Source organism: Strix uralensis, chromosome 1 (genome assembly GCF_047716275.1).
Source record: "Strix uralensis isolate ZFMK-TIS-50842 chromosome 1, bStrUra1, whole genome shotgun sequence".
Taxonomy (NCBI): domain Eukaryota; kingdom Metazoa; phylum Chordata; class Aves; order Strigiformes; family Strigidae; genus Strix; species Strix uralensis.
Genome location: NC_133972.1, coordinates 93,598,520 through 93,670,608, shown reverse-complemented (window position 1 = coordinate 93,670,608; position 72,089 = coordinate 93,598,520).

Sequence of the window (72,089 nt, the reverse complement as noted above, 5' to 3'; positions counted from 1 at the left end):
ATACTCATGGACACATATTTTTCTTTAGATTTCTTACTTTTTACGAATCTGAATTACTAACATCAGTCTTGTGGAACTTAGCGAGCTGATGTAGCAGTCCTGTAATTACCAGCCACTTTTATGAACGACTGAATTTTGTCACCGTGGCAGTTAATTTACCAGTCTGATATGTCAAGTCTGCATGTGATGGGTTAAGACATAACTGCTGGTAGCTGTTTGCCTTGCCACACCGTCAGAGTTACCAAGATGTGTACTTGAGCCATGGCCTCTGTAGCTCCCAGCCTGTTGTCTTGGTGCAACAAGGCAAGCTGCACAGGGGAACTGGGCTGCCTGAGGCTGGCACACAAGTCCCTCTCTGCTGACTGGTAGGAGGTTGCAATTGCTTGCAGAGCAGCAAGGAGAAAAGTTGGTGCTTTCAGTGCCTGAAATTGTTGCTGCTAGTTTTGTCATAGAATATGTCAGATGCATCATATCTAAGGTGCTAAAAAAAGGTTTTCTGTTTACTGTAGTGTACTTTAAATCAGGTGGTGTATGAAAAAACTGCTACAATGAGTTCAGGCTTTGATCTGTTTGTTCTAGAAAATGAAAAACCACAACTCTATGATGAAGCATAATTCAGTTCAGTCATAACATGTTACATCCATAAAGGAGTTAGTCACAGTAATGCGGATTACTATGTGCTTGACTTTTAGGCATCCCGTCACCCATTGGTCTCCTTCACGTGTGTTTAAGGCTATACTATAAACCTGCCAACCTCTTCTCTTAAATAGAGATGTCTCAGTTTTACCTTCCATCAGGATCTAAGTATCCCCACACCCCAGGACTCTAGGTGTAGATTCTCCCTCTCTTTTGTTGCTGATGTCTTATCTGGACATAAGGGGAGAGCTTGATATCATCTCCTATTTAGCCAGTAGAAGACCTAAATGTACTTGCTCATGCATACTTCCTGCGCCCAAAGTATAGGAAGCCCACAATGTTTCTAGCTCAGGTTTATATAGTACCTATAAATACAGTCCAAAATGAAATTATTTGTTACTTTTCTGCAAGCTGTCTCACTTCGAGTAATTAAATGTTAGGCTAGAGAGAGATAGAGAGAAAATGGTTACATTTTAGGGCTCAGTTGTAAAATCAATGATTTTAGATTAAAAGCAAAAGAGAGGTTTTCAGGGAGAGGTCGTTTGGGGGTTTGGGGGGTTGGTTTGTTGTGTTTTTTCTTCATCTGGGTCTTCCAAAACACTGTACAGTGCTGGAACCTTTGAGTAAAAGAAGATGGTAACATTACACTATCAGGACGTTTTTAGGACTCTATAAATCTTCTGAGTTAAGCCCTACGGGAAAGATAAGCAGGGTATTTGACTGGCAGGGAGAGAAAAGTGGTGGAACAGATGAACACTTAACAGATGTTAGGTACACACAATACCTCATGGTCTTGTGTAGCACTGAACATGTTACTAATAGCACTAAGCACCGTAATAAATGTCATAAATGTCCGTACTGTTATATTATATGTTGAAACATATGTTGGAAGCTGTTGCTTTGGTCTTGCCTTCTCCAGACCTGTGGGACTGAGAACAAGTATGGTGGACAAGTGGAGCTATTTATAAAGGAGTTCATGTTTCCCCCAATTTCCAATAGAGTGATTAGATTTTTGATCAGAAATATTAAATGAAGAGATGCTGCAGGTGAGGACTTTGAAAACAGAGCATATACTGAAGCTCTGGTGTCTTGAAAATATAGTTTTGGGTACCAGACACTGAAAGCAGAAAAAATGCAAAGAACGTATATGTTGAAACAAGCAAAATCTAGGATATTTTTTCTCACTACTTGCTTCTCCATGTAGCTGTGAATACTTGGTATTTTCCAAGGAATCATTATTCATTGTATTTCTACACTTTCTTTTTATGGGTAAGAGAAAAATGTGCATATTTTATCTCTTCCTTCTAAATATATTACACTGTTTCTCTCATTTTCAATGTATGTCACTGAAATTTCCTGCTTACTGTTAACACCTTTTTCCATTTGAAATGTACACTTAGTTTGATATAACTTTTTTCCTGAACAAATTTACTTTTGTATTAAGGTATACAGATAATTTATAATCTACACAGAACAATATTTCATATGGATTTCTTAACCATCCATTTTCTGATATCTTTACTTTTTCACAAGTGCCATGTCTCTCTTCTATTAAATACTGTGTTACATTTGACCCTGTATCTAAGCTTTTCCAACTCTTTGTGACATAGTCAGCCTTTGCTGTATATGAACTACATCACCCAAGCTGAGAACCATGCGGAGAGTTTGATAAAGCGGGAAGAGTGAAAGACTGATCTGTATAACTGAAGCATGTTTAACCCAGTGGAAACATCAGCAGTTATCACTATTAGATGCACTCTCGTGACACCTCTGGCATCTGGGGAGTTCTGTTCTATGGCTGGAACTCCTTCTGGAGTTCTTCATAACCAAGTCCTTCACCTTCCATCACCATCACTGTATATAACTTTTGTCATTTTTCTACCCTTCCTTTCTTTCTCCTTCCTTCCTTCTTCCTTTCCTTCCTTCATTTCTTCCCTCCCTTGCTGTCTTCCCTCTTTCCTTCCTCCCCTTCTTCCACTGTCTCTCCCTTTGATCCTTCCCTCATTCATTCCATTCCTTCTCTTTATTCTTCCTATAGAGCATTTTTTATTATACTTTCCCATAGAAATTTAATTTAATATGCCCGTTCTATGCATTGTATAGATTTGCTTGGCCAATAAGTGGTCTTTCTGTTCTTCTGTTAGTGGGGATGGGGGAATGAAAAAGTAAATGCCTTTCCCTGTATCTGATCAGTTGGAGAATACTGAACTGGAAATAACTTTCCATTGCCTTTTACCATTAGCAGTAATCATATTTGCAAATAAAAGCTCACTGAAAGTCATCAACTTACTAGGTATTAAGTAGGTTGTCCATTGACCTCCATCTTCTGTCTTTAGATCTACATGTATTGATAATGAATCACAAAGAATCCCAGATACAAGCACGTTTCCTCCAGAAAGGAGAAGAGATAATGATTTGCCTGTAAAATTTATTTAGCAGGCCTGTCCATATCGGTAAATTTATCCTTCCTTTAGAGGAGCTGTCAGTTACAGTCATATAATTTGAGAAATCTCAGATATATATTCTACATATTTATTTATTTTTTCTGCTACAATGCCAATAAATAGCTAGTGTTTAATAATTAGGTACTTGATCTTAACATGTGTGAGGGAAAGATAAAGGGGAAGTGGACAGAGACTTCTAACATGAGATTTAAATCTGAAAATCTTCCTTGCTTGGAAGTATGAAGGAAGTGTTTTTCTTTTTAATTTCTTTTAAACATAAATTCCAGAGTTCTGGAGGAAACTCATTTGCAGAAAAAGACTTCAGGAGTAAGAGGACATTTAAACTCTAGATTTGAGTAGTAGGGTCTTTTTTCAGCTGGTCCTGATAGCCTCCAAAATGTGATCTGATACTGGATATAGACTGAAACTTAAAAAATATCCTAAACAATATATAAGCAATCAACATGACAAGAAGCAGAAAATTAAACAAATATGTTTAGGCTTTATATAGATTTTAACACCTCATTCTCAATCGATTTGATGGACACTGAAAGGAGCAGTACCCTCTTTATTTGTTGTTTTCTGAAAGAGAGATCCCAAAATGTCCACTGTACTAATTGTATAATTTCTGCTGTTTCATTGACTTTCCCTTTGTCAGCATGCATCTGGATATTGCTTTAGCACATTGAATCAGTGCTACCACAGGTGTTTTTTTACATTCTAAATTAGTTTTCTGCATTATTTACCTCCCATTCCCTAATGGGTGTGGGGAGGTTAGTGGAACAGTAGGCATTATGTTATTGAGAGCAGAGTAGTCTGCCTGCACCCCACAGTGTATGCTGAAGCAGGAACTATGTAGCTACTATGCCATCACTTGGGTCAGCTGTGTCCTCCCCTGCAGGGCATTGCTTTAAGGCCATGCTCTAGCACAACATGCAAACTTCAGCTCTATCTCTAGGCCACATAATAAGACATGAATTACTGAAAAGCAGAAGGCAATGGACAGAAGAATGTCTGCAGAATCATTGGGTTATATAGGTAGACTTGCCATTTACTTTTTATAGACTTTTTTTAGAAGCCACTTTATCACCACTGCCCCAAGTTTATTTATCTATAAAATAAGACTAATGATTCTTTATATCATTCCCATAAGTCTCCATGTTATTTTCAAACTGTTTTCATTATTGATTACCTTACATAAATGACAGCAGTAACAATTTGTTTTTAACAGCCTAATTTTGTGGAGTATGTAGTTGGTTTTTGCTCTGTTGTGTATGTATTTTTAGTTGAACTTAATTTGTTTGTGAGACATGGTGATAAAATAATAACTGCAGAGGTCTACACAAGATAAAACAGTAGTATTTTACAAGCTGTCAACGATTTATGGGAATTTGAGTGTTTATTGTAATTGGCTACCAAATGTTCTTATGGTTACTTAATATATTTAATCTAGTTATAAATTGGCATCATGATATTTTGTATATTATTGTAATATAAATAAAAATATTTAATATAATTTTGTCTGTTATAGAGACAAGCAACACTTCATACGCTAGCAATTAAAATCATGCTTTAAAAAGTAAATAATAAGAATCAAAGAACCTAAGGCCAACAAATAAATTCACCATAATTAAAACTTTCCCTGAAGTTTTGATAATGAGCAATTTTCAATATTTTTTAAATTACCATCACAAATAAACAAAGATGGGACACAATGAGCTTGTACAGTGGCAGTTTTGAGCCTGACATTTTGGAAAAACTTGAGTTTCAAAGGGTATTGGCTCAAGCACAAGCTTTTCTGAGTTATTCTAGCTCTGACATTTGTTTCTAAACATTGAAAGGTTTGCAAGAATTGTAAAATCAAAATATCTCATTAATCTTTTCAAGTTTATATACATTTTTCAGGAGGCTTCTTCTCTAGTGTCAACTAAATTTTTGCATAATAGTATTGCACAAAGTTTCTGTGTTTAGCACAACTCTCTTTTCATGTAAGACAATAAATTGATGTTAATGAACAGGAAAAACTCTCAACTGTTTAACTTTCCTTCAAACATAAGGAGTTTCAACAACCAACTTTTCAGAAAATAAGTGCAGTCTCTCTAAGAAGACTTGGCTTCACTGAAATGAAAAGTAATTCTAAATTATCCTCGATGATATCTGGTCAAGTGCATTTTCAAGTGAACTATTGCTTACCTGTAATTCAGATCAGAGTTACTCATTAGTAAATATATACTACAAATCAATGTTAAAACTACATATGAAATGTAATGTTAAAAGTTTCCTATAAAATATGCTGATAGAAAGGTCCTATATATTATTAATATTAATAAATATATTTTAAATCATGTTTTGACTGTTTAGTTTTTTTTATAGTCTTTTGTGGGCATCTGCTCAGGAGTTAATTTTACTTCTAAAATCATGTGTTGTATTTTATGTAACTATAAATGTGTCTTTTACTTTACATTCACTATTACTATTGTCCTATTTTAGTTGTGTTGTTAAGAATCATAATGAATGCCTTTTAGCTTCATACTAATGCTTGCAGACTGTATTTAATAAATATAAAGCTCTTTTAAACACAGATAGGCAGGTTTTGTGCAGCCACATCTACTGATTTAAACTACAAGTAAAGAAATGCCTATTGTATAATTGTTGAATGAAATGACTGCTAAATATACCCCAAAATATTTTTGAAGTTAAGATGACTGTGTGCTGTCAAATTTGTTACTAACCAGTTGCTTGCAAAGAAAAAGGAGAATGTGTCCTAATACATGACTGAAAGTCAAATAAGCATCACAGACCATGCAAAAAAAAAAATGCATCTAAAAACAGAGAATTCTTTTATCTTCCCAAGACAAGAAAAACTGTTTAAATGTCCCCAAGACAGGGAAATCCTTTTCTTTTTTTAAAATTGCCTCTAAGAAAATTCTTACTAGAAAACCTTGGCATTTTACATGCACTGATTTCTGTTTGAGAAACACTGCTTTTGATTTCATTTTCTTGCCAGAGGGTGAAGAAAAGAAATGTTCATTTATATTCATCAGGAAACATTAATACATAAATTTTACTCTCACTGCTGGTTTCAAATGTCAGTGCAGCTGCACTTAATGCAAAGTTACATTTACAGCCTAGGAATTCTGTATTAGCAGATCCATATGAAGATTCCAGTACTGTAAAACTGCTACTTCAGTAAGTTTTTATAGAAGTTGTTACCTGCAGCATTATCATTAAAAGTACATCAGATATTTACATAATAAACAACTAGTTTTATTAATTGTTGGCATATGGCATAGAAATAGAATAGAATCATAGAATCATAGAATTGTTTAGGTTGGAAAAGACCTTTAAGATCATCAAGTCCAACCATTAACATAACACTGCCAAGTCCACCACTAAACCATGCCCCTAAGTCTTTTTAGATTCAGTTTGCCTTTAAAAGACTAGACTCTCTTTTTTAAAATGTCTAAAGTTAATTATTTGCTGCATGTATAACTAGGTTTGCAATTAAGACTTCCATGGCATTTGAAGGATATAATTTAGTCTCCTTGATATCTTTATATTCAAAGACTAGTAGTCATATTTGCATGTATGTTTTAACCCTGACTCAGTTTAGAGACAGTTTAGATCTATTATAGTGTCTATGTAAGAGATTTGTTTCTAAGCACACATCAGAGAGTATCCCACCTCTACAGGCTGTTGGTAGTGTTTCTGCTTTCCTGACAGTCTTATTCACAACCAAATTAACTACTACTGACAAGATACCTTTGTGTATTTTAACAGCACTAAACCAACTCTATTGGCAATAGAACGAGTAGACATAAGATTACAAAAATTATCTTTTTTTTATGTTCTCAGCATGAAAAAACCTCTTATTTTCATTGATGGTATTCTACAGACAGATACATATCTCTGCAATATCTATGAAAGTTGGGAAAGCACTTTTATATCCAGAATATGTATCTTAGGTATCAAAACCAGAGTGAAAATCATATTTTTTATAAATCTTCTTGAAAAGATTAATTACATTTAAGATTATTATTCTTCTTGGTAGAATGGATTATAGCCTGATTATGTGAGAATATTTAGAGATAATCCCATACCCGTTTTACTGACATTTTTAAAGCATCTTCTCCAAAAGGTTAATTATATTCTAAGAGCTTTTTAATATTCTGCCACTTTTTTGTTGTTTTTGAACAGAATCCTACTTGAAATAGTCTCCCTAAAACTGTGGAGCCATCACAGAATAAAGACCATCATTATTTTAAATAAAACCTATGTTATGATGAAACTTGTGTAAACATTATTCACACACTTCCAAATTTAGAGAAGAACCTGAATACCCCTTCTTGATGAAGCAGGTAAGTTTACTCTTCTTACATTTGTTAAATACAGGTTTTCCTGCAGAGATCGACATCAACAGTCTACCTTAAACTTGATAACTGCAAAACTTCTATATTTTTGTGTCAACACAACAGTGTGTTTCCTTCACTGTCAGGATATGGATCTGAAACATACTCAGATAAAAAAAAAAAATATCCCAGAAATTTTTTCTTTCTTGTAGATGAGGAATCTGAAACACAAAGTTTAAGTGACAAGGATGAGAGTAGGAAGAACAGGCAAAATCAATGTGTTCTAGGGGAGATAGTAAGAACTACATGTTCAAACTGCCTTTTTTTTTTTTTCTGATTTTGTCTTTGATGTGACTTTGAAGAAACCATTTAGAGTTCAATTTTTAGAATCACACTTTAAATTTTGGTGCTCACATTGAGATGGTAAGGTTGCTCACAGTTTTTGAAAATAAGGCATTCTCTGTTTCAAAAGCAGTGCCACCTTAAGTATGGAATCCTTTGAAAGTATTCCGGTTATTTTGATGCATTAGGACTATTGCAATTTACTGTATTAAAAAAAATAATGACATTGACACTTCTTCTTACTTCTAAATAACTACTAAATTTCAAATAAACGTTTCTGGTAATTCTTCAGTGCTTTTTTCAGTAGGAAAAGGCAAGGAAGGCGTATTTCTATATGATGAGAAATATGTATCAAATTGGAAGACAAGAATGTGAGTGTAAATTTTGCATGTCTCTGTGTGTATGTATCAATGCACAAAACTGCCTGGAGGACATTTGTCCCAAATGGATTACATTAAAGACAGTGAAATCATCATTAAACAGTATCTTGGAAATTACAAATAAACTTAAAAAACAAAAAAAAGGAAAGTCTCAGATGGAAAAGAAGTATAAAGATTTGTAGCAGGGAAAAGAGTCCTCAGAGTGGAAACAGCAGTGGTCAAAACCTGTTATGACATTGACAGAAGACATCCCACTCTACTCTGTCTTAGCCAGAGAGAGATATGTCTTCCCATCAGATGCCACGAGCTGCTGCAAGCGCTGTACTTGGCTACTCGCTTTTCTCACTCTCTTCTTCATCTCCATTGTTTCATGGCCACTGCCACCAAGCTGCCATTGACTATCACATCCCCAACAACTTCTCCCTTGTTCGGTGTCATGAAGATATCCCTGACACTCACTCTTCTTGAGTGTTTACGTCCCACTATGTATTCCTTCTAGGAGATGACAGAAGGGTTGAAACACCCCAGAACTATCAGAGTTTATAAGTGATCCCTGAGAGAAACTCCAGTGAAGAGAAGGAAAAACAAACAAGAAAATAACTAGCTTCTTTTAAAGAGGTAATGACTAAAATTCCTTCAGACTCACTTCCTGACCTGAAGAGTTACCTATTTACTACTCCATCAGATCCCCAAGTATTTGGAATGGAGATTTGGGCATTGATTTCTAAGAATGTTGTGGCAAGACACCTAAATCTTCCCTTCTTTTTTAACCAGCTTTCTTCTGACATCCCATAGCAAATGTCATGGCACTCTCATAGACACCTCAGCCGATACGTTATGCTCTTACCCTTTAAAGACAAACTCTGTGATGACTCCCAAGAGGTTATATAGGCAGGGCTTGCTGGAGGGGATGGATATTAAAACTGTGAACACGTTAACTGGGCATCTCCAGGCATAATAAACTGTCTTGTTGAAAAAGCAGTCAGTTCTGAGACTGTGAGCATAACACAGGAAAAGACTAAACTGAAGCTTAGCAGAAAAGCTTTAACACAGTATGAGAGACTGTTCTTAAGGCAGAATAGGAACAGAAGGGACAAATAGGAACCGGACTGGAGGGAAGTTTAAAAAGTTATTTTGCTACTGCAGTTTACTTGTGGCATATCTCTTAAGTCTCATCCCCTTTTGTTATCATTCTGTTTCCTATATCCAGTACTTGCAAACCATTCTCCACTATCACACATAGACTGAATTTTTTGGAAGTTATTTTGCTGGCTGACATTTCACTTGGAGTGACTCCTCACTGTGCTAGATAATCCAGGGTGATGGCTCCTGAGAAATGAGAAAAATCTAATGATTCTACTTGGGAAGTAGTAAACCTTAGTTCCTAGAGGAAATGAAACTAAAGCAAATAGGGACTGATCTGTTAGAAATAAGACTGTGAGAGGACTTGAACTCTACCGGGAGCAGAATGTGAGCATTTGGGAACAAAAAGATTAGCAAACTTTTCCAAATGTTCTCCTAATGTTCTCAAAGCCCACCATTCCCAACTATCTTCTTTCTCTGTATCAGGACAACAAGGCAGCTGAAACTGTAAAAGTTAAATTCAGGTGGGCCTACCTTAAATGGAAACCCCTTTATATTTTCTTCTTCCCTAGATAGAAGGGAGTCTTTCCTGCTCCTGCTGGTTCAGATTCTCTGGCATGCCAGTTAACTTTTAATAGCAAGCACTAAGCCTGGAAAACTGAGGGGATCTCCAAATACTGTAGTATGCATTTGCTTCAGTAAGAATAAGAATCAAACTTGTATTGTGTCTTTTTTCTCTTCCAAACTACGTTACTCACTTTCTTCAAACTACTACAGGTGCAGAAGACAGCTCTTTCTCTGTCCCCCAAAGAAAAAAATCTAACTGCAAGGATTTCCTTCTACCCTGGAGATGGACTTTACCTGCCATGTTTATTGTTAATATTTTTGGAGTAGAAATTAAGACATTCTGAGAAGGAATTATATGTTATTTAGACAATCAGATGGCAAAATTAGCTTGCATTGGTGAGTGCTTTGAATACATAAGAACTCTTCATGTGACTCCACCTAGTGAGAGAGGAAAAAAAGTTTGAGGCACAGAAAAACAACCTGGAGAGGGTGGAAAATACAGAAAGGCAGAATGTCAAATAACTGAAAAATAAATGAGAAAAGAAAGACAATGGATACTCTTTCAAGGAATGACTGTGACCAAAGGAAGTAGACACCATGGTTTTTATTTAGACTCTTATTTGCCTTATGAGGAGAGGGATCATTCAGTTTGCTGGAGGACTGAACCCATGGCAGTTGCTGAGGTACTCCTGCAGTCTGTCTTCAGAACAAATTAGCTGATGTCCACACATAAGGGAACTGGGAAAGGCACTGTTTGGTTAGTGAACTATGTCCCCTCTGACTGTGTCCACAAAGGCAGCACCTCTGAAGTATTTCTGAATTTGTTTGTTGTCTGCAGTATACCACCTATGAGCATAGCCTCGAGACAGTTGTGGAGAAGGTGCTCTGGTTTGTCAGGGTTGCTCTCAGTAAAGGGAAGAAGCCAGGACTGGAAATCAAATGCCCCGCTACATCTATTTATGTGTATCCTGTTTGCAAAACAGAGATGCTTAACTAGTGTTTCACAGAAAGCATGTAATAGATGAACTAAGACTGGCTGGAAATGATTCTTAATGACAAGAAATTATTTTTATTATATATAGAGGGATTAAAAGGAAGGAGAAATATTCCTCAAACACATCTGTGTTAGTGACTCTTTGACTCAGCCTAACCCATTGTGAGCTGGAATAAGGTGTTGACACAGTTATTAATCGAGACTGTAGATATTGTCAAGATGTTCTGAAATGTTGATTTTTTTTAATTGTAACTTTTAGAATTTGTATGTTTAAAGTCCGTTTTAAGTAAAAAAATGTAAATCTAAAGAACTAATGGAAAAATATATACAGATATTTATGTTTTAACACCATACCCTACAAAGACTACAAAACATTATTTTTCATCTTCATCTCATTTATGCTGTGAAAGACCTGTTGCTTAAACCAACATGAAAACTCTTTGCCCTTGGAGATGCATATTGATGAATATAATAGCTCTATTTCTTCAAAAGATAAGAAACCTGCTATTGTGCGGCATTTTAATGGTGTGAAATATGAGGTGTTCACCCTGGAATTGATTATTGTGGATTGGATTTAGATATCCTGAAGAGAAGGTGATTTGAAAGTTAGATTAATTAAATGGACCCATGATTTGTCACCAAAGTTTGATTTTTATATTAAATTGGTTTTCTTCTGTCTTCTTTAGAATTTTATTTCACCACTGTTCTTACATATTGAAAAATGATTACATAAAACATATTTTTCTTTTGTCCCACCTTTATTCTTTTACTGAAAATGGTTACAGTGAATGTAGAGATATCTAATAACTGGAAGACTTGCTAAATTCACAGTATTTTCCAATCAGTGGAGCACTGGTTGTGGACTACAGGTATCTTTGTTCTACTTCCAGTTTTACAAATGTCCTGCCACTTAATCTTAGCCATGGTCTTTCACTTGTCTGTTCTTCTGTCTTTGAAGGGGGAATAATGACACAGAGAAACTTTGTAAAATGTTGTGGGATATACTGATAAGAAGAAATATGGTAGAGTTAGGCAATATTTTTAAATGTGATGCCATCAGGACCCAGCCTACACAACTAAAACCTCTCTGCTCCATCTTTGCTGATGGAAGACTAGCTAAGGACTTAACAACACCACAGTAGCCTGGCTCTTTGGTGCCCTGTACTCATCCAGAGAGTTGTTAACAATCAAAGAATCAGAAGATAAGTGCTCCAATTTTCTTCATATTTTTACCCTTTATTTTATACTTTTCCCCTGAGATACTAAGAAAGCATTGTAAAACACTTTAAAAGCCACATTTTTCCACCCATTCTCCCTAATGGACCAAACAATAGTCTTCTATACAGAAACTCTGACCCTAAAAAAACCTGCTTATTACAGAACCAGCAAGCTACATTTGAGAATAATTTTTAACTCATGGTAACCCTAGGGAGTTCTATATAACATGAACCTGCACAAGTTCCAGTTGGAATTCATTCAGAGTCAAATTAACTAACACATTTATTACAGGCCTCATTAATCCAATGCTTAAATTAATTTAATTTATGCAAAGAACATCTTGGTTTAGACCATATGGGAGGATGACAATAACTCTAAAGATTTATATAGTCTAGCAATTTCCTGTATAAAAATCCTTTGTATAACGCTCCTGTCACCATTCCTTGTAGGGGAGTATCAGTACTGAGATTGAGGTAATCTTCAGGAAACAACTTTCTTTTGTTTTGCTCACTTATAACTTCTCAAACACTGAACAAAAATTCTATGCTCCTCATGGTTGTTAGAAAGATATGGTCGTCTTTTCAAAGTGACAGAGAAAGAAATGTGCTAAGAACCCAGTTCATTTTTTGTTTTATTGTTTATGACTTCTGGCTTTTCTCCTTCCTCTGTTTTGAAGAGGAAACAGAAGACTAAAGAGACATAAAGAATAGACACAAGTCAGCCCCCTGGTCTAACCTCTGTCCAATGAACTCAGTTCCTGGGAGCAGAGTAGAAACAGGACAAGACAGTGTCAATATTGAGCAGGTAGACTGACATTACTACCCAAAACATGACCTCTCCTATAACTAGTTAATTTAATTATAATCATTGCTTCATCTGCAGCATCACATGCTGCAACTGTGAAGGTTTAATATGAGGATTTTACTGGGGAAGTGTTGTGTGTGGGAAAGTGAGCAAGTTTGTACCAAAAAACCCACTCATTAATTTGCTCTAAGTAGTCTGAGCTCAGAAAATAGAAGTATTAATAATTCCATTGGAATTTAACCTGTGAAATTTTAACTCAGCCATTTTGATCCTCAAAGTCATAGAATAATTTAGGACTAGATGGATCTCTGGGTGAAAATGTAGTACAACCCTCTGCTAACTTTGAAGTTAGATCAGATTGCTTAGGGCTTTGTTCAGTCAAGTTGAATATCTTCAAGGTGGAGAGTCCACAGCCTACTTAGGCAAACTTTTTCAGTGTTTTACTATCTTTTTATTTTTTTCAGCTTTTATATATACATATATACTGAGAATATATAATATTCATCATTCCAAATAATTTAGATTTCTTTTCTGCAGTTTGTATGTGTTGCATCACTGTGCATTTCTACGAAACCTGACTGTGCCTTCTTTTTAGCTACCCATTACCTGAAGACAGCATTTAGACTAGTCCTTAGATCAATTAGAGGAGGTAAGATGCTAGAGTGCCATTAGCGCTTTCTTCTGCTTGCCGAACAAAACCAGTTCACTCAGTCTCTCCTCATACATCTAGTGCTCTTGTACCATAATCATCTTGGTGATCCTCCACTGAACTTCAGTGTATCAGTACATGGTTTTGTACTGGGGAGGCCAAAATGGGATATGACACACCAGACTTGCATCTTCAGAAACTCAAGAGCCAAAGCCTTGAACTAATTGCAAGAGCAGAAATACATTTTAAGCTCATACTTGGCAACTTAGGCTGCTGCTTTGAAAAGGAGAACCTAAAATGTAAGAATATGAACAACAATATACATAATAATATTCATGCATATTAATACTAATGTGCAAGCATGAATTCAAATATACGTGAAACATTTTCTTTAATGTCTTCCAGCAACTTTTGTGGAATAAAGACAAATAAGAACAAATGCATGTTAGCAGTCATTATCAGACTTGACATTAGATGTACACAAACCAGATTACATGGTCCAACTGCATAATATTTTTGGTTTTTTGTGTTTTGCGTTTTCCCTTAACCATCATGTTCCATATTTTGCCAAGCTACTCTATTGGAACAAAGCGCATATGGCCTGAACCACACTACAGAATAAGTAATTGTCCTGGTTTAAGCCCAGAGGGCAACTGAGCACCATACAGCTTCTCCCTCACTCCTTCCCCCTCAGGGATGGAGAGTTAAAAATAGAAAGAAAGGCTCGGGAATCAAGACAAGGATAGTGAGGGATCACTCACCCATTATGGTCATGGGCAAAGGAGAGACTCCATTGGGAAGGAAAAAAAAGAACATTAATTCAATTTGACCACCACCACCAATTTACCAATCAAATCAGTGTAGGACAGTAAGAAATACAACCACATCTTAAAAACACCTTCACCCCACTCCTCTCTTCTTCCTGGGCTCAGCTTTGCTCCCGATATCTCTACCTCCTCCCTGCCAGTAGTGCAGAGGGGCAGGGGATGGGGGTTGCTGTCAGTTCATCACCTTTTATGTCTGCCGTCCTTCCTCCTCAGGAGGAGGATGCCTCACGCTCTTCCCCTGCTCCAGCGTGGAGTGCCTCCCACAAAAGACAGTCCTCCACAAACTTTCTCTGACATGAGTCCTTCCCACAGGCTGCAGCTCTTCACAGACTGCTCCAGTGTGGGTCCCTTCCATGGGCTGCAGTCCTACCAGCAACAGACTGCTCCATCACAGGCTTCCCTCAGAGTTCCGGCCTTCCTGAGGTGTAACCTGCTTCAGCCTTGAGTTCTCCACGGGCTGCAGGTGGGCATCTGCTCCACTGTGGACCTCCATGGGCTGCAGGGGCACAGCCTGACCTCTCACCACGGGCTGCAGGGGAGTCTCTGCTCCAGCACCCCCCCTCACCTCTGTCTCCTTTCTTCAACTGACCTTGGTGTTTGCATAGGTGTCCTCCTCACAACTCCTGCTCTCAGGTTCCCCTTCTTAAATATGTTATCACAGAGGTGCAGCCACCATTGCTAACTGGCTCACCCTTGGCCAGAGGTGGGTCTGAGTTGAAGCTGGGGGAGCTTTGAGAAGCTGTCCTGGTTTCGACCAGGATGGAGGGCTTGCACGCGCTGTCTGCTCATCGGCTCTTGCTGTTGTTGGAGGGGGTGGTCGCCACGCTCGTTAAGCCACTGTTGCATTTTGCCCGTTTTCTTTTTGGACTCACTATTGTTACTGTTGTTCTCCCGTTATATTTAGTAAATTCTTTCTTTTTATTCAACCTACGAATTCTCTTCTTTTTGTCCCTCCCCTATTTCACCAGAGGGGGGAGGGGGAGGTGAATGGGCCGGCCACGTGGCGCCTGGCTGCCGCTGAGTTCAAACCTCCACAGAAGCTTCTCACAGAAGTCCACCTCTGTAGCCCATCTCCCCCACTACCAAAAACCTGCCACAACACAAACCAAACACAGTAATGCTGAGAAAATTTGTAGGCTGAGATAAAGACAGTTTAATATGGAAAGAAAAAAAAAAAAAAGGGGGGGGGGGGGTGCAAACAACAACAACAAAAAAAAAACAAAACAAAACAAAACAAAAAAAAAAACAAAACAAGAAAAGCAAGTGATGCATAAAAAACCCAAACAGTTGTTCACCATCAGCTGACCAAGACCCAGCCCGACCCCAAGCAATGGCAGCCCCAGCAAACTTTCCCCCTCCCAGATTTTATTGCTGAGCACAACATCATGTAGTATGTAATATAGTTAGTTGGGGTCAGATGTCCCAGCTGTGTCCCCTGCCAGCTTCTTGTGCACCTCCAACCTACTTGCTGGTGGGGCAGTCTAAGGAGCAGAAAAGGGCTTGATGCTGTGTAATCATTGTTCAACAGTAACTAAAATGTTGGCATGTTATCAACACTGTTTTCATCACAAATCCAAAACATAACCCCATACTAGCTACCATGAAGAAAATTAACTCTATCCCAGCCAAAACCAATACCAAGTGCCATATTTCCCATTTGCTTGCCCTACAGGAAAAATACTCAAACAGTTGTCTCAAAAAGACAGTAAAGAAGTGAACAGAAGAGAAAGAACCAAATATGAAATATAAATGCAAGTAACTTATATTCTTATCTTCCCCTTTACTTATTGCTATCATACTCCTTTGGACAGACAGTTAAACTCTCTTTCCTCTCTTTTGCTGATAATATAGGCTATGGAAAGATCGTCTTTATATTTCTCCAAGTAAATTTCCAACGTGAGAATATAAGGACATCGCAATAACTGAGAGTAAAGTAGTTGACATGGCAACAGCAAATAGCCAGAAGACCTTGTGCAGTCTCTCAAGATAGAAAAGGTTGATTTTCTTCAGTAAGAAGGGAGAAAAAAAGAAAGGAAAAAATATCTCAAACTTTAGATACACAATTGCATTCTAATAGCGTAATAATTGAATTGCCTCACGGCCTTTTTAGAAGTGGCAGTGAAATTATAATGAAGAGTAGTGTTAGCATTGTAAATGAGAAATCATTTACTTAGAGGTCTATGTTCATTACTGTTGTTTGCTGCTGACCTTGGTATGGGAGATATTAGATTTGCCTTAACCTCTAGGGATACACTGAAAGGGTATAACAGGTGAAGTTATTAGTTTTCTGTGCAGACTCAAACCAGTACTTATCAGATCATTTTGTATTGTGCACTTTTCTTTCAGTAATGCATTAAGGGTTAAACAAATACCTTACAAATATGAAAAAATGCTGTTTAATTCTTTTTCTGCCTGAATGTAAAATTTGAATGTCTACTCCTGAAGAATGTATACCAATTTTACTGTATTAAAACAAACTTCTTTTTGCCATAAGTGATATAGCGATCTAAACACACTTAGAATGCACTCAATTTTTCCCTGCTTTATCAAATGTTCATTACAGGGCCCATGTACATGGATTATAGTGGAACTGTGACTGAAGATTAGTTTTAACATCACACAATATCTCCCTTTCTATTTAATTAATCTACAAATTAAAATACAAAACAAATAATATTTTAATATCGCAAATTAAATCATTACCTACTCCAGGTTCTGATGTTCACATTGTGTAGTACCTTGCTTTTAGCTTGATCCAAAACCCACTGAAAGTAGTGGGATACAGAGGAGCAAGTGTTTACTACATAGTTCTATTGATTCTGGAAAAGTCAAAGTTAATCACTAGTGAAAATAATATCTTAGACAGACTTCTGAGATTTAAACAACATTATGGTGTGTAACAAACCTGCAAGTGACATAAAACAGTCTGATGTATAGGTCTGATATCTAAATAGAAAATATATTTAAAATATTATTTTAGAAATAACACGAATAATTCTCAGTATGTTCTAAAGTTAGTAATGAACTTGATACAAAATGGAGAAAAAAATTACTAAAAGTAAGACTCAAAAAGAAACATCTGTCTGTTGTGTTGTTCCTCTGGTCTTGTTTAGTCCTCCAATGACATTCTGTGATGGAGGAAATTTCTAGTTCATCATGAGGATAATGTTGATTCATTCATTCTTTAGAAACTTCTTAAAAGAAACTACTGTTTATGAATTTGGCTAGCTCTAACTCTTACCTGAAGGAGGATATCTATCATCAGAGCTTAATGCTGCTACTTTTTACTTCTTACTAAGGACTAAAGGGTCAGCTCCACTCAGCTTCAGTTACAGTAGCCACTGGCACCTGAGGTTTAGGACATACTACTGGCACAAAAAGGACCTCACGGTAGCCTAGTACTGGCATAAAAAGGACCTCATGGTAGCCTACTATTTATAAAATTAAGTAGAAGAAATAATAATTATTTAACTTCATAACTATTTATTATCTAGGATTTGTAGAAAGTTGTGAGAGACTGAAATGTCAAATGACTGTCTCAAGGCATGCTTGTGACTGTGAAAACATCAAGGACAAACTGTGGTCTTTGGATTAGTCTAAGGAATGTCACCCAAGGAAGCAGGACTGTATTGAAGTGAAACCAAATGTTTATCAGTGGCTCCATCATGTAGCCATTTGTGGCTCTATTGTATATACCAGACACCATGCATGCATTGCTAATGAACTGATAAGAGGTGAACATTTCTGCCCCAGAAGCCAATGATTGCTCAAGAAGCATGAAGTCAGCAAAAACCTGTGGGACCAGAAGAAAAACTAAAGGTGGGCAGATATGCTAATCAGCAGATACGATGAACTTAAAAGGCAACAGAAAACTTTGCTGTGTGTGCACCCACCACCAAAGAACTGAAGACTGAGGAGCAACGGGACGCTACTGGATCCATGGTGGTGACTATTCTTGAAACTCTATTCTGGATGCTTGCTTTATTTCTGTCTTTTCCTTCCATTCTGTCCTATCACTACCTCTCTTCACTTTTAATAATGAAAACTATTTTGGGTGTACAGCTTTTGACCTCATTTGTGTCTTAATCTCACTCTTGGGATCATATCAAAACCTCCCCCGACATTGGATCAGGACAAAAGTGCACAAGAAAAATGAAAGTTTTAACATCAGTCTCTGGAGGACAAGTCCCAGTCAGGGAAAAAGGGAAACTTTTGTGCAATGTCTTCATTCCTATGCAATATGGTTCATTTCAAAGTCCTCCCTGTAAAGAGATACACATGGATCCATCATAACTCCACGAGTACCCAATATCTGCCCTTTAGGGAATCCTGAGGACTGCGAAATTCTGTGTGCTTCCCATGACAACAGGAAACAAGTTAAACCAGACTGTCCAAATTGAAACTGGCTGAAAACCAAAGTGCAAAGTAATTATGTGGAAGAACTTGATGGGCCACTACCATGATAAGATAACACCTTCCAATTTGATAAAATGGTTTTAAGTCTCACTTTCTGTCTGGTCCCTTACAAACCATGGCTCTGGCATCACCTGTGAGAACTCTTTCTTTCCTGTCTCTTCAAGACAACTTCACTTTTTCCTCTCAGAAGACAACTGAGTCAGAGTGAAACTGTTTATGTCTCAAATGAATCAACTTCTCTAGATCACCATTAACAAAGTTAAAGAAGAAGCATATGACAGCTGCAGACAAAGCTTATGTTTTCCAGTGTGCCTGGCTACTAAGTGGTGCAGAGACTGGACTGATCAAAAAGTTGGCCTTCTGTAGACTTACGTTTTTATTTCTTTTTATTTTATTTAGAACACTTCATATGTTAGGCATAGTGTACTTGCAAAAGACTTTTATAAGGACTCAAGAAGAATGGAATCACTCAGTGAAATCTACTACAGAGCACAGTGTATAGGCTGAAGTGACCGATGCAGTGCTTTATCTTGCCATGATCCATGGAGGAAGGAAACATGTTGTACATAAACTTCTCCTCTGTGCTCCCCTTTTTTAATAAGACAAACAAGCAATTGACTTTCACCTCTAACATGTTAATTTGCATATGATGAAGGTGAGCTCCTGTGAACACCATAACTGAATCCCTCTGGTGTCTTTGTGTATGTGTGTGTGTATGCAGCAACCTTTGGCAGAATAAAAAGTTTTAGCTCAATAGTTTTCCTGCTGGGTTGTATGACATGTTTCCAGATGATTTACCACACAGTTTCCTATACTGTGATGAGGCATCATCTGTTAGTCTTCAAGCAATTGTACTTCCTGCTGGTTGCAACTTCCTGCTGGGATTTTGACCAACAAAATTGTGAAGACTCTGAAAATACCCATATGTGTTGTCTGACTGTTATTGCTTTATATCAGATTAAGTTTTCTATGATTTATGAGTTTTCTAGAGAGACTCAAAATGCTAGATGGGCTGCCAGAGGAATGTACAGCACCAACCTACAAAATAGTTTGGCAGTATTGGAACAGAGAGGAAGTAGATCAAGAAGAGATGTTTGTTCATAATAAATGCAGCTATTCACAGTGGCAGAATAAATAAAAACCAAGATTTGAAATTTACAATTCAAAATGAGGCAATGCCTCCAGGGAGCAATTGCAAATACAGCATTAAAGTACCTCATTGACTCCTATGTATTGACTTAATATTGACTTTGCTAAAGATTAAGCTTCCACAAATTGGCTGGGGACAGAAATGAAAGCATAAAGGTTTCTGACTGGAGTATTCCTGTGTATGCACCAATTCAGCAAAATGTTGACTGTTGTTTACCTTTACGCATAGTTTCTCTGAGTCAACGTCTCAGCCCCCGATGAACTAGAAGTGATTGTTTCTGAGCAGATTTCATTTTGGTCTTTTGGTGTATACTCAGAAGGGAAACAGTTTGAAAGAGAATCCTGATTTTGAGAGATTTTCTACACTAACATCTTCATTTAAATGACATACTAGGGATTTTCAATGGTTCCTTAAATTACTTGAATGAGTCTCTCATAGAGTGGAAGCTTCAAACAATATACAACATGATGAATACTTAAATTGAATAAAATTTGGGTTGGTTTTTATTTTTTTTTATTTGGGGAGGGAGAACATGAATCCCATGGTAGGGACTTGTTACATGAGGAGTATACACACAGAGATTGAGAGGCACAGCAATATTGTTTTGAACAAAACAGTCCTTTAAATAAATACATCCAGAAAACCACTTACAAATTATTCTTTAAATATGGTAGAGAAACCATTAACTTAATATGAAATAATTTTATAGTTTTTTGTGGGTTTGGCACTACTACAAGCTAGATATTCAAAATCTCTAGTAACTTCAGCTAACTGTAACTTTGAGTGAATTCTACCATTTAATTTATGATAACTTTTATATATTTTATGCTTTTCCACACTACTGGAGACTTATTCTTTGCTTTGCTCAGGATGTCATTTTTCATAATTTGAAAACCAAACAGTATAAGAAATATTGAATGGACTAAGAAATAGTGATCGCTGCTTCATAGCAGGAGGGAACTGGAATGATCAGTGAGTCTGCACTTTATTATTCCATTTATTTTAGGAAGGCATGGTTAACTAACAAGGGATTTGGATAAAGAAAAATGGAGAATAAAGAGTGCTTTATGCCACAGGGCACTATGAAGGCAACATTAAAACAAAGAAGTGTTTTAAAAGAGAAAAGAAAATGAAAAGCTCAGTCAGCATGAGGGATTTTAAATAGATCAGAGAAGAAAAAATTAAAGTGAAATTAAAGTGTTTGAAAGGAAATTAGCTTCATTCATATCAGAGAAATCAGGTTTATTTTTAGTCAAGATGTATAAAAAGGTGTCAGAAGAAAGTAAGCTAGGTCAAGGTGCAAAGAGGTGTCTGTGTCAGAGCTATTGTTTACAACAGGAATAGATGGCATTAGGCCATGAGCACATTAGCAAAAGAGCATCACTGGAAACAGTTAAAACTATAAAGTAGGTTGCACATTACTATGATTATCTGCAGACTTTTTCACTTCATAAAGCTGTTGTTATAATGTACTATGCAATAATATCTCTGCTGTAAACTCTTTGACTGGAATTGTAATACGCAGTTATTTCTCTAAATTTGTGACATTTAGTGTTTACCTCTCTGTTCTCCTACTAGTTTTTTTGGTAATGGTTTGTGCTTTCCACCTGTTATATATTATGAATATTACCACAAATCACAATATCTGTTATTAGTTTTAGCATGCTCCCTCTTCCCAAGATGCTTTTCTCAAGACTGGCTAATCACCATTTCTGATTATTTCTGGAAAACTGTTTGGCTATCTTGAGTTGCATATGAGCACTATTATATAATCCTGCATCAGTTTAGTGTCTTTGCTGGGATCTGTTTTTCAAAGATTTCCATCTTTATTTATAAGGTGACAAAAAGGAAAGCTATTTATTCAGCTTCCTCTTGTTATTTTTTTAATGTTTAATTAATACATGAAGTGATGATTTTGATTTTACAATAAAGTTAGCATTAAAATACCTGAAACTCTATCAGCTGCTTCCATTAATTTATATTCCACTGTTATCTGTCCAGAGGAATGTGCATTACTACTCCAGCTGAGACAAAACAGATGCAACAGCATAATGCACCCCTGTCCAATGTCATTTCTGTTCAGCTATTCTGTTTCCCAACTTAGAATCATAGAATCATAGAATTACAGAATCGTTTGAGTTGGAAGGGACCTTTAAAGGTCATCTAGTCCAAATCCCCTGCAATGAGCAGGGACATCTTCAACTAGATCATGTTGCTTAAAGCCTCATCCACCCTGACTTTGAATGTTTTCAGGGTTGGGTCATCTACCACCTCCCTGGGCAACCTGTTCCAGTGTTTCACCATCCTCATTGATAAAAATATCTTCCTTATATCTAGCCTGAATCTACCCTCTTTTAGTTTAAAACCATTACCCCTTGTACTAACGCAATAGGCCCTACTAAAAAGTCTGTTCCCATCTTTCTTATAAGTCCCCTTTAAGTACTGAAAGGCTGTAATAAGGTCTCCCCAGAACCTTCTCTTCTACAGGCTGGACAACCCCAACTCTCTCATCCTTTCTTCATAGTAGAGGTGTTCCACCCCCTAATCGTTTCTGGGCCCCCCCTCTGTTGAACTGTATCTTGTCAGCAAATATTAACAAGAGCACAGATGGTTTATTATAGAGCCATAACTCTAAATTCCTAGTAAAAATATTTCATCTATTTTTCATCAATATCGCAAGTAATCAAAAACTAATCATATCTAAAGGAACAGAATGCAGTTTTATTCAATGTCTACAGATTGTTAATTAACCCAATCCTCCTCAATTTACAAAATCCTGAAATATTTTTTGAAGGTCTAAGGTATTCAGCTACTTAGCATAAAGTATTCAATAGGAGGAAACTGAAAATGTCAGGTTGGTGTATGTCTGTATCTGTCATTTAGTATTAAGGGATTTTTAACAGTTTATGATGTTTTGGACTATATTGAAGTTATTGGAATGACCAGATGTGCAGTAACTACAAAACTCAGGGCACTTCCTAAGATTTCTTAAGTTCGTGAGATTCCTGGCCCTGTTTTTTTGAAATCACAGATTTTTGAAATCTGTGAGTTTGGGCTTTTGTTTTGCAGGGTTTTTGTGGGATGGGGTTTGTTTTCTTTTGATGCAGCTCATACATACCTTAAACTACTGAATGGCTGCATTGAAACAAAATACTATATTACTGCTTATCTGCCTGTAATTGTGTAGTGAAGGTAACCTGATAGCAGTAAATAGTCAAAATGACAGACAGTTCTCTCCATCAGGTACTTGTAACTAGCTTGAATTTACAAAGAAACACTGTGTCCATTTGTAATGAAAAAATCCAACGCAAAACCCGATAAAGTAGTGAGCTGTATTTGGAAAAAAATGTGTTCATGTCAACTGGTAACAGGACGAGTTCTATTAAGGAATTGTGGAATACCTGACATTCAGAATGTAGCATCAGTTTGATCTTCAGACACTTACACACACAAGTATGGAAATATAAAAAGGTATTCCTTAAAGAAGCCTTTTGACACACCTTTAGGTTAACATAATTAAATGGATTTGCTGACTTTTGAAATTTTGCCTTTAGGTATACTTATTCACTTTGAGAAACAAAGTCACAGAGATGATGCGACATTGTTTATCTTTAACAGAATAAGTCCTTCTGACATTACTGCAGACATCCTTTCTTGCTTCCAAAACACTGCTTTGATTCTTAATTAACCTTTGCACACGTATTGTGTCTGTATTCTTGTGAGCTTTATGTAGCTTCAGTGTACCGACGTGCAGTGTTTGATTAGGGTGTCAACTTGTTCATTTTTCTCCTTTTCTGATGTATGTCAGTGAGCTGTTCACAGAATAATGATTCCATTGTGAAACACCCTACCAAAATCCTAGAGATGCTCTTAAGGCAGAAAGAAACCATATTTATTGTGTAACAAGTGACATTCTCAACAAAACCATGGCCACAAATATAAAAGGACCTTGCTTTCCAATTAGCTTTTTTCTTTACAACCTACATACTGCCTTTGGGGTTAAACTGAAGCAAGCTGTAGATGATGTATGAAATCAAACATGGAATTCTGGTAGAAAATGAGCTTTTGAGAAAAAAATACAAAACAAACAACTGATTACTAACATCCTTTAAAAAGAAAAGAAAAAAAAAAAAAGAAACATATTTCTAGGATTTATAATGTTGTGAATAAAATGCTGGTATTAGGGAATACAAATGAGAATTGAATAAGTAAATGACAAAGAGACTTAAAGCAACTGTTAATGAAAAAATATTGGAATAGATGACTTATCTTAATAGAATCATCTGTAATAGGTATCAAAATATAAATTGCTCTACTAAGCATTATCATTCTTTATTATTTAGGTTACATTGTAAAAACAATCCTAGTGTGATGCAGATTATTAAAAAGTGTACCTTCTGTTGTTATATAGCAGGAGCATTGCTAGGCATTCTAGCAATGCCTTTGATATGCTGTTTTCAAAGGAATCTTAAAATTAGCAGAGAATATTTTCAAAATATAATAATAATGTTACTATTAATTAATAGTATACAAATTATTAGTAATTCTATATTATTACTATAATTAAAATTATTAAAAACTTGAAAATAATCTGCATGTTTAGAAAAATACAACATTTTAAGACTAACACAGATGTCCTTTGAGGCTATCCAGGATAGCTTGACATCTACTGTTAGAATGGGTACTATAAAGAGTGCATATCTGAAAACATACAAGTGAAATACGTGGGCAACACCTAACCTTTTTGGTGGTACAGATCTGTAGTCACTGAGTTCTTTTAAATGGCTTTAACCAGGAACATACTGCTAACTGTTCATTGATGGTTTTGCTGGAGAACATGTCTAATCTAGAAGGTCAGCATGTTCAAAATTTAGTTATTTTAAGGTATAAATATTGACTTAACTGTCTTAGTTTAGCCATGCTCCAACTGTGACCTTTATCTTTTTGTCCTTAACAGTTTCTGTCTGTAAAATAATAATAATAATCATACTGCATAAACATGTGGTAAAAGTTACGTAGTACTTAAGCATTGTGAAGATGGGACCTACTACCAAAAATGAAGCACTTACAGACAGATTCCCACCCCATGTGCAGAATACTGATGCTGATGCAATAAGAACATCTTAGTTCAGTTCAGAAAATCAATTTTGATTCGAATCTCCTGATCATCTTAATGAGCTCCAAATGCTCGTCAACACTCAGAACATGACATTAGAGAAAGTCCAATCTGAAAAACTTCTGATATGTCTATGGCAGATTTCCATACATCAGTAACAACCATTCAACTCTGCAAGTTAGTACTGTCTGATGAGTGAGTTGTTTAATTTAAACAATTAAGTCAGTCTCCAGTGGCTTCACACCTCTGGTTTGCAGTGTGGGCATAGGCTGACACAGCTCCTGGTGTTACTGAAAGCACAGTGAATAGCCAACTGTGCACAGAAAGCTTCAACGATGGTAGTAGCCAAAAGAAATTGAAGCAGGTACGAATTTTGTAGTTTTCAATGAATAGGTTAATATAGGGAAAAATAGCACAGTTTGCCAATGACCCTTGGGAATCATGAGTGGCTACTGGGTTCAACATTGCCCTCAATATGGAGTGCTTTTGGGACAGTACTGTCCTTCAGCTGCCTAGGTTCAGGGGCCCTGCTTTCAATGTACATGGATCTGGAAGAACGCTGCTACACCGAGGTGTGAGGCTTGGTTCTGGGGGCTTCACAGCTGGGCACTACAGACCCAGGACTTGCAACCTCAAGGGAAGTAACACCAGGTAGGGAGCAAAGCATGACTTGCAAACTGAAAGACTGAAAGATGTTATTTTTTACTTAGCTTTACAGGAAATATTTGATAGTAAAAACCTACTTATTAACTCTTAATAAATACTTGAAGGAGTAGAATTTCTGGTGCCTAAACATGGTCATTAATTTATAGAAATGTGTTTGGATCAACTGAGCATGATGAGCATAGTCTTTCATGAGAGAGAAAGTGACTGTTGGTTGAAATGTTGTTGATTGCTAGATAAAGATTGGCCAGCTAATTCTTTATTCCATATGCCATCTACCATATGACGTATGTTTACGTCAACCTCACAGCTCACTGCTTTGGCAGGAATAAGGTGAGATGTCAGATTCCTTTTCAGAAAATCAGACACATAGACTGTCATGCAAATTTTGTTTTCTCCCCTAAAGTGTCTGATACCCATTTTTTAAATAAATGGTATAGCTCATGTATCATGCAGTATACTTGAAACTTGTCTGTCAAGATAACATTTACAAACTTAAAAGCTAGTGACAAGAGGGTTGCATTAACTCCTCTTTGCAAGTATCACAAAATTTGTGTCAACACATCCCAAACACAAAAATGTCTTAAAAAGACACAGTTAAATCAGTTTCATTATCTCCTCTGCACATGTTAATTCAACAAATTATCATTATAAGATTTATTACCTAATTATACCATTAACTGAAAACTTGTATCCCATTGTATACTTAAAGTAGTATCTTAAATTTATTTCTATTCCTGAAATAACAAAGCATTTCATTATCTAAGCTTCTCAATATTCTCATCACTTTTTGTACGTGTAATTAAAATATTAATATAGGCAGGCAAAAGTATGATAAAATATTATTTGCAATATAATATACATACAATATCTTACAGTTATTCTTGGAGTGTGTAATAATGCCATTCGAAGTCCGTTTGTGTCATATGGCATAATCTACCCTTTCAAGCATTTAAAAAAGACAACAAATGTTCTAACTATAATTCAAGTGGTGGAATAAAGTGTTGCTTACTATCAATTGGAATACCACAAAACATCTGAAGCAATTCACTATGTCTGTATACAAATTTCTTGACTTAATTAACACATGGCAAGTTAGCAGATTTCAATTTAATGCTGTTTTGGCATATGATGTTGACTCATGGTTAAACAAAGGGGCTTGAGACAAGTCACATGCATGAAGATTTATTAACAGGGAAGTTATGTTCGAAGAAAATTAAAAACAAGAAACAGAGGGGAGAGGAAGAGGGGGACGGAGGGGGAAGGTAGAGAGGGAAAGGGAGGTGGGAGATGCTGTTATTGCTGACTTTAAAAATTGCATGCTTAAATCAAGGGCAGGTTCTCCATGCTGCTTGGCTGTTTAGGTCTCTGAATGAATATTATTGTCACCCTAAACTAAACTAAGGGCTAGTAAAAAGGGGGAAGGAAGGAGTGAACAGTGGCCGTCACTGCCCAGGAGATCTATTGTAGGGGTCTGCAGGTGCAAGGCCATGGGAGTAACAGCATCAGAGCAATTGCGTGTGAACAGCAGGGAAAAATGCTGCCACTGAGGGTCTAGAAAACACTCCCCTGGTAGCCTGGGTGAAGGGGTATGGAGCTGCACCTGCAGATAGAACACCTATATAATAAAAAAGGTGAAGCCATCTAAGGCAATGTGCAACACCTCTCAAGCCAGTGGGGATCAGTCTTTTATGGAGCTAAAAATTTTCCTCAAATAATTTAGCCTACCCTTGTCTGCATGCAAGTCCTGGCTAATTTATAAGCATATACAGGGTACAGTCATTTTTGACAGAGACCTTGGCTTGGAAGCTGTGGAGGATGATGCAGAGGTGCAGCAGCACTCACCCTTCCCCTGCAGTTGCACCTCCTCAGCTGTGCCAGATCTCCAGACCCTCTCTTCTGGGAAAGTGGTTCTCATGGCTGTTAAATCTAGGAAGCCTCAGCACTCGTGAGGAAGAGAGAAGTGACTGATTCTGCCATTACTTTCGCTGTCAATATATATTGTATAGAATATCCAATTTCACAAAAAGTCATGTATAAAAAAACCAGACTAGGAATAAGTAACTCAGCTACATGATAATATCATAGTTATAAAAGTGTCAGTGTTTAGCAATGGATTTTAACTAGATTTCAGTTGTTTTCTGTTCTAAAGCAAAAATTTAAGACAGCTTTCTGTGAAGAGCTGTAGGAAACAAATTCGTTTTAATGGTCTTCTGGGAAAAATGTGGAAAGACTGTGTTCAAGCATGACAATATTCTGTTATTTTGGTCAATGATATGTCCATAAAAGAAAAATAATCAAAATGCTTGTGAGTCTATTTCCTTTAAAATGCTTAAATATTTTCCAAGAACAATAAATGTATATTTACAGCTATGCAGATATCTGAAGACAGCAGCAGTCCTGTTGTCTGATTTCTGACAAGTCACAAGAGAGATGATTGGGTGCATTTTCTATCTAGGTCACTAACATGAATGACTCAGTATTTCAGTAAATGAAAAAGCTGCTATATGGTGTTTGTCCAAGGGGACATGAAATGGATTTTGAATGTTCAATTCATAGGAGAGAGTATTTCTTTTTTTGGAATCAAGCTGTACGCTAGAATGAAAGCTTCTGCATGCCTAAAAAGAATATTTTGCTAAAGGGTATACCTCATCACGTGAAGTGGAGGTGGGAGAGACAGGTGACTCTGGAAATTTCTCCCCATCATCAAAAACTGTGGCTTTGTGGACCTGCTCCTCTTGCTGCCAAAGGGTGACCATTGGCAAAAAGCACTGCTTGTATTTCCCCCCTTCCTCAAGTAATTGTAAGAAAAGCGAGATGCAAAACCTGTGCCCAGCCTAGTGCTGTGCTAGTGCCGACCCTACTGCCGCTGGGGAGGGTCCCCCCCATAGAGCTGGTGAGACCTGTGGGGAAGGGTGGAAAAGGGTGGACCTGAAGTCGCTGAGAGTTGGACAAGGCTTTGGATTTTCTGGGCATTGTGTGGAGACTGTTTCTGACCCAGGACTGCAGAGGCCCAAGACTCTCTCATCTTTCCACATTCAAAGGTGTGGGGCAGATCAGGCTAACAGGGATGCACGTGTTCAGCTGCAGCAGACCGCCAGCTTGAACTGTGGGCTTATGCACCTTGACCACCCAAACATTTTCAATTTCAAATGCCATTGCTCAGTGCTGATCTGCCAGAAAACAGGTGTTCAGATGTCCCCTGGGCAATCAATCCTTATATAAGGGAACCTGAGAACTCTGTTGGGCATTTCTCTGTGTCAGGTCAATGATGGATGAAAACATGTTGAGTGTATAATGAGGGCTGTTCCCAGAAATGCTTACCTTTGCTTTAATACAGCACTGGACTGAGGATGGGCAGCGTGTGGAAGAGCAGAACCGGCTGCAAGGCTGCTTCAGGCAGAAGAGAAAATTGTGTTGACACTCATGTCCACACTGCCTATAGGGCTCAGGTCCCAGAAGCCGCCCTTTTGCCTGAATCTGAACTTCTAGACTGGACATTAGGAAAAAAATTTTCACAGAAAAAGTGGTTACACAGTGGAATAGGCTGCCCAGGGAGGTGGTGGAGTCACCATCCCTGGATGTGTTTAAGGGTCGTTTAGATGAGATGCTGGGGGATATGGTGTAGGGGAGAACTTTGTAGAGTAGGGCTGATGGTTGGACTCGATGATCCCAAGGGTCTTTTCCAACCTGAATGATTCTATGATTCTATGATTCTCCACCCCAGGAACTCACTGGTTGCTTCGTCTAGACAGTGAAATAAACTGTACACATTGGAGAGTGCTGGGGTATCTGAGCAGAACAGAAGAGAAAAGAATTCCCTCAAAAGAAGAATTCAAATACACCTTGTTATTTCAAGATATAAATCTTGATTCAAGGAAACATCTTCTCAAAAGCATTTAAGCAAAGTTACAAAACCCATACATCACTCTCTCATTCTCAGCTGCTTCTAAGTAGGCGATATTCCTCCTGTAAAGTCTAAGAAGGAAGACGAATAATTTACTTACAATTTTTAAGCATTTAACATCTATTGTTTAGTAATGATGAAATGTGATGTGGAATTCATACCTAACAGAAAATTAGGAGGCATAGATTGCATTTTTAATCGTCTCTACAGATCACTTGTATTTAAAATTATATCTTGTGTTAGACACTTATATTTCAATATCTGCTTTTTGACAAGAGCAATTGGCTTTTTGGTGATGACATGTAAGCTGTTTCTTCATTCATTGCTCTTCATTTTGCTTTCCTTTGACATGTAGAGGTGAAAAATGTATTTTAACATGTTCTGTTGGCAGAAAATTGCTCCCCCTCCCCACATCTTAATTCAAATCTTAATGCTTTTCTTTATACCTATATACATTAATTAAAAAACAACAGAGACAATAATTTCTCATAATTCACTGAATATCAGATAACAACTTTTAGCTGGTTTCAACGCATGTTGAGAATAGACCACTAGTTTTCGGAGATTTTTGTTTAGGAGTTGTCCAATGAAACAATTTTCTTTTTAAATTTAGGGATTATTGTTCTCATGATGCTCTGTAGTTTGACTTCCTCTGAGATACAAAATATTAACCTGTGCAATAAATGTCTGACATCCTCTGCCGTAAGTATCCTCTGACTATCATAACTTTACAAGGTCAAATTCTTTCATTTAATGGATGTGACTTAATTTACATGTGAAATGTTTTGGCCTAGCTGTAACACATTATTATAGCTGAGAATAGGAATAAAAATGACTACATTGTTCAATACTTTTTAATAGCATCTTTCGCACCATGAAGTGCTTAACAGTCTTTAATTCTCTAACCCTACTGACCTATTCTGAACAGCCTTACTCCCTATTTGCTCCTTTAGTCCCGTATTTGCTATATGCAATTTTACCATTTACCATATATTTACATATCCATACTTAAATTTCTCTGGCAAAAAATGGAGGTCATGCATCACAGAGAGATTTTGTGTAGTGTTTTTAATCATTAAGGGTTCTTTTCAAAGAAGACATATCTCAGAAGTGGATCTGTGTTTTGCTGTTTTAATGCTCTTTTGAAAACTTGTAGAAATTGTGATGGCAAAAAGTATTTTCCATTGTGTCATATTGGTTGTTATATAACTTATTTCTGTTGGTATGTAAACCAACGTTCAATTGTTATTGTCTAAAAGAAATGGTAATTCTTTGTCAATTATTTTAGTAACAAGACACATTTACATAATATTTCTTATTTGTGATTGAAAATTGATATTGCAAAATAGAAAGTAATCCAGAACATGGGAACAGTCTCACTTCCTTCCTCTGCATCTTCATTTTTCAAATATGAAATATGGCAACTGATTAAAATTTTGTCTAATACCTTTTTATCTTTACTTTTGGAGTTTAAAAAGAGTGAACTAATGCTCTGTCTACTTGTTCTTTGCCTTCAAAGATAAAAGGTGTTTTATTTCCTTTATAGAACCTCACAAAAGGGAAGCAGATAATTATACCAAACAGTTATGTAAATCCCAATAGAAAGAGTAAATTTGTTCTCATGAAAGTATTCAATAAGTTCTTGAATTCACTGGAGATAGCGGGTTTTCATGTCTTTACGAGTTAAAGTTATACAAATGTCCAATTAGCATTATGAAATACTATTTTTCTTTTATTTTAAAAATAGTTTTTAAGAGTTTCTTGTCTGATAAAAATGAATGAGCTATTCATATAAGAACAGTATAGTGTAGGTGAAACAGAGCAAATGCTGTAAGATGTTAAAAACAGTGAAAAGAAAATAATCTTCAAAGACATGAAAAGGATCTTTCTAGCAATGTCACTCACAAAGTAAATATTCAAAATAATGGGGAAGGTAAATGATGCTTCATTTTGGTAAATCTTTAGAGATGTTATTTACTTGCTATGAATACATGCTGAAAATATTACTCTGTGCTTGCACTGACTGAGACTTGCAAGAATCAGGGTTATATTCCCCATGAAGCTTTCTTTAAAGCTGTTGTCGCATCACTTCATCTTTTTATGAATTGGTTTTCTGCCTCTATAGAGTCATGAAAGAGCTAATGCGGACAAGTGAAGATGTCTCTTAGGACTCAAGTTATTTTCAAGACTCAAAGCTCTTGAGTAAAAGTAATGTGCTTTAGAAATACCTCTGCTAAGCCATGTTTCCACTTGCATAGTACAGAATGGAGGGGAAGATTTTTATGTAGGTGAAAAAAGAACTGTTTAATACAACTAACAGGAACTCACAGGGAAAATATCTTCAAAAGGAATCTACATGGAAGCACAGGATTGCTGTGTGAATTTTTAGTAACATGTTTTACAATATATTTGTTTTAGTCGTTTTCTTCAGCTGTTTTCCATGATTTGTGAAAAGGAATTGATGATCAAGTTCATGCATATATCTGACCCTTATAAAAACATCTTTGACAGTTCAATGTCAATGATCATTCTATGGATTTCATATTTTCATAATAGGAATAGAGACAAGAGAAGCAGTGACTGACTTCAGAAATCCCTCTCTACATTAACACAACGTAAGTTTTAGGTAATTAATTAAAATAAACCTAAACTTCAAAAGTATAAAAAAGAGCTGAAGTTTCATTTTATATAATCTGTTATTTCCAGGAAAAGGAGGACCAACAACTTCATGGTCCTAACTTAATTCTTTAAGGCTTAAATTTAGCTATTTCAGTAATAAGGCTCTTCAGCTCTTTTCCTGAGAAGAAAACAGAAGTGTCACTGTATAGTGATAAGAGATGGAAGAGAAGAAAGAGCTGCAGTGGAGAGAAATTGATATTAATGCTAGTTATATCAACATCTTATTTCTGTACTTTTACCTGAAGTATATGGCAGCAAGTAAAATAGATGTTTTTAACCAGAATTATGACAGATTTCCATTAATTTTCCGTACTTGCTGTCAAATTGTGAGAACAACATTTCTGTGGGATAAGTGAATTCTGTATGAGTATCTCATACAATTTGTTTACTTAAATGTTTTAGAATGAAGAGAAATAGTACCAAATTTATTAAAGTTTTATAATATTTTCTTCTTGAGATAATGACCATATAACTACAACAGTTAGTTATGTAACTATATTTGTACTTGAGCTTAGATTTCATGCAAGTGGATCCAGTGATTCAATTTCTCCTGCATGATTATGCAGTGTCATAAAAATTCAAATAAATATGCTACAAAGGAAAATGTGAATAATGTAAGTTATTACAAAGAGAACTTGTTTAGTCTAAGGTTGCTTAATCATCCTATGTTTAGTTTATTACTGTACGTTTTCCTTTTATTACTCTTAAGAAATTAGAACAAACTTTATAGGCTCTTAAGCCTCCGATTTATTTTATTATGTAAACTACCCTACATTTCCACAGTCTGTAGATATTCATTATTAAGCAGCTGATTCTTGGACTTAATAAAAATAATTTATTGAGAATATTTTCATCAGCCCTCCTGTTGATCATGCAATCATGCTGATTGTGTTCATCAGCATATTGCAAGAAGGCTGTACAGTAAAGAAAGATGATGAGAAAGTCACACTTTCATTAAACAAGTGTAAGAAACTGTAGGGTATTCCTATATAAGCCACAGGAATTAAAAAAAAAAAAAAAAAAAAAAAAAAGTAGTTATATTCTGTCAATATACTGGCAAAAATATCTCTGCTTCTGCATTAAATGAAATTATTTTCATTTAGAAACAAGGTTCAGACCCTGATTCCTGAAGAGGAATGGTTTGTCGGAGGGTCCATGAGCAAAGTAAATACCGAGCTGAGTGGAGATCTAGACATGCTAAAAAGCAGACAGGATTTATGGAGATAGTGCTTTTGGACATGACAGATAAAGTATGAAGAAGCCTGGTTTGGTTCAGATGTGCCAGTAAGAGGAAATACTTTTTCTTATTCCTTTTCTCCTTGTCCAACATGGACATAGGAAAAAAGACATTACAATTAAACAGAAACCTTACAAAACAAGAATGAACAGAAACAGTTTGAGGATTCTATAAACATATCAGAAAAAGGAATGCAAAATTCCTTTGTTCTTGAAATACTTTATCTAGAAACTGAGATAAGTGAAGTCTGTTCAATATGTGAAAAATGTTTCACTGTTCTGCCAAATCTCTACAAATTCTTTAGATTTGCAGGACCACAAAGGGGATACATTGATTTACTGCTCCTTGTGTGGAAATTTATTTGAAAAACAGAACAGTATATGTGTTCTTAATATTTCAGAACTATCATGGAAACATTATTGAAAAAAGCTGAGGCTTAGTTCTTCATCTTTAATTTCCATTCCTGTCATCTATGATTTTGGAAAAGCCTCTAACTAACTTTGCCTGAATTTAGTTAGCTGCAAAAACTGATCACATTCAAGGATATACATTAGTCACTGAGCTGACCAGACTTTTATCAAATGTTCTTCTGGCTGAATATAACCATTATTCAAATAGAATATTTATTTCATGTTATGAAAGAAGTGTTAAAAATGCTAGTTAATACCCATAAAGAAATGGAATTCTTCCCATAAGAAGAATACTTGTAAGTGGTAAAGTCATGGTCCTTATGCCAGAAAATGCCGAAAATAACTGCCTGTATATTACTTATGTAAGTCTTTATCATTAGTATTTTAATATTTAAAATCTCAGGCTGTTTTTTCATATGTTAAATTTTGAGTGTTTGTCTTACTTTGCAATTTTGATTAATGTTCTTTTAAGATGCTTATTGGTGTGTAATTTTCCATGTTTTAGGAGAAACTGTCTGACAATAACAAATTCCATGAATTGACATCAAAATATATAATATTTTCTAGGAATATTCACCCTTGCTACTGTGCAAACTAAGTTGTTACCTGACTTTTGGACTGATGCTAAAGACACATGGGAAATTCTGATCATGGGAAAACTGTTCAGTTCATGTAGTTTAAACCAAATGAGGAGTGAAGTGTTTTATTGATTTCTTAATGATACGTAATTAACCTACTGTCAGTGAATCATGATCAACAGAGAAACCATAGTCCTAGGGACTTCAAAGTGTTAATGAATACCTAGAAATTGCTAAACACTTCCATAATTATTCTCAAAAAGTTCTAATCTCACACACACATAGGCAAATCTCCCTTCCCTCACAGGCAAAGCTTAGTTCCCTACTTCTGAGACTGGTTTTGCTACTTGTATACACCTCCTGTGGGAGACAAGGATGCTCTCATTTGTCTCAATCTGTGCTATTCCCTACAACCCATGTGTCCCAAAGAAAGCACCCAGGACCTCACACTCAAGTCCCTGGCTTCAGAGGTGCTGCCCTCCAGGACATCTTGCCTAGGAAGTACCCCCACAGTTGATTCACATGCATTTGCTAGAAACAGGCAAACAAGGCTCAGACCCCCCTTGAAATAGCACTCAGCTTGAAAACCTAGAGCCATAATGAGAATAGCTGAACAGAAGGAATAGCTGACCATGAAGTAGGAGAACAAACAATCCAGATATCTAATGTAAAGCTTATGAGAGGACACTAGGTTCTGTGGCAGCTCAGAAGTGGGTATTTGGGCCATTTTTATGCTGGTGATAGCCAGGGAGGATGGGGAACAAGGGCACTATGACAGATAAGTGCAGTTCAGTTCACTTGTGAACATGATGTAGACTAGTCAATGCAGCCTACTTCTGAGAGAAAGCCCTTCTCTCATTTGGGCCACTCAAGTTCTTGCATGCAGTCTGTCCCAAGATGGCTACTCCTCCTCCTCCCCCACACTGGACACTGCAGCACTTCTTAACCCCTTCTCTCCCTCCCTGTGGCCCTGTCCTTGCCATGTCCCGCTGTAAGCTTCAGGACTAGTGCAAGCTTTGAATTAGCTGGTTTTGCTTTGCCAGTTGCTAGGATATCAGGAAGGATTGCCTCATGACATTTTGCTTTCCTTCTGTTATATATATAAAATATATAAAATATATAAAATAAAATTATATATATTTTTTTTTTTTTTTTTTTTTTTAATCCTAACCCTTTTAATCCCTTTCAAAGGATGTATGGGGTGGGGGCAAGAGCCATCTTCTTCAATGTTGATAAAAATGCTTTCACTTACAACCAAATAAAATTATGCTGCCCTTTCAGTATCACTTTCATTTTCTTTCCATTTTTTGAAGTCCCTAGTTGTGTGCATGGGAATATGCATAGATGTTTTGTTCATTTTTTTTTCTTTGTGCTTAAATGTTCAAGTCATTTTAGGAAGTACCTTCTGTCACTTCAGTGACTGTCACAGGTTGGGAAACACTGACTCAGTTTTACCTGAAGTATCTGGCATCTGGGTAATTGGGAATGCTGATCTGAGTTTCAGCACTTGCTGGTTTTCCTGTCCAGAGCGGAGACTGGAGGGAAAAGTTGTCTTCCTGCTGTCACCTTGTAGACCACTGGAGAACATTGGGCTGTTTGGACTTTTTAGGACTGTGAACTGAGAAAAGCTGACATGGCGGGGAGCATGCAGAGACATCTGAGATTTAAACTGTTAAGGTCCAGGAAGTCATTCAGGATGGTGAACTGTACTCTGCTTATAATTGAAGATTTGATTAATGATGATTGGACTTTGACGAGGTGAGCAAAAGATGCAAAGGCCAGCTCCTGGCAGGATTTCAGGTTTCTTTTGGGCTGCAACAGTACAGAAAAAAAGACATCACTTTTCACAATAGGAGAACAAACACAATTTTTTCTACACTTAGTCTTAAAATTGCAAGTCATTTCAGCTATACTTGGAACTATTACACAGACTTATTTGCAGGCACTTATCCACCACCTATAATCACATGTAGAGTGTCTTTGTTCTGTTCATTTTTTTCTGTCATATTAACACCTCTAATTGGAAAACCAGGCAATTTCCTAGCTTCAGCTGTATATGCCGAGGAAGAAACATTGGTAACGAACAATTTGTGATCCTTTATCAATAATTGGAAGTGTTGACATCAACTAAAGGTCAACATTTTTACATTATGAAATCATCTGAAAAATTGTCAAAATAAAATGACTGAGCACTCAGTCATTTCAAAGGGTTGTTAGAAATAAAGGATTATAAAGGACCTCCTTCTTCAGAAAGCACAATCTCATGCTATATGAGAAAGATTCCTCATAAAATTTTTTTGGTTAATTTTAAGATACTTTGAATATAGTTATTCATCTTTGCAGTGGTAATGTAAATGTAATGACATTTTTTTAAAAACATTTAAAATATTAAAATGATACATTGAAACAATGTTTATTTTGGGTTTTTTCTAATTTTCTGAGTTATTAAGGTAATTTGAAAAAGAATTCTAAAAAGCCTGATTTTTACTTTAGAGTTGTGTTGCTAAATAAAAGTAATTTTCCACATGCTGTATTCTACAACTCATTTACTCACATCCACCTTATATATGGAAGTATAAAACATAAATGTTTAAACATCAATGTTTGAAACATTGACATTTTTCAAATGTCTGGGAAAATAAATTCCATTTTACCCCTATGTAGAACAATTTGAAATAAGCACTCTCTTTACCAGACTTTATTTTTCAAATCTGCATACTTAACTTCCATTTGGGGTCATAGTATTGCAATCTACTGCAGATAATATATAAAGATGTATTTAAGAAGGACCTTGTATTGGGGTAATCTGTAATGAAAAGAATTTTTGAAAGGGAATAATACCATGAGAAAGGGAAATGTTTGCGCTTCTGCCCTGCTTGTTAGAAACATCTATTAACATTAATCAATAGGAGTAGTTGAAGTTTGTGAATGTAAAAAGAATACTTATATCTCTTGCATCATTAATATTTGAATATTAAATTACTTCAAATGTGTGAAAGTGACTGATGAAAAGAAAAGGAATCATGGTGTGAAAACTTGGTATTACTCCCTGATCGCATTCACAAAAAGAAACTAAATAGAATAACATTGTAGCAGTGCATCTTCTCTGGGTTCAAAATTGCAAAATCAATTCAGTTTCTTTGATAGCATGCCTAAATCTACTTACCTATTGCAATGGGTAGTAATTAAAGTATAGACCAACCAATTAGTTCTCATGTATAATTACAGAGTTTGAATCTTAATGAAAATCACAGGTAAAAGTACAGATACAGTTATGTCTTTTTTACATCTCTTAAGATTATGTTTTACTGGCATAATGCTGTCTCTCTACAGATAACATGATAGACATCTTGGTCATATTATTTTTCAAGATTTTTTTCAGATACTATGTAATAGCTATTTGTGGACTACTTTTGTAAAATCCCACTCAATGTTTCCCATCTCAAAAAAAAAAAAAAATTACATACTTTTATTTGTCACAGTTGGTACATGAAACCAAAGTGTTCAGGAACGACAGCTCAGTTCTGAATGGAACAATACTTCAAGATACAGCTGACAAACATTTACTGCTTTCTTCTAGTAGAAGCACAATACAACAGTGATACAATGCTATTCCCATTCCAAATCCACACAATACCAAGTTATACCAAGATTACTAGCTACTATACTCATGTGCCATTTTATGTTTCCTTCTGCCTTCTAGAATTAATGTTAGTCAGTCATAAGGGTATTTGTTACTATGTGACCAATGACTTTATGTGGGTGCACTGTCCCTCTCCTTCCCTATAGTGACTAATCTTTTGTGCAGAATATTTAAGAGTATTACAGCAGTGGTAAATAAAACAGATAGACAAACAGGCAGACAGATATATTCAGCATTGAAAGTTAAATGATATTAATTCTGTCTTTTTCACTTCAAAAGTGTTGAAAGAACTTAGTTGTTTTCTGAACTCAGATGAGTCAAAGGGTAGAGGATATTTTCTCTGCAGTTATCCTTACACGATGAATTAAATGTTGTTAGAACCATCTCTACATTAAGAGTAAATGTTTAGTTACACACTGTGTTTTTTTCATCTGTATCAGACATGGAAATGGAAATAGACATCAACAAAAAGATAAGTAAGTTAAGCATCCTTCAGATGTTTTGTTTTGGGACTGGTTTTTTCCATTTCTGTACATATTCACATAATCCATTTCAATCACATAACTTGATCTACATTTTAAAGGTTGTTTGTGAGGAAAAAAAACCATCCAGACTATAAATAAGTGCCTGAAACTCCAGCAACGGAAATGAGTCTTCTTAAGAGATAAGAATAGGAGTTGCTATTAAAAGATGCCAAGGCTGAGAGTCAGTTATTCATGAGAATATACATAGAAAAAAATTCAGAAGAAAAAATCAATCTTTACTAACCTCCTAAATGTAGGTATAACTAGAGAATTTGGAATAAACAAGCTGCAGCAGATAAAAACATTGGCTAGCTTGAACATCTTGTTGTTATGGTGATTACTAAACGCTTACTGTCATATTACACGTACTGAGTGCTTATCCACTCTTCTAAAAACATTAAAATCTAAGCACAGCAGAGAACTGATTTTAAGGTGCCATCAGTGTTAAAAGTTTAAATCAGACAACTGTCATGTGCATGTAGAAGTGCTTAGAGTTTTACTGTCAAGTAGCTGGTTTCTCACCAAATTACTGAACAGCATGAGACAGCTATGGCAAATTGGTATGTTGTTGACTGATTTTAACTTACGTGCTTTCTTACCTTTGGTAGAGGTGATGCACGAAAAAAAGTACAATAGATTAGTGACTGCAACAAGGACTATAGTAACAGAAAGGTAGATTACCGTTAAGAGGAAAATATGTGTACATCACATCTTGGGAGTGTAATAGAATTTTATGTAGTAGACTTACAAATGTCTAGCCACACTGTAAGAAACTTGCTTTATTGCTACATTTAAAATTTGGACAAAGAGAAATCCTGGAGATGCTATTTCATTTATACTATGTAATAAATATGTTTCTAGCAAGGCATAAAAGACTGAAATGAAGCTAAAATTTTAAAAGAAAACTGATTGTGGAGTAGTGCACTTTGCACCTGAAAGAAAATACTAATAGAAAACAAACTGCAGTTAAAGACAGAAAGACCAAAAAGAACCCCAAACCAGAGGTATGGTTTCAGAGCTTTCTTTGCTGTAAAGGAGTATAGTTAAACAGATTATAATTAGACCCTGTTGATTTCTATCCAATAAAGATTTGATACATAAAATAAAGTACCAGGTTGTCAAAGAAAAATAAAAGTGCTTGTCTGTTCCTACGGCTTGCTTTTATAGGCTGATACTAAGCCCTATCTGAAGTACAACAAATAAATGGTCTCATCAGCTCCTTCTAAAGAAAGTGAGAAGATAAAAATCACTACTCTTTCAGGGTTATGTGCTTTTTGAAACTTATGCTTCTTGAATTCAAGAGTTCTAGCATGCCTCCTAGCTTTAAGGGTACCAGTAAGGGTAAACAGAATTTACATGGGACAGTTGTGGCAGACAGTGTTCAATAACCATGGTTTTTTGAGGGCACGTATCCCAGAGTGGTTTTGGTTTTTGGTTTTTTTTTTAAATTTCCAGTGCTTGTTGTTCTTTTCTAGGTGATTTCAACATATAATTTTATTAAATCATAAATAAGGGCCACTGAGAACAAAGACATGGCCAGAGAAATGCCTGGTATGTTCCCTTAAACAGCAGTTCTGCCCTTTTGAAACCAAGACAATTGTAACAGATTAACAAAGGGAAGTGTAAGCATTACCTGTGATCCTTGATTTTTTAAACAGAAAGATACTGGTTTTTAATTTTAGTCTAAGATATGAAAGATTATTCTGTGCCCCAGTGAAAGTCCCAACATAGACAAAACTCCGATGTAAAAAAAGAGTTTATATATACCTACCTGATAGTTTCATTTTGAAGTATTTTCCAGAGATACATCATTTCCCTTAACATGACATGTTTTCTTCTCCTTTTCCTACTCATTACTGAACATATCTCAACAAGCTCGAGAAGTATGCCCATGTGAAACTCATGACGGATTGAGAGCAGCCCTACTGAGAAGGATTTAGGGGTACTAGTAGATAAAGAACTGGACATGAGCTAACAATGTGCATTCGCAGCCCAGAAAGCCAACTGTATCCAGGGCTGCATCATAAGAAGCATGGCCAACAGGTCGAGGGAGGTGATTCTGCCTCTCAAATCTGCTCTGGTGAAACCCCACCTGGAGTACTTAGAAAGCTTAGCTTTGACACAATCACATAATTCTAGTTAATAAGTTTCAGCATCAAGGCTGTTAGCTTTACACTTATATAATCATTTTTCTAAAGAAAATGTTTTCTTGGGATACTTAGAGAAGCATATTTTCCTTTGCCCAGGAAACAAGGACATGAATCTGGTATTGCTATTTTGCCTGGTTCTTGCAATAACTGTTGTAACCACTCTGGGTAATTCCCCATCCAGACTTTATTAGCCCTTAAACTGTCACATACCTAAATTCTGGGTGTTACTTCTAGCTTGAAACACTGATTTCACTTTTTTCTGGGAACAGATAGTGCTTATTGCTGTAGTGAAACAAGCAAGTAATTTAAGATACATACACACAATATAGCATTTTTTATTTTATAGCACTACAATGGTAAATAATAAATTCATCCCTGTAGGAAAATTAATATTAATATATTAAAATGTCAGCTGGCAAGTTCAAACCCACTGTGACATCTCAAAAAAACCCAAATTCTTCTGTTGTCCTTAACAATGAATTGCCAAGAGTCTAATTAGATTTTTCCAAAATATTACTCTGCTCATCAAGTGTAGAGATTGTTGTTGCTGTTATTTTCTTTATGGTGTCAATATGCAGCTTTTTCAGTTGCTAAGGGATTGAAGAAGCTTTTTTTGAAAACATCAACCTGAAAGACATATTTTACAGTGCTGACCATTTACAATTTGACTTCTCTTTTTACTCCAACGTTTATATATCTGCTGTTACAATCCAAGCAGTGGTTCAAAAGCTTTCTTCTATATCATGAGGTAGAAATATAAAAGCCATATTCTAAGCGGTTAAGATTAAAATGAAAACTTGTTATCCAATAGCATATTAAAAAATTATGCAAGTTAAATTGAGATTCCTCCAGGTCTTTTTTCCTATCCTTTTATATGAAACCTGTTATTGCTTTGCAAACTAATGGACAAGTAATGCAGAAAGAACATGAAATAATATTGGGAAACCAGAGTCTAACTCTCCAAATATAATCCGTGTCTTATAACAATATTTGCTGTCAGACATAAAGATATTCCCTCGAGGATTTCCAAGAGGATCTAAGATTTTACTGTGACAATAATCAGGTAAACACATGAACCATTAGGAAAAATAGCTAATCATATGCTTAATGTTTTCCAGAAGCAACAACTTCCATAGTCTGATTGTAATATAAAGATACTATTATCCTGATCAATATGAGAATCGCCCAAGTCATTTCAAATGAACAGAAGTTTATCTGTCTGTAATAGTATTCAGTCATAGTAATGTCGAAGCAAACAACTATGAACTTGCATTATATTTGAAATTCAAACATATGCACTGGATTTAATTCCTGTAGTATATATAAAATATGAAATATTCAAATAGAAGATACCTATTCAAGAAAAAAATATAGCTGTCACAAATTGAAAGATTATAAAAGAATAAATATGGAAATGAAAATGGTTTGCTGTGGAAGATCTTGACACAGTGGTCAGTAGTACAGTAGAAGAAAAAACTAGAAGGACATTGTAGTATAACTAATGTCAGAAGTTCAGACTCTTAACTTTCACTTGGAAGAATAGTACTACTTTTAAGAGATTTGTAGAGCATAAGTAGATGAAATTTGCAGAATATATAATATCACATGTTGAAGTTTATGTAAGTATGAATCAGACATTAAACCTGTGAACACACTTATAAGTCTATGTTATCATCCTTCATATTAAGAAAAGGAAACGTTCTTTTATGTTTGGAGATACAGAGGAAACTAAGTTCAACAAAAATGAATTTCATACTGAAGGAGACAGTCATGGATCACAAAAATGCAGAGAAGGAAAACAGTGGGATCTGAAAGACCTCAGCTTCACAGAGCAGTTTGGTGTTCACACTGATGAGCCTAAGCTGTTTTAAGACACCTCCAGAGTGTATACCATACTGCAGTCAGAGAGGTAAAGCTCTATCTCCACCTGGAATGGGAACCCAGAGTCAGCTTTTTTGAGAATCCCTCCTTGTAAAATATACAAAACAATTGTCTTAAAAGAAGTACATTGTTTTTCTTTAACTTTCTCCTGAGTATATTAACTGGGTTTTTTTTAAGTATAGACAAACACTTTTTGCATGGTTCTGTCTCTTGAGATTTGCTTAAGAATCATTTCATTTTCTACCTCCCTAAAACAGTAGGGTACTTTTTTTTCAGGCTTTCACACTACCTTCTCTGAAATTTCCCTGAATTTCTATATATGATTCAGATTGTACAACAACTTTCTTTTCAAACTAATAAATCCAGTTGTAAACAAACTGGTCTTCTACTAAACAAAATAAAGAGAAGAAACAAAATCTTCTATTGTGTAACTGCACTCCAAGAAAATAGGAAGAACTTAGTAAGCCTAGGAAATGTGTTTGATTCTGCAACTACAGTGACTCTAAAATGAGAATATGAGGGTGTTTTTAATATCAACAGTATGCTTATAAATACTTACTCACTATTAGAAAACTTTGCAATACTAAGTGATGTATTTTGCAAGGAGATGAGTGTGAGAGATGAACTAAACAGCCTGAGAAAGCAAAAGTTGAGGCTGATCGAAGGAATGCCTCAAACACTCGCAAGACAAAACTATGAGTCACAGGGTGCATTCTGTGGAGGTCGAAGCTGATAAGGCTGCCCGAATAACACAAGATACAGCTGGAGGAGGGAGCCCTGTGAAGGCAGGACGGTTTTGCTCTGGTGCACCTGGCCAAATTTCAAGGGCCGTCTGTCCGGTGAATGACCTTTGCTTCATTATCCATGAAATGCATATTAAAGTTAACATCCCTCAATATGCTAACGAAGGCTAACATGATCATGCTAATTACATCATCCCATGAAACACCTTACCCCTCCCCGTACATGGGATACGTAGGTATGGGGGTCGACCTAGGGGATGAACCCAAGGAAAGTGTGTATAAATCAAGGAGGGGGAAAGAAAGGGGAGGGGGGGGGGTGGGGGTGGGGGCGAGGCAGGCGCCCTGGAGAACGCAGTGAAGTGCAGAAGATGGATGCAAGTGAAGAAGACGGCTGCCTCCTGGAACCCTCGCTGGCAGGATCAACACAGAAACCCAGACCGGTGATCTGTATTTCCCTATTCCCTGTATCTCCCTCTTTTCTTTTCTCCATTAAGCAATGAAAGGCATATTGTATTGCTTGCCACAACTTGCTATATACTTAGCCAATTGTCGTGTGTTCAATTAGTACGTTGTGGGTAGTTAATAAATGTTTGGGCTTTGAGACTTGTCTCACCATCGTACGCTCCGTCAGGGATTTGCGAATCTGAGTCACTTGTCTCCCTCATCTGAGGGTGATGTGACAATGAGTCAGAGTAAGGGGACATGAAAGGAAATGGTTTTCAATGTTCTTTAACCTATGGGGAAGAAAAGCCGTGTTATAAAATTTGTGTCTTAAAACTTGATATTTGTCCTGGTTTTGGCCAGGATAGTTAACTTTCCTTGGGCTGAGAGGGAGCACAGCTAGAGGGCCAGGTCCAGATTGATCACTGGAGTATTCCATATCATGTGACGTCATGCTCAGTATATAGGCGGACACGGGCTCTCTCAAGCCCTGTTTCGGTTTCCGGTTGGCGCAGCGGGATTTTCTGGTGTGGTCAGATCACTGCTGCAGGGGGGCGGGCTGCATACCTGTTGCTGTGTTCGGTAAGCCACTGCTGCATTTTTACCCATTTTGGACCTACTATTGTTACTGTTATTTTTGTTATTATTATTAAATTTTTTTTTCTCAACCTGCGAATTTCTTCTTTTGTCCCTCCCCTATTTCACCGGGGAGGGGGGAGGGAAGGAAACAACTGACCACGTGGCAATTGGCTACCGGCTGAGTTCAAACCACAACAGTTTTTGGTGCCCAACGTGGGGCAGTAGGTTTGAGATAATGACAGAACAGGTAATAATGTTGATTGCTTGGCTCCTTGAGATTTTGTCACCTCACTTGCAGTATGTATTTCCCATGTTGTTGCTCACAGTCCATGAGAGTTGGGTTAAGATTTTGTTTTTGCTGTACTATGTGATGCTCATCTATGATAGGGTGCAGTCATCGGCCCTGGGGCTATTTACAAGTGTGTTTGAGAAATTCAGGAATTTCAAATATCCTTGGAATGTTGACATTAACATGGTCATCTTACTGCTAGGAGCTAGTGTGTTCCTGCATGCGGTTCAGGTTCTGTTCAAGGTTAAGCAACTATTGGGGAGATCTGCTCCAAGGTTGGAGAATTATGAGTGAATGGGGGTGTGGAGTAGCATGGAAAAGTAATTAGAACAGTGGACACCTCCAGTGTACTGGAACTTCACTCCCAAACAGGTGCAGAATCCTGAAGAACTAGTAAAATATTTGGAAAAAGTATGTTGTCACCCGGGTAATTTGAGAGGCACAGCTCACTGCAACATGCTGGAGCCTAGCCCACGCCTACCGAGTGCTATTAAACACTGTTCAGCACCCTCAAGAGGAAGAGAAGGGCTCTGGATCTGGTAATCAAGTAACAGAAACTGCAGCCGCTACAAGTCCGAGGACAGAAGCTGCAGCTGAACCAGAGAACCAACCCATGACAGTGTCAGTTCCTCCCATACAAAAGAAGAAATACACAAGAAAATCCCCTCGCAGTGTACAGGGTGATGACAAACCAGACCCATCATAAGAACAGGAGGAGGAGGCAGAGCCAGTGATAGTCACCCAATCCTCATCCCTGAGTGAGTTGTGAGACATAAGAAAAGATTTCAGCTGCCATCCAGGTGAGCAACTCGTTACCTGGCTGCTCCGGTGCTGGGATAGCGGGGCCAGCAGTGTGGAACTAGAAGGTAGGGAGTTCAGGCTGCTGGGATCCCTGTCTAGGGAAGGGGGCATCGCCAAAGCCATCGGAAAGAAGACACAGAATCTCAGTCTCTGGAGGTGACTCCTGTCAAGCGTGAGGGAGAGGTATCCCTTCAAGGAAGATTTTGTATGTCATCCCAAGTAAGTGGACCACTGTGGAGAGGGGTATTCAATACTTGAGGGAACTAGCCATGCGGGAGATGCTTTACTATGACCCAGATAATGCACGGCTACCCACAGATCCAGATGAAGTCCAATGCACCCGGCCCATGTGGCGAAAGTTTGTAAGGAGCACACCATCATTATATGCCAGTGCATTAGCAGTAAAGGACTGGAGAGACGAAGAGGGACCAATAGTGAATGAATTGGCTTACTGACTACGGCAATATGAAGGAAGTCTCTCTTCCACCCTCATCACGGCTGTGGAGAAATTATCTCAAGAATTCCAGCAATTTAAAGAGGACATGTCCTACTCCCCACGTGCACGGACTAGGATCTTGACTATTAGGAGCAATCGTTTCTTTACTCGAGAGAACCAGTATACACCATGAGGGAAGCTGTGGCATCGCCTGTGTGATTATGGAGAAGACATGAAGAAATGGGATGGAAAACCTACCTACCTCCTAGAAGAGCGGGTACATGAGTTGGAAGGAAGAACAATTACAAAATGGGGTTCTTTTAGGAGAAATGCTGTTCCAGTTTCCAGTAACCAAGTGCCCAAACAGAGCAGAAAAGTTGACTTTTCTCACAATCCTATGAGAAGAATTTCTGATTTGTATTCACAAGAAGTGAGTGATCAAGATGAGACTGAAACCCGTGCGCACCACACTAACCCATTTGTCAATAGCAGGTGTTATGACCAACATTAGAGGTGCCCTGCCTCCAGCCAGGTGGAGGACAGGGACAATTGAGTTTATTGGCCTGTGTGGATTCGATGGCCTGGCACATCTGACCCCCAGCAGTATAAGGCTCTAGTGGACACTGGTGCTCAATGCACCCTAATGCCATCAAATTTTAAAGGAACAGAACCCATTTGTATTTCAGGAGTGACAGGGGGGTCTCAACAGCTGACTCTATTGGAGGCCGAGGTGAGCCTAGGTGGAAAAGAGTGGGAAAAACACCCCATTGTGACTGGCCCAGACGCTCCATGTGTTCCTGGTATAGATTATCTCAGGAGAGGGTATTTTAAGGACCCAAAAGGGTATCGGTGGGCTTTTGGTATAGCTGCCTTGTAAACAGAAGAAATTAAACATCTGTCTGCATTACCTGGTCTCTCAGAGGATCCTTCTGTTGTGGGACTGCTGAGGGTTGAAGAACAACGGGTGCCAATTGCCACTACAACAGTGCACCGATGGCAATATCACACCAATCGAGACTCTGTAATCCCTATCCATGAACTGGTTCGTCAACTAGAGAGCCAAGGAGTCATCAGAAAGACGTACTCCCCCTTTAACAGCCCCCTATGGCCAGTGCAAAAGTCTAATGGAAAGTGGAGATTAACAGCGGACTATTGTGGCCTGAATGAAGTCACGCCACCGCTGAGTGCTGCCGTGCCAGACGTGCTAGAACTTTAGTATGAACTAGAGTCGAAGGCAGCCAAGTGCTATGCCATGACTGATACTGCCAACGCATTTTTCTCCATCCCTCTGGCAGCAGAATGCAGGCCACAGCTTGCTTTTACCTGGAGGGGTGTCCAATACACCTGGAATCGACTGCCCCAGGGGTGGCAACACAGCCCCACCATTTGCCATGGACTGATCCAGACTGCACTGGAACAGGGTGAAGCCCCAGAACACTTACAGTACATTGATGATATCATTATATGGGGTAATACAGCAGAAGTTTTTGAGAAAGGGGAGAAAATAATCCAAATCCTTTTGAGAGCCAGTTTTGCCATAAAGCATGGTAAGGTCAAGGGACCTGCACAAGAGATTCAGTTTTTAGGAGTAAAATGGCAAGATGGACGTCGTCAGATTCCAGTGGAGGTGATTAATGAAATCACAGCTATGTCCCTACTGACTAACAGAAAGGAAACACAAGCTTTCTTGGGTGTTGTGGGTTTCTGGAGACTGCACATTCCAAATTACAGTCAGATTGTCAGCCATCTCTATCAAGTGACCCAGAAAAAGAATGATTTTGTATGGGGCCCAGAGCAATGACAAGGTTTTGAATAGATTAAACAGGACACAGTTCATGCAGTAGTCCTCGGGTCAGTTCAAACAGGACAAGATGTTAAAAATGTGCTCGACACTGCAGCCGGGAAGAATGGCCCTACCTGGAGTCTCTGGCAGAGAGCACCAGAGGAGGCTCGGGGTCGACCCCTGGGGTTTTGGAGTTGGGGATACAGAGGATCCGAGGACTGCTATACTCCAACCGAAAAGGAGATATTGGCAGCATATGAAGGGGTGCGAGCTGCTTCAGAGGTGATCAGGACTGAAGCACAGCTCCTCCTGGCACCCCGACTGCCAGTGCTGGGCTGGATGTTCAAAGGGAGTGTCCCCTCTACACACCATGCAACTGATGCCACGTGGAGTAAATGGGTCGCATTAATCACAACAGGCTCAAACAGGGAGCCTCAGCCATCCAGGAATACTGGAAATGATTACAAATTGGCCAGAAGGCAAAGATTTTGGAATGGCTCCAGAGGAAGAGGTGATGCATGCTGAAGAGGCCCCACCATATAATAAAATACTGGATAATGAGAAGCGATATGCCCTGTTTACCGACGGGTCCTGTCGCATTGTGGGAAAACATCGAAGGTGGAAAGCAGTTGTCTGGAGCCCCACACGACGGGTTACTGAAGCTGCTGAAGGAGAAGGTGAATCAAGTCAGTTCGCAGAGGTGAAAGCCGTCCAGCTGGCCTTGGATATTGCTGAGAGAGAAAAGTGGCCAGTGCTCTACCTCTATACTGACTCATGGATGGTGGCAAATGCGCTGTGGGGGTGGTTACAGCAGTGGAAACGGAGCAGCTGGTAGCGCAGAGGCAAACCCATCTGGACTGCTGAATTATGGCAAGATATTGCTGCTTGGGTAGAGAATCTGGTTGTGAAAGTACATCATGTAGATGCTCATGTACCCAAGAGCCGGGCCACTGAAGAACATCAGAACAACCAACAGGCGGATCAGGCTGCCAAGATCAAGGTGTCTCAAGTAGATCTGGACTGGCAACATAAGGGTGAACAGTTTATGGCTCGCTGGGCCCATGACTCCTCGGGCCATCAGGGAAGAGATACAACATACAGATGGGCTTGTGACCGAGGGGTGGACTTAACCATGGATGCTATTGTACGAGTAATCCATGAATGTGAGACATGTGATACGATCAACCTATGAATTTCTTCTTTCGTCCCTCCCCTATTTCACTGGGGAGGGGAAGTAAACAACTGGCCACGTGGTGATTGGCTACCATCTGAGTTCAAACCACAATATTTTAGTCAGGTTTTTGAGATATTTTTTCTAATTTAAATTTATGTTTGCTTTATGCAGGATTACTGTTGTTCAGATTAAAATACCCTTCTCTTTCTAAAGACTAGAGGACTTCTTAAAATATTATATTTCTGTTTCCATGTAAATTGAAACAGCATCTGCAATGGTACTAAAACTGATGTTTGTAGTTCAAAAAATGCCATCAGAAGCAAGAGTCTGAGGCTATAAGGATAACAAAACATAACCTATACAACAATTCTGCCTTCATTTAAAATTCTAAAATATCATCCTGCATTTGAGGAGTATCTTATAAGCAAAATTAATTTGTGAACATCTGTTCACTACAGGACAGAAGAGAAGTTTTGGTCAGAATATATTTCATTTTGATGTTTATTGTGTGTTGTTTAGTACAAGCTGACTCTTTACGAAATGAGTTGTGCTACAGCATTGGTTTTAAGGTAGATGTTTTATTTCTTTATACTACACTATATGAATAAAATAAAACTATGATCTTACTCAAAATTAGTAGAAATGAAAATGTTGTGGTGTGTTTTTCAAAGACATCTAGCACTTAAAATACTGAGAGCTGCTTTAAATTTGGTTCTTCATCAAAGTACTCAAGGCACCTAAAAATCTAGTCAATCTGAAAAATACTTACTAGGTGTATCCCTAGCCTTGTCCTGGTATTCTGCAGGATTTAGTTCTTGTGAAGAGAAACACAATTTGTCTGATTGTCATACATGCATAAAGACTTAAATGTTAGAGACCTTTGGTACAATACTACTAAATCTTAATTACCTTTGTAAAATGACACTGGAACTATGGTAAAACCAGTCGGGTTATATTTTCTTAGGCCTGTCACTATGAACCAATGATTTCTGCTATGGTTCTATTAGTCCATCAGAAAAAGCCAGATAACTAATATTCCACGGAAACAAATGGGTTGATCCAAAGTTTCCACAGAAATACAGTATTTATCCCTTTGTCAACAGATTCTTTTGAACAGGAGTCAGTACTGATATGAATGAAATCTAATTCACCCAGGTAAACTAATATTGTTACTTTCTGAACACAGAGTGCCACCATGAAATTAACCAGATAATTAACAAATGCAACACTTTAAAGAATCATACAGCTTTCTAAGAGGATCTGTTATGGCATTTGTCCAATTGTTAGTGCCTTCTTTACACAGTCAGAAAACTAACATGATTATACCAAAAGCACAGTCTCATTAGTGCCCTCAGGGAATTAATTAACCTGTTTTATCTAGGAAACTGTAGTAATCTTCTTAAATTATGAGTTGCTGTGTTTAATATTACCATGTAGGTCCAAAAAATATGATGAATTATTAAGTTCTGGAAAACCGAGTAACACATTTATCTTGTGTCTGAATGAAAGGAGAGGCTTCAGAAAGTGGAAAAAAAAAAAAAAAAGTTTCCTTTCAAAGTGTGAGACATATGAAGGTATAGAATTTCCTTCCTATATGTTATTAAGAGTTTCACAGAATTTGTCCAGCATTTATCACCTTCATAAATCAGTGATCTAAATTCATGAAAATAACTGAGTTAACCATGATTTAGAAGCTCTGGGATGCAGCTGAAAAGCTAATCATTTTGCAACATCAATTTTGTGTTCTTCCTAGAATGTTTGAGCTCACTGGGGGCAGAGCTTAGGTAGGAAACAAAGCATGAACAAACAATTCCTGCCAAACTGCACTTTGGCTAGTGTAGCATACCCCTCTTTTCTTCTGGGCAAAATAAAGCAGTACTTTATTCAAAAAAAGTCAGGGTAAGGAGGTTATCAGAACATAAGATGAAGAATACATCTTCAGTTGAGTGCAGCGTGGAAAAGTCCAAACTGTGAAACCTCAAACCAGAAACAATATAGTGACATCAGCATAAAGATGGACCTTCTAGTATTTAGTACTAATAACCTCCTGACAGAGTTGTACTGCTTGCCACCAGCTCAGATGTCACTACACTGTCCTTCTCCATGTTATGGTAGAGGTATGACTGAAAGAAACACAACTTGCTCCAACTGGCAGCACAAATGCTGAAAGAGATGTGGATCAAAAAATAAAACAGGGAAAGGAAGAACTGAGCCAGAAAACTTTCTTGGCTTGTGAACAAATGACTGTGGAGAGGAAAATGAGTTTAGAGAAGAAATGAAAGGGTTTCTAAGTATGCGAGCAACAAGCTTCACAGATATACTCTCAATTCAGAAAATCAAACTTTAGCCAAGAGCTCATTAGATCCAAAAGGTGTATTGGAAACTGTCACCTCTTTGACAACAGATGATGAGAATAGCATGATTAAGTCAGATGGCATGCATAAAGTTCCAGAACCTTTTGCTGGATTTATCATCATTGACATAGGGAGTTCTTACTGTCTCCTTTACAACAGTTTTATGAAATAATGAAGTCAGCTTAATTCTGATGCTTTACCAGTGTGTTGGGTTTGTGTGTAGTGGGGTTTTGATAGTAGGGGAGGGGTCTACAGAGGTAGCTCCTGTGAGAAACTTCTCGAAGCTCACCCAGCTCCAAGCCAGACCCACCTCTGACCAAGGCCAAGCCAATTAGCGATAGTGGCTGAACCTCTGTAATATATTTAAGAAGGGGAACCTGGGAGGAGGAGGAGTTGTGAGGGAAAGGTCTATGCAAATACCGAGGTCAATGGAAGAAAGGAGGAAGAGGAGGCAGGGAAGTGTGCTGAAGTAGAGTCTCCCCTGCAGACCGTGGTGAGAGGTCAGGCTGTGCCCCTGCAGCCCATGGATGCCACTGGTGGAACAGATGCCCACCTGCAGCCCATGGAGGACCCCACACCAGAGCAGGTGGCTGTGCCCAAAGAAGGCTGGGACTCTGAGAGAAGCCCACACTGGAGCAGTCTGTTGCTGGTAGGACTGTAGCCTGTGGCAGGGACCCACACTGGAGCAGTCTGTGAAGAGCTGCAGCCTGTGGGAAAGACTCACGTCAGAGGAAGTTTGTGGAGGACTGTCTCCCATGGGAGGTATCCCATGGTGGAGCAGGGAAAGAGTGTGAGGAGTGCTACCCCTGAGGAGGAAGGAGCGGCAGAGACAACAGGTGATGAAATTGACTGCAATCCCCATCCTCTGCCCCCTGTGCCACTGAGAGGAAGAAGGAAGAGAAATCAGGAGCAAAGCTGAGCCCAGGAAGAAAGGAGGGGTGGGGGAAGATGTCTTTAAGATGTGGTTGTATTTCTCACTGTCCTACTCTGTTTAATTAGTAAATAAGTGGTGGTGGTGGTCAAATTAAATTGATGTTCTTCTTTTCTTCCCCAATGGAGTCTGTCTTTTGGCTGTGACTATAATGGGTGAATCATCCCTCTCTGTCCTTGTCTCAATTCCTGAGATTTTTGTTGTATTTTCACCTCTCCATCCCTGAAGTTGAGGAGTTAGGGAGAGGCTGCACGGTGCTCAGTTGCTCTCTGGGCTTAAACTGCAACATCCAGCAATTTTTGGTAGTCCATTTCTAAAGGCATATAAAGATGTAATGCAGCACAAATTTTCTATGACTGAATTCAAACATAAGAACTCTGACTCTTGGCTCATACTACCAGACTGTTGTCAGATTTACAGATAATTCATGTTCGCCATCATAAAGATCAACTCCTTTTCTTCAAGATATACTTGTATGGCATCATACAGATACGACTGTAAAACCTGATACTGTACCTGGCAGTGTATAAATGCTCATAGTACGAACAAATTGTGATGTACAATTTGGCCATTCTGAGGCTTGATATTTTTTTTTTCGTTTAGGTTGTAATCACATAGCCCTGGTAAGTTTTTAACCAAGTCAGGAAACCAAACGCTCAAACATTTCTGCTCCATGGAAAAATAATATCACTTATTCTTTAAACTGCATTAAAATCTTGTTTGAACTTCCATTAAGAATTAAGACAGCCCTTAGGTTTATTTACATCTGAAGTCACTTAGTATGGACAAAATTTTAACCTCTTTAATTAAGTGTAAGAGCATCCATTCAAGAATGAGTTGTTTAGCTAAGCCACTTTAAATTCATACACCAACAATTTGAATTAGGATCTTTACACCCTTTAATTCTGAAATATATTTTTCCTTCATAAATTTAAAACACAAGCTAATGAACCACCACTCACTAACAGTATTTCATAAACACATAATAGAGTAGTTGTCTCCATTATGATACTAAAAACTAAACTCAAATTAACTGAAAATATTATTGTAAAGTGTAAGTTTATCAGCACTAGACTATCCTCTGCAGATACCTTTTTTCAAAAAGTGGTCTCACTTTAGGTTAACCCAAATCAGAAATTTTAAGTATGCTGAGGTCATTTTAATTCTACATGAAAAAAGTATTATTCAGACATTAAATGTGGTTTAACAATCTACTTTAAAAGTTCACTCATAATTATTTACCTGAGTGTTTCTGTATCTATCCTTAAATTGTAGAATAAAAATTGGAAAATCTAACATGTACTTCTGAATAAAGTCACTATATCAGTCAAATAGGAAGATTCTAAAATAACAATATATAAGCCTTTCCAAAATCTTTGAGATGTGTTATCAGTTTAACTTGGGTGTCTTGATATAAAAGTTTTAACTCAAGTTAATCATATATACATTAATATCAAACTTCCACCAAATTCTTTTTCTCCTTTGTAAGAAAAAAATTGTCTCATAACCCTAAAAACTTTAAGAAAATGTCATTTCTTCTGTACAAATGAATGACAATTTTTACAGTAACTTTATATATGAATAAATCTCATGCACTTATAAAACTGAGCAAAATATTGGCTATAAAATTACTTTCACTGGGCTGAGTTCCTTCTTAATAGTATTTTCAGGATTGCAGATATCTGAAAGAAATTATGTATTCAGTTTTATTTCTAGAGTTAGTGTGTTTCAGTGCTGCAGCCTCAAATCTGAATTCTGACCTGCCAATTTATCTGGATTTTGGGAGGTGAATTTTGACAGAGTAGAATCCAGCAGTGAATAGGGCAGAGATAGCAAAGGGAGAAACAAGCCCAAAACAGTGCTAGCAATAAAGTTTCCATTAGCTGAAAACTTGTGCCATCTCCATTAGAGAGTTTACAAAAGCAGTAAAGAAAATTCTGTGACTCAGAGCTCCATTTCTTTTGGCTTTACATAGTAGCCTGAGGTAACATTTGCTCAGCCACAGTCCTTTTCTGCAAAGAAAAATAAGTGTGATAACTGTCCTCCCAGCAAGGAGAGTGATGACCTCTTCCAGGGTAGACTCATTTGTTTGCCATGAAGATGTCAAAAAGTAAAACTGTCATTTTAGTCACAGTCAAGAAGATAGCAACTACAGCAGCAATCATGATCTCATCTAAATAGCCTTTTATCTACTTATAGAGATATCTAGATTATCTAGATAATGAGTTATCTACTTAAACAAATCGATAAGAATAATAATACATGTAAAAATAAAATATCAAACATTTAAAAATCATGTTCTTAAGAATAACTACAACAGAAATTGGTATCTATCACTTTCAATAGAAACTTAAGGGCAAAATTGGCAGAATTCATCTTTCAGTATCAGGTTTGCAGTTAATACAGAAGGAGAAGCCTTACTTATACCTTCCCTAGAGAAGTATCTGCCACAGTAACTCATTCACACTGCTCTACATTGATGTTTTCATCTTTTACAACTCTGTTGGGAGACTGTTTAGCATGAGAGTGGGTGGTGATATGCAGTGCTTTTCCCTTTTGGATTCCCTTAAGACTGAGAAAAACTTACTGTCTATTTGATCAATCTTGATTCATGTCCAAATGGCAGCCCTCTATCATTCAGAATTCATTCATTCATATCACATCTTCATCTGCCCACTAAGATTAATATCTGCACATTAACATTCAAGAAAACTAACCTAAAAATAGCACAGGCTTTGTGCATGCCACATCAAAAATTTGACAATTGTTAAATTCGCTTACATAAAAAATGCTTCTCCTGCTGAAATTTCACTCTTGTTTGCAGAGCAGAATGCCCACTATCAGAAGCTTGGCAGATGTTTTATTGTCTCTAATACACACAAAACCAGAAACAGACAGACAGCACCTCCTTTCTCTCTCTGGCTGCTGCCCAATGACAACATTGAAATGGATGGGATCCAAGCTCATTCTTCAGGAACAAGAAACAACATCCTGTGCATGAAACACAGCATCTCCAAAAAAGAGTCAAATCACTCTAAAACCGCATATCCTTAATGCTTACAGGATAAAGTCTGAGTTGCAGCAGCAGATGAAGAGCAGAAAGTGCTGCAGGTGTTGTTTGTGATAAGACTAAAATGACTTCATGCAATATTGAGTATAAGTCTAATAATCAAAGTCAGAAAGGTCTTTCCAAAGAAAAACCCAATTAAAATAATATGAGTTCCAGTTACTGACCCAGGACACCCTTGGAACTTTTGGGATGTCAATGAGCAGTGGCAAGTGACACACTCGCTCAAAAGACATTCTCTACATCTAGGCTGATTCCCAGACATCACTGTAATCTATTCTCAGGACTTCAACATGAGAAGTTCCTGGGTGTGCAGAAGATAATGCTGATAAAATCATTCATGGATAGCAAATAAATTTTACAAAAAATAAATCAGAGGAATTCCAATAGAACATAATTCTTCACAGTGACAGTTAAGCACAGGGAGGGGTTGCTGTGAGACGGTCTGAAACCTCTACCCAGGAGGATTTTCAAAGCGCAGTTGGATGACACCTTGAACAATTGATCTAACTGTGAAACTAGTCCTGGTTTGAGCTGAGGGTTGGTAAAGTTGACCTGCTGAGATCCCATTCAACTTATTTTTTGCTATGATTCTTATGATCTACTTTTCTAGTGAAAATACTGAACAGGTTTTAAAATAAAAGGAATAAAATAAAATAAATTGAAGGCCTGTATGTGGAGAAGTAGGTATGTGTACAAAGCATAAATTTTAAATCTTTATTTCCAATGGCAATAGTATGTTTTAATAGCCAAAAAACCCCAACCCATTGGTAATATCTGAATAAAGAAGTTTAAATGGCTACAAACAGAAAAAAAATTGTATATACTGCTGCAAAAGTTGAAGTGATGAGCATGAAACAGCAACATTTCATTCCTATTCAATATATGAAGAAAGAAAAAGTCTATGTGGTTGAATAAATATTTCTGTAATGTGTGAATGGAGGAATCTGCACATGTTACAACTGCTTGATAGAACTGAGCTTGTGACTGAAAACATGGAAACTAAGCGAATATATGTGATAAAAATATGATTCAACAGAATCAAGGTCAAAGGTAACACTTCACTAAAAAATATTAGATTTCATTGAAGTGGGTGAATAATGGAAAGAATATCATGGACTATGTCAAACTGGGAGAATTCTGAAGTTTAAATAAAGTACAGGACACAAATGAAGAATTGTATAAGGACAAAAATGGCTTAGAGTTTCTGAGTTCTCTGTTAATCAAAGGCTTCCTTTTTACAAATATTTTTAAGACCATGTGTACATGGATAATATTTAAATGCAGAGAAAGAAAGAAAGAGTAACAATATGACCAACAACAAAGTCTAGCATATACCTCTAGGCAAATTTTTTTTGTTTAGATCAACAACAACCAGTTCTTTTCTATATTTCACCTCCCAAAATTTCCAGTAAAAATACAAAAATCACACAAAAAGAACAGGGTTTAGGAAAACTAGAAGTGAAAAAATTTCTGACCAAGATTTTTCTAGTTTCTTTCCTTCCTGTGCTGGGTCTGATAATCTGTCTTTCTCCAAAATGGCCAGAGTATTTGATGAAAGAACGGTACTGAACTCTGCTTCATCAGCTCACCAGCATGTTAAGCATCAGCTGATAGAAGTGTCAGAGTTTGGGATGTGGTATTGCATAATAGGACTTAAAGTCAAACATCATTTCATCGGTTTTCACGGTAATGGTGCTAGCATTTTCCAGGCAAAAGAAACTTATTTAAATAAATACTCCTTGAAACAAGTCAATAAATCTGCAAACTTGACCAGAGGAGAACCACACAGTCCTTACAAATTGTTTAGAAAATAAACAGAATGAAAGAAGAGACAGATATCAACATCAGTTGACACTGGTGTGGATGAATACCTGAAGCAGTGGAAGTGAGTTAGCACTAATTCTAACTGCAGATTAAGACATTTCTCTGTCTCTCACTAGGTGTAGCATTCACCATTGTTTGAAGTATATATGTAATTCAGTCCTGCCCCACTCAGTATTCATCAGTACTTTCCCCCCTACACTTTGCTTCCCCAGGCTATCCAGAATTAGCTGAAGAGAGAGGCTGAAAAGATATTTAGGACAACTTATTTTACATGGCATGTGTTATTTAATTCATCTGATGTGTCCTCAGGGCAATACTGTGTTTCAGGTTTCTTGATCTGTGCATGAACTAATAAATTTTTATGTATACTTAGACTTGGTCTACTATTACCAGAAAAATTTATACTGTGAAAAAAAAAATCTTATCAAGTAATATGATTACTTCTTAAATTTACATAGTCTTATTAAGGCTTTATTACCAGCTGCCAGGTATTGGCAATAATCCTGAACATTCATTAGATGTTTATGAGTAAACAGTTTTAAGACATCAGTTGATTGCTATCAGTTAGCAAGTTTGCAAGGGTTATGATCACAAAACTTTGAATAGGAATATTAAACTATTTCATGAGATTTATAATTACAGAGGTAAAGTAAGTGTCCTACCTAAATGGTTTAGTATTAGAATTTTTAAAATAATTTAACTCACACCTGTTTTTACTCAGAATGACCGCCACATTGAGGAAATCATTAGGTGGTGTTCTGCTGTTTTGCAGTACTGTCCTCATTCAGAATATGTATTAAATGTTGCACTGAATGTAAGCAGGATGTTTTTATTTTGTGTTTTCAGGGGTTGGCTGTTTTTATACTGTTACCATACCTGGAATGCATCCATATGTTAAGAGAGCTTACTCTGTTTATCATTCACCTTGAGAGCACAGACAAGCAAAATTCATAAACAATTTACACCCAGGGAACAAAGCACAGATATTTTAGGCTAGTGTTTGCAGAACAGGTATCTCCCATAACTGGTTGCCAGGATAAACAGCTAGGCCTTGATATTTTGTTCTTTCTTTACTTTTAGTATGTCTTATGCTCACCCGCTGCATATTCAATTACAATTTTAGGCCTTCAGCTTCAGCCAGTACAGCTGCATCTTACTCATATCATAAATCTGACCCAAACATGACCATTAGCTACAGAAAAATTAAAAATAAATCCTGTTCTCCTGGACAGCACATGGCCCTTTGAATAACATAAGGGTCCTTTCTTTCTCTAAAATTCCATGCTTTATGTGATACATACATTCCAATTTCAGCACAGAAAGAAGGCAGGAGTCTTGCACATTATACAGGCTTCTATTATTCTCAAAGTTGATCTAATTTATCCATTATAAATGAAGCAGAAGCCTCAAAGAAAAACATGACATCTGATGGTCTAATTAATATAATCACTTCCTAATAACATGGTTTTGCAAGTTCAGAGTTTACTTCCATCATCCTTTGTGCAAATAAATTTGATAGATCAAATGTTGACACGAATCCACAGCAGTGGTGATCTAACCAAAACCTTTTTATCAAGCCATGAATTTCCTGCTTGAAATCTAATCTTGGAGAAAAATCTACATTTTTTTTCTCTCTTTCAGGACATGAGTTGAAAATAAAATGAAGCAAACATACATAGAACTGTAGTCATCCCTTTCAGCTGTCATTTCTCTCTACTTGGTGGTCTGCATTAAGTGGAAAATTATGAAATGTCGTCTTACAAAACAGAATAACTCCTTTATTATTAATTTTAAACAGTCTTCAATAGAAAGAGTTGCACTAGAATTGCAGTAGGAAAACGTTGCAGACAGCCTTTCAAATTGCGTCAGACACTAGTTTAGATGTTAGATGCATCTTGGATACCTACTGACATTCTGAAACCTAGCTACACTACATTTCCAACTCTGCCCAGGTTTAACAAAGAAAAATATTATGCAATATAAATACATTTCAGTAACTGAGGCAATTCTGAGGAGAACATTTACTTTGTTATCCATGTAACCCTTTGGCTGTCTAAGCTCATCGTCTTTACTCAAAAATATCCACACAGTAATTCAAGCAATAACTGTCATGAAATTACACTATAACCAAACTAATATTAAATTTTTTATTCCAAGCGAGGAAATATATTTACCTAACCCTTGCTTCTGCTGATTATGTATTCATAAGAGTTTGTCCGTGTGCCTTATAAAATTATAATACTTGCATAACAAGATTTGCATTTAGTGAACATTGCCTATCTTTGAGCTGTTATTATGGTAAGGCCCAAATTACTGTGCAATACACAGTGCCAGAGAAAGAAGAGGCTAGTCAGACCATGTTTTGTGAAAGATGCCTCTTATTCTAAAATCAATGCCTTCATTTTTCACTTTTTTCCTTCTTCCAGGACTACAAATGAGTATAACAAGGCATGTGTTTGCAACCAGTTTCTTAAAATAGTTGTTATTAAGACCAGATTAACAGTGAGAGAAGGTACGGTAACAAGACTTACTACAGTATGCTCCCTTTCTATGAAACATACCCTGGAGCTTTCTCTAGGTCACAGCTCTGCCTGCGCTATCAGGACACATCCATGTGGAGTGCCTGTACTTTGCTGAACTCTGTGGTAGGCCACTGGTCTTCATCGTCTTGACAATCGGATACACAGAGCTGTAGTCCAAAAATCTAAGAAGACAGTTTCTCACCTACAAGAATTAATTTCTCAAATTTTGATGCTTCACATTCCTTCTTGTTCCTCAGTTAAGGTTTTCCTTCCATAAGCAGTTAAATACAGATTCTCCAATTTTTCTTGTCTGAAATTTTGTGTATTTTCTATCAAGATTTAGCTTTGTATGGTTTATACAAACTTTTTATGAATTTATAACTATACATACATTCTTCTAGTCCTTGGTCTCCACAACAATGTCAGTTCCTGCTACACATGGAACTTTTGACTCCACAAATAGTGCATATAATAGCACAAAGAACGAGTCACTTTGTTGAGAGAGACTAAATTCAGATGTGTCTTGGGCATTGCTCCTCTATTTAACTATTGTCATATGAAAATGCAATACTAAATCTTGACTACCTTTAGAGTATGTGTGTTCATTCACAAGAGTAGACATTTGCAAAGGATGCATTAATACTTCACTTGCATGAAAAAGTTAAATTTTATACAGTACTCTGTGCTAATATCTAGTTTTTGCTTAACTTTGGACAGCAATACACTCACCTGTCTCTTGAGCACTGAACTATGCAACTTTATACTAAGAACCTGGATAGAAATAAAAAAGTATTCCTACTAGATGTTCGCTGTGCATCTGTGAAGATGTTTGCCCTAGAGACAGTCTGCAGGAAAATCAGAACAGCTTCATTTATTCAAACAAAGAGCAGTTTACAGCACAGATATTTAATATCATGTTGATATTGTTTTAGGGGGTTTTTATAATGAAATTCTGGTTTATCTTTATTTTTCTTTCTCAAATTGCTCCTTTTCTAACCTCAGCCACATACTCTGGATTTCCTGTTGTCATGCAAGTCTCATCTACACAACTTACTTTTCTGCAATTACAGCATGAAACTTTTCCCTTCTTTCTGTTGGGCTTCAAAAGTTTGATTAGGATATTTTGTTGTTTAAAAAACCCATCCCCCCACTTTGCATGTTTTGCTCTCAAGAGAAGAGTGTGGGAAAGACCAGAAGAATCTTTTTTCACCTTTCTATACTGTAGATATATACCTATATAGATAGGTATATAGCTATCCAATAGCAACACATTGCACTAACACTGTTGTTGCTATATGCTCAATATTGATAGTATGTAAAGGCATTGATTTCTAGGTAACACAGGTATACATCTGTCCAGTGTTTGATTACTTAAAGCAGAAAAGGAACAACATTAGTCCTAATAAGTAGGACAGAGTCAGACTAATAAGGAAGAACGATGGTTAAAGAAACTAAAAGTAAATTTTTTTTAAGGAAAAACTGTAGAAATCATAAGGTAAAAGAGCAACAAAGATGTTGATACACAGTCTGCCCTTTTCTTCAAACAGCTATTCTTGAGTATGACTAGACAAGTATTAGCAGTCTACAGGGTCGTCTTGCACAGAAAACATGTTCAGAAAGACAAGAAAGCAATTACTCTACTTTTCAAGAAAGGCAAATAATTCTGTTATTTATACAACACCGATATTTCTGCAAGATGGGTTGCTTTTAGACTCCAATAGACTGGTGACCAGAACTACACTTGGGCACTCATAAATAAATAAACAAAAAAACCCCAAACCCAACAAGCTAGCTTTGAATGTTTTCTTGAATATATTCTGTATTCCTATATTTAAAAAAAAATATGTATTTAAAAAAACAAACAACATTATGGTATTTGTATTGCCTATGTTCCCCAATTTTATAAACTAATAAAATGTCCACTGCCAGCTTTTGATCACAGAAATATTGGTCCTTAAATCTTTTTCATTCGAGGAATAACTTGGGATTTAGACTGAGACTTTGCTATGTGTGACATAGTATTTAAAAGTGAAAAACTAGAAGAAAAACTTTTTACATAAATCATTACTGAAATGATCACTGAAAAAAATAATATTGTACCTAAATCTATGCAATCAGACTAATAAGAACAACATGCACTAAGCAGGATTTCTATATTTGCCTCAAAACTGCAGCAAGTGTTGCATCACTCACATGTTACACTTGTTAATCTCTGATCTGTAACCTGTGATTTGGATATATTTGAAGCAATTGAGTCAGAGCACCCTACAGTTCTATTCAGTTGCAAGATATAATTTCTCAAATGGGGAAAAGAGTTTTCCCAACATCATTATTTGCAGCTATATTATTTCAGACAATTGACTAGGTTCCAGAGAAAGGCCACTACAGTATACATATAAGGTGTTAGTCAACAGATTGCAGTAATGGCAAAGTCCTTTAGCATAGAAACTGAGACCATAATGCTTTTAGATTATTCTAATGATACTGTCAGTAGCACAAGTAACATTTGTTCTCAAACCATTTGCACAAAAAGCAGAAGACCAGACTGTCACTCACGTCTGCATATATAAGACAACTTTAAAATATCTACTTTAACTCGTCTTCATTTAACATAAGTTTTACCCCATTAGAATAGTTAATGAAAGGGAAATACTGGAGAAAACTCTAGCAAGTAAAGCAAGTTAGTTGTTACAATGACAATATTGACTGCAAGTAAGTCAGACTTGTTTGCCCAGTCAAAAGCTGGATTTCAAACCACAAAATCTTCATTATCCTGTAATTGAATTAATAGAATTTATGTACTCAAATAAAATGTAATTGATATGGAACACTTAGCAACAGAAAGTTACAGCATTTCAATTTGCAGAGAGGAAAAGGACCTTGATTCTCAACACAGAAAGGCTGCTAAGGAGCTTTACTTACTTAGGGATCAGGAGGCACGGAGGTCCTTGATAGTTCAATTTATTTTTTTTTTTTTCCCAGATGTGCTAGTCAATTCATCTAGAAGATGCCTTCCTCCACCACCTCCAATAATGGAAGGAAAGCACACTGCTCTGAGAACAAAATCTACAGCCATGAATCTTGAATATATAAGAGTGTCCAAGAGAAGAGTCTTAGTACTTAACGTAAGCATGCTGATGGTTCACAGCATGAGAAACTACTAGTAAACACAGAATGAAAAAATGTAAGTCACAGCTCTGACTATATTTTGACAGTATAAATGAGAAAATCTGGAATCTCTACTGTCTAAAGTTTGTGAAGGTCATGAAATGCCAGTTGATCACTAGGAATCATTTACTGATCAACAGCAAAACTTTTTAATTCCTTGAATGTGCTTATGCTAAGCAAGAGAAGGCAAGCAGAGATGGGATAGATAAATACATATTCAATTCTATTTTTTTCTCTCTTGTTGATTATTACTAGAAAGTGGGGGGGGGGTATTTTCTTTTATTTTTATGTTTGCACTTGTGAGGGCAGCTAATTTTTAAGTCCATTGCTACTGACGAGTTACCTGTTGATTGTATTGTAACAGCCTGTTGTAGCTGCAGTATCTGCAGTATTAGTGAGTTTGCCTTACTTCTGAAGGCAATTTATACCTCCCTGATGGGTTACCAATGATAATCCATCAACACTGAATTTTGGAGCCATTTGTAATTCAGCCCGTATGTTTAGGTTTTTTAGAGTTTTTTCTGGATCTAGGAAGGGTTCTTCTCTGCTTTGAAGCTGCAGGTATGTTAAAGACAAATGAAAGTTTGGGAAAAGGATAGCCATCAGTCACAGCTAGAAACCAAATGGAAAAGAGGACTGTGAAGTATCAAGTGACAATAAAGTCTTTCACCCAATTAGAGGCTTCTCTAACATATGAGATAATCAATCATTAGAAATAAAGTCAGTAACGAATCCATACCCTAACTAATAATAGTGACTTTTTCTTTGGATTTTCTTGCTTCTCTTTATCATGTGGGGATGTGGTTTGTTTCATGCTAAGGGAATGTGGATACAGTACACTTCAAAGCCAAGAAGATTTTCTTCCCTAGTCTGTTTGCTGTGGTGTTTTTACTCCAGTCAGCAGTGAGGCTGAGCATGTATTCCTAACAGGCACAAATAAATGCAGACAGCCATCCACAAAGTAAGCAGTGCCTTTGATAGCACCCATGTAAGCACCAACAGCACTTACACAGACATGAACAATGCACTGTCCTGTTCCCCTGCTTCAGCTGATCCATTTACTAGTGGACACTCACACAACTTCACCCTTCATTTGCACTTACTCCCACATTTGCAGGTCCCAAGAACAGACCCATAGGTTGACCCAGAATCCATGCCCAAACCCATGGCTCTGTTTAACCTGGGTTTCAGGTCTAACCAGGTCTAACCTTGGGTCTTTCAAGGTTCTGGTCTCATCCCACACAGACAGCAAGGTCACACAGAAAAGATGAATAGAGTTTAAGAAGGTAAGACAGACTGCAGTGATCAGGCACAGAGCTCAGACAGACAAACATAGCAACCAGCAAAGAAGTTAAAATGTGACTGCCTCCTTTTGTCCTCCTCATTTCTGTTTTCCCATGTTTGTTCCTCCTCCCACTCATCTGGAGTCCTCCCTTTTCCTGACTTTGGCTCCTCCCCTAAACATCACAGAATAAATTTTGTACATTCCCACATTGCCTATATAACATCCCATGACAAGTTTCATATAATTCCACAAGCCTCCTCAAATATATATAAACTTCCTCCACTTATCACCTACAAAATGTTGGCTGAGCACCTCCAAGGCTTTGAGTTGTTCCCTCAGTTGTGTTTCCTCAATTTGTGACCTGAGAGATCTGGTCTTTAGTCTCTCTTATCTCCTGTGTCTTAGAGTTTGTGTATCTAGGTTTCTATCTCTAGTCTTTTGTTTTCATGTTAAATATCTGTTAACCAGATAAGCCCATAAAGAAGATATGCCCACAAACTGGGTGTCCTTACATTCCAAGTATCTACATATCCCTTATATTCTGCATAACCACATGCTTCCTAGTGTCATCTGAAAAATATATTTAACAACAGTAATCACAACCTTTGGTGAGTCCCTTGACATGTCATGTTGGACATATAATCTTTAAGTACCTATTCCAGGTTTGTTGTCAGATGCCGTGAAGTTCTCTGTAGGCCTTTGGAAACTCAGTCTTTGATTTCATGATCTGCATGGAACACTGACTTACATTCTTATAATATTTTTTTCTACAGGTACCTTTTGGACTAGAACAATATTTGTACAAGGACATGAAACAAAGACATGGAGATACTACAGAGCAATAAGGTTTGCTTTAAGCAAGGGCAAGTAACTATGATATATGCTGAAAAAAGAGGGAAGTAACTAAACTGAGATGTCTTTGGTTTAAATGCGTAGAGGAAGACACTAATTAGGTCTAATTGAAACAGGCTCAGTACTATACAGTGGATTACAGGGCTATGCTATCACCACTGCCATTGATGACTCTCTGCAGGCCTGTAACTAGTCTTGTGTTTTACTGACACCATACCACTTAGTACAGCAACTGTTGAGGTAGCACTTCATTAATCAGAAATGACCTGACTGAGAATATTCTCTCATATACGATTGTTACTAACCCAACCTCATGTCAAATTTATGAACAGGTAAAGAAGACTTTTTAGAAACTAAACCTGAAATGTCAAATTCTCATCCCACCTTGTAAGAGTCGGTCAGAAGATCAACATTGTCTCAACATTGTCATCAGGGACATGGACAGTGAGGTACCCGACAATGGCCTGTTTGGAGCACAGTTGCTGATCCCTGGAGTGGAATGTGGTGCAAAGGCTCCTGAATGCAGAACTGTGTGGCACAGCCAGTGCTGTGCTGTTCTCCTGAGTACTGAACCGTGTGGTGCAGGCAGTGCAGTGCTGTTCTTTGGTGCCTGAGCCGTGTAGTACAAAGAGTGTTGTGCTATTGTTCGGTACCTGGGCCTAGCCAGACCTGTTAGTGATAATTGCATAGCCATTGTCAAAAAAGATGGATCGCATCTGTTGCCATAACATCGATGAAGAAATCATGAACGTTAGACGAACTTTGCTTCATTATAATACCAAAACACACCTCCTGGTTGAAGGTTACCCGCCTCCAAGACTGACCACACCTCGGACACTCCCCCCTGCGCACGCGCGATGGCTTTGCTCGAGAAGGGAGGAGATATGATAATTGAATTCTGAGAAGGATGGAGACCCCTGAGGCAGAGGTGGAGCAAGGTGTGTTACTGAGCATAAAAGATGACTTCTGGACAACGAAAATTGGAAGCTTCCCCACCAAGGACCACGACGATCGACGACGCAGCATCAGCTGGACCCAGGACCGTTAGGATGTCGTGAGATCAGCAGTGGTAGCTATAACCTCTCTCTCTCCTCTCTCTAAACTTAACTTTACTTTTCTCCTTTCTTTCACCCATCTCTAACTATCACATGCCTCTTCATAGGCAACACAATAAAGTTTCACTGTTTGATTACTCCTATCCCCTTTGGTGTTGGTCACCTTAATTTTGCACTTTCAAGATCGTAGCAAATGAACTATCATGAGTCCACCGAGTGGACCGTGACACACCTCTAGAAAACTTCAATTCCCATCCTGTCTCCTTAGCTCTGTACTTCCCCAGCTGAGCCCCACTAACTGAAATGACTGTGTGCTACTTTGCCATCTACACTTTCCCAGCTATTGATTTCAGTCTCATGCTACTCAGTGCAATACTTCAGTGCAGTGCCTCAGCATGAGAAAAGTTGCTTTAGCATTCTGATATTTTTCACTCCCAATACATGCTCAGCCCACCAAAACTATCCTGTGACTGTCAGGATTTCAATCCTTAGGATACAGCAGCACTCCAAAATGTTATTGTTACAGATTATACCTTGCCACATTATACATAAAATAGCATGCAGTCTGAACACAGTCAAAAGCCATATATATCCATCAACAAAGGCAAGATTGGCACCTAAACAGAAGATTCATGTTCAGGTAACACTGAATCCAAATTTTGTCTGACCGTTAACCAAAGAGGAACTGGTTCTGGATTTGTCAATGCTTTATATGAGAAGGTATCACTGAGTAAAGTCCTGGTAAAATGGGCTAATCTGCAGGTGCCTTTAACTCTCTGTGCTCCAGCTATAATTATCGATCTACATACAAAGGCCAGTGTATAAATTGAGTGCTAGCTATCTCCTGCTTATGCCAATTTATTCCCAATCAGCTGCATGTTTTGCTATGTCTGCTTCAAGGGCACAGTCATCAGCATGCGTGATTACCTTAAGGATTTTGTGGAGCACTGTAGTCCATTAGGATAATCGTAAGCACATCCATATTCTAGCATGTATTCCTTTGCTTCTTCAAACCATTTAAGAAACAAAGAACAGTGTTGTACCTATCACAAACCCTGATTCAATGATTGGAAGAGGATCAGACACCATACACTTTGACCTTGAATATCAGGGGATGGAACAGACTTATTTTATCAGTAAGTTTCTCTTTTGGAACTGTAAGACACTGAAGAAAACTATGCTATAAAAATATCCTTTGTTTTGCGAATCACCCCAACATGGCTGCAAACTGGGAATCTTTATGCTAAAAAAATGTATTGGCAGCTATCAGAAGGGAGTAGCACGAGAGCGTTGATCAGTAAAGGGAGACAATCTAGCAGCCAAGGGTGTCACCGAGCCCAGCAGCACCCTCATTGGCAAGGGCACAGACTCGTGGTACCCACAGAAGCTGAGCAGAGTGAGCTTGAGGATGGTAATGAAGTTCAGCTGAAGACCAGTGATCTCCAGAGAAATCCATGGTGATGAGGCAGGCCTAAGGCTGGCCAGGAAGCCAAGGTACAGCAAGACACGTGACCAGGCACAGGCACAGCTGCAGCATTGCTCAGGCAGATCCCAATGGTGACAGCCTGAGCTTAAAATCATCACCTAAGTGAAGGGGACAAGTGCCTATCAAGGATTTGGAAACCTCTTGCTCAGACAGCTGACTAGCTCAAGGCCATACAGATGCCATATCAAATTTGGTCTGGGGATCAGGCAGCCAAAACAGCAGAATGTGGAAGAAGAAAGGTATTCACTGCCCTGACAAGTATGGTCAGGAATAAGGTAGTGCCATTATATTCCCCGTTGTCTCTCTATTAAGCTGAAGAGACTATGGCAGTTTAAAAATTATACTAGATTATTCATTTAAAATGCCTTCTTCATGCTCTTTGTCTTTTATAAACTACTTTTGTTATAGTTAAGAAGTGAGGACAAAGCCTTTCCATCACCCTGTTTTTTTCTCAGAACACCTAGACTATTTGTTGAGCAACACCTGCTGTATCTGGCTCAGATTCAGCAGGACACAGTATTTCCTAATCATTCTGTTGACTGTTTCCCTAACAGAAATGAGAAACAATAGTTTGGCTGGCTTCAGTTGACTACAAATGTTCTATCTGTCACTTCAAGACACCAAAAAGGGAGACCAGTAGCTGTGGTTTCCATGTTGTTCCTTAGACCAGCACTACTAATAGTCAACATTAACATGCAGTTAACAGAAAAACACATAATCTTTATTACAGTGGAGATCACTCCCTAAAGCTCATGCATATCGCAAGATAGCAAGATGTCAAAACATTTTCAGAACTGAATATTCTTCTTCTGCCATTGGAATCAATATTAATGTTCTCCCTTAACTAGGGGTTCAGTCAACCTAAGAAGTTCCTCAAGCAGTAGTTTCCACTGTCTTGTTTATTACCTACACAGTATAAATGGTCCAGAGTGGTCCAGGCAATCTATTCACTCATATTGTTTGCAGCTCTATGACCTTTTCATAGCAACTACCTACGCTGTTACAAATAAAAATTTTGACACCTTTGGACTGCATCCTTAGATTTTACTCCAGTATTCAAATTGCACCTAATGATGTTCATGAGTTCAGAGCAAAGTTGTTATACAGCTGAAATCAACCATCAAGGAGTTAATTTAATTCAGTCTTTACAGTCTGACTAAACACTATCTTTTTCCTGGGTTTTAAATTTGTGCCATGGTAGAAATCTCAGTGCCAATTAAGTTTTATAAGCACTACCCAGGATGAACAGAAATAGGCTGTAAATATTGTATCTAAATATATGTGGAATTCAAGCTACTCAGTCAAAGGACCAAAAAAAACCAAACCAGTCAAGAATGAGTTTAACATAGAAATTGTCATACTGCTAACCATCAGAGCACTCAGGTACCAGAACAGACATCCAGAGGAAGCAGCAATACCAACATACCCAATTGCTTTTGAGAAGGAGATCAATGAATTTATAAAAACAAATATTTAAAACATGGTGACTACAAAATAATGACTGGACTTAATGGACAGGTGAAATTTTTGAGTCCTATCTGACTAAAATATCAAACAATATTATTCTGAATTTCTGATGATTGTACTGGAAGACTAAGTATTAAGAAAATGCCAGACAAGGAGTGGAGGGATTGTCCTCTAAACACTTCTTCTGAGTGGCTAATGTTAATCCTTCCTCTTGCATGCATAGGAATATTTCTAACAGTCTCATTTTTAATTTTCTAAAGTATTAATGAGATGGCTGAAAGTTGTAGCTCAATGTGAGAGCAACTGTTAATTATACTTCACTTCAATACTATCAAAAAGACACATTACTACACCACTACTGGCTTTAAAGTATGACAGCACCTCTGAAATAAGGAAAATTTCAGACCAGTTTCCTAACCCAGGCAATATATGATAACATTCCTCCAAATCACCAAATGCTCAAATGACATAATCAATGACTATGCTCTGATCCATTTTCCTAAATATATGCAGTTTTACAAAACCTATATAAACAGTTCATTTTCACTTAGATATATCACCATGATTTATTTACAGATTTCTGTTCCTCCATTAAACTTTCTGGTCGTTTTTCCAAAAATAGACAATGAAGTTCAAAAATTACATTCCTAAACAATTGTGTTGGTTTTGACTGGGATAAAGTTAATTTTCTTCATGGTAGCTAGAATAGGGCTGTGCTTTGGATTTGTAATTAAATCAGTGTTGATAACACAGGGATGTTTTAGTTACTGCTGAGCAGTGCTTACACAGAGTCAAGGCCTTTTCTGCTTCTCACCCCACCCCACCAGTGAGTAGGCTGGGGGTGCACAAGAAGTTGGGAGGGGACACAGCCGGGACAGCTGACCCCAACTGACCAAAGGGATATTCCATACAATATGACGTCATGCTCAGTACATAAACCTGGGGGAAGAAGAAGGAAGTAGGGGACATTCAGAGTGATGGCATTTATCTTCCCAAGTAACTGTTATGTGTGATGAGCCCTGCTTTCCCAGAAATGGCTGAGCACCTGCCTACCCACAGGAAGGAGTGAATGAATTCCTTGTTTTGCTTTGCTTGTGTGTGTGGCTTTTGCTTTGCTTATTAACCTGCCTCTATCTCAACCCACAAGTTTTCTCACTTTTACTCTTTCAATTCTCTGCCCCATCCCCCTGGGGAGGGGCAGTGAGTGAGTGGCTGTGTGGGGCTTAGATGCTGACCAAGGTTAAACCACGACAACAATGGGATACCTTCCCCCCTAAGAAATACATATAGCTATGCAGGTTCCATGGTAGTTTATTAACTTCCAAAGTCTTCAGTTGTTGCCTGCATCTGGCAACAATTTTAAACACTATCTGTTTGTAAAAATATTTAACATAGCCCATAAATATAGGAAACTGTAGAAGTGGAATGGGACAGATCAAAGAAGAAAGAGTTTATCATTTCACACAAAAGCTAGTAACAATTATCAACTTAACATAGGATTAAAACAAAGGAAAAGAAATTAATAGGACTACTTATCATTAAGTCATTGGACCACTTCACACTTTCTACTTCTGATCTTTTACCTCACCGACTGAGTTAAGAATAGAAACCAAAACTATAGAGAAGGTCCTCTGCTGCTCTGGTGAAGGGATAGCAAAGCAATCAAAACCTAGATAAGGTTTGTAGAGTTACCTAGATAAGGTAAGTAGAGTTTGAACGAAAACTAATATCTTGCAGTTTTAATTAGGGAGGGGAAATTGGAGAGGGTCCTTGTTCACATTCCAGACATTCATGTCAAGGTCTTCTGAAAAAGCACTATATTTGCAGATAAGTTCACCACTGCTCAGCTAGCATGAGGCTTATGGGAGCAATAGACTGCTGGAAGTTCATTATGTTGTCCACGGTGAAATGTTAACATCAGACAGCCATATGTTGCAATAAAAAGTTTGAGAGCCAACAAGTGCTAAACAAAACAGTGGGGACACAGAGCTATATCACAGCATGTGTATCACAAGATTCTGAGACATCATGCACCTGCAATCTTGAAAAACAATACAGGACAGAATAATTACATCATTGAGAAAATCGTGTTATGCCAGACGGCTATAAAGGAGCCCCTCCTCTCCTTCCTGAAACCTCTTCTTCCCTCCCTTCCCTTGGGAAAATTTAGCATTATCTTTTGCATAAAACTCCAACTGTTTTATGCAATATACAGCAACAAAACAAGTTTTTCCTCTCATCAGAATATATAGGCTTCAGCTAGTATCTAGCAAAGAGAAGATGAAAACTCCATTGCTAAGTATCTGCATTTACTGGAGCAGAACCAGCCACAGGGCAAAGTTTATAACTTATCTACAAGAAGAAAGCTGCATTTATAACAAGCCCAGATGCTCTCTATTAGTGGTATTACCTCTATCTAGCCCTAGTTTAATCACAGCAGTTCACAGAAGTTGCTCTTAAAAACAAATCATTAACACTTGACACAAACTAGGAGGCTTACTTTTTTCAGAACATTTCCCAGAAGATACCAGGCAAAGCCCCACTCATAATCTTCCTTTTAAATTGCAATGCCATATCAGTCCATTCAGCAAGTAATTAAATCTAACACTTGATCAAAGTAAAACACAATCTTGCTTTCTTTAGCTTAATTATTGAGAAAAACATTTAAGTAAACAAACATGCATTTTAATTGCTTACAAAACAAGGGACAGAAATCTCTGTGATTTTAGTTCACTAGAAGCTGATATTTGAGGAGGATTTTTAAGGTTTCTTTTTCTGAAGTAGCACAGAGCATTTTTGCTTGGGTAATGTATTGTTTATCAAGAAAAAACATAGATCTTTGGCAAAATGGGGAAATTAGAATAAGAGCTGAGATTGTTCAATAAAACAAAAATCTAATATCTAATGTCAAGTTTTAGCAAGTCTTTTTGGAATTAAGAAAAAAAAAATCATGTTTATATCTCTCTACTGAGGTTTTGGAAAGTTCTTTTCCTAAGCTATGGAATTCTGATTTAGGATAAAACCAGTATGTGCTCACTTACCTAAGCTGCACGGGCATCAAGGTCTGGACAACTGCCTGTGGTATTTGATGTAATGATGTTCCCAGAACCATCATGTGTAACTACAGAGCTTTGAGAAAGTCTGAGTGTCCAATTCCATACCCAAACCCCTTAAACACCAAA